We start from the raw sequence: 69,392 nt of genomic DNA on the forward strand, positions 1-69,392 counted from the left end.
AGATGAGCTCACCACTGATGTCAACAGTGTACGACATGCTGTATTACAAAATCAAGCAGCCATTGATTTTTTTGTTATTAGCACAAGTAAATGGCTGTGAGGATTTTGAAGGAATGTGCTGTATGAATATTTCTGATCATTCTGAATCCATTCACAAAAAACTTTCCCAACTGCAAGATAATATGAAAAAACTCAATATTATTGCAAATTCTCTTGACGAATGGCTAAAGGAATGGAGAATCACCAGTTTATTGAAAACCCCATTGATGGAAGGGATTTGATTTTTTATTATTATCTTTGCCGTGCTTATTATTTCTTGTTGTATTTTTTCTTGTAGGAAGAAAGGTTTAGAATCAATTGTTCAGTGATCCTGTGTTGTCCAAAAAGAAAATGGGGGATGTGTAGAGAAATTCTTGGCAGAACAAGGAACAAGGGCATGCTATACTCCTGCAGGAACTGGACACCTGTGGCCTGCAGATTACAGAGTTACTTTGAAGACCATGTGCCGTCCTCGAACAAGAACAAGATAGACCATGTACCATTCATCCAAAAGATACAACAAGGAAGAATGAGCATTTTGCAAGGATGAAGCCAGATGCCAAACACCATATGAGAACTGCTAATTTAGCACACCTTAGCTAAAACGCTTACGGCATGGCAACCAATCATCAAGTAACATGTATGAGTGATTGCAGACACTTAAGCAATGAGCATTAAGCAGTAGTGGCATGAAACAGTGTATAGAGAAGCGTAAATGTGCCAAAATTGCTTAATAAAGTAGAACGACATACAGCCATGTTGGTGTGATTGTCATTACTCGGCCGACTCTCTGTGGGACCCTCTTCATTGAAGTGGTTTCTAACAGGATTCATCACCCTCCAGCTGGCTGCATCCTTCCCCTTGAACAAGAATTTGCAGGTAAAATAGCTACTGAAAGGTCAAGGGATGAAGAAAAGCAGCCCCACAAACAGAATGGCATTTGTTCCTGCTGCCACTTCAAGTTGAGGACTTCCTTGCTCTCTCCATGCTTCCATTTGCATAATAGAGTTGATCATCTGGCCTTTATCACAGCAGATTGAACATAAATCATTACTGAAACATAAAACACCTAGAGAACACTGCTCACTAAAATAAAAAGTAAGGTACTACTGCTGCCTATGGATACTGCAGGTGATAAAAGAAGCACTTCAATGTTGCTGATTGATTGTCGTTGTTGCAGTTTGCATGAGAGGCTGCAGGAGGTTTTCATGGTCATGCTGAAAGAACAGCTTCTTTTAGTTCACCTCCTTTCTCCCATTGCTGTGAAGCTGTTTAAGAGACTGGACCCCATATCTCAGTATATAACTTACCACCAAAGCTATCCCCATTTTTGATACCCTCATGGACTAAACTGGGCTCCAAACCAGAAGATTTCATCTTACACTGAGATATAGTCATGTACTTAATGGTTATCAACCTAATGAAAAGACCCTCTTGATCTGCAACATTTTACTGAGCCATTCTGCTAAAAATATATTTATATATTATTTTTATGTATTTATTTTATATTTACTTATATATATGTATATGTATGTAAGATTATATTTATTATTTTATATAATGTAAAATATACATCATATATATTATGTCTATATTTTATATACTTATTTATATATATGTCTGGAAAGACACTCTTTTCCTTCTCAACATACAAGCAGCTGCAAGCTTTAATTCCTAACATTTAGAAATATCCTAAAAAGTATGAGTTCTATACTTACTCAACCTTTTTGACAAGGATTCCCTAACTTTTATTTTTGCTAGGGCAAGCTGGATTGCCATGCTTCCTCTGTCTGTGCATTAACAGAATTATTGAAGATACACACTCAGTCCAGGACTTCCCAGGAAAACACTGCACATCTGTGTTTCTGGGCCTCAGGACACCTGTGAGTTACTGCTCCAACCTTTTGGTATTCAACATGGTAATTCCTTCCCTTTACATTTGCCCATAAGATACAATATAGTGGACCATTTCCTTCCCATCTGCTGTAACTGGCTGTCCAAGTTTTTCGGGAGTCTCTCCAAATCCATTTTCATTAACATTTGTATTACTCCTATCTCGTTCACAGGAGACTGACACTACGAGGTTGCAATCTCATCCAACAACTCACATAATTTTCACGAAGTCTTGCCCAAAGAACACTTCAGGGCCTGTGTTGGCACAGAAGCTGTGGTGTTGCACCTCAAGAGGAGTGGGTGTCGTTTGCCCCTTATGTCTGAAAATGCAAAGAGTCTGGGGAACTGAGTATTACCAGTCACAAATTAAAAAAAAAAAAAAAGCAAAACAACTAGGCTTAAAAAGACAATACTATTTAAAGAAGATGCAGGGCCAGGGAGTCTTTCTTCTATCTTTTGTTTTTATTAAACTTTGTGGTTGATTTCAGAATCTTTTAAAATTATTTTAACAATCAAAAGGGCCAGAAACCTACCCTTTTGTGGCATCATTTATCTGTCTCTATCTCTCTTGTTTTTTAGTTCGGATTTTGACTCTTGAAATCCTTGCACGGTCATTGCTTGCCAGCATCCAAGTGCTTGCAATAACAGAAAAAATCTCCCAAGTTTGTGGGTTTTTTAGTCACTGGCAATGCAGTTCTCCAGAGGGAAGTATTAGCCCTGTGCAGAAAACTTGGACCTCACATAAAACAATCCTATTATTTCTTTAAATTTGATCAAAAGCTCTAATATTTTTGCATGTCTTTATTGGCAAAGTGTTTTTCCTTTAAAGGTTTTAATACTTTCAGGCTTTCTTCCATTTAAGATTATAATTGTCTGCTATTTCAGTTAAATGTGACACCAATTTATTTGAAGTTGAGTCATTTTTACCTATAGTTCTAGCTCTGAATTTCACCAGCACCAGTTGGGGCTGTCCATCAGCAGCACATTACTTGAATCTGTACAAAAGATAGAAGGATTTTGATAATTAATCTGGTCTTTCTTGAATATACTTTCACATTTTGATTCTCTTCTTTTTACTACAGTTTGTTTTACTCTTCTTTTTACTACAGTTTGTTTTACTTTACTGTGCTGATATGGCTGCAGCTCAACTCAGCTCAGTTTGTGTTGGTGGGACTGCAACAAAAGATCAGACAAAATCAAGGGGCTCTCCAGTTTCTTTATCTGGAAGAGAAAGAGCTGATATCAACAATTTCATACCCCAAGTCAGAATTTTAAGAACAGGCAAAGTACAAATTCTTCAAACAAATTAATTTATTTGCTAAGGAAATTACCAATCTCATTTGCATCTATTTATGAAATAAAAAATTTCCTTGAAGCTCTTCCTTTTGGATCTCAGCTTCCAGACATTGTCTTCACAGGTCCCAGGTTGTTACATTATAGTCTCACCTCAAGGTTCTGTTGACATCTGAGGCTTTCCTGTAGACAGCATTAGGCAGAAATATATTACAACTAAACATTACACTGGTCTCTGACAGTGATGTATGGACATAGTATTTTCTTTAGACTGGATACAAAGCCCTGAAACATGCCACACTTAATTCCTCTCTTTCACCTTCAAAAGGACAAAAGAAAGGGTGCTCTTAATTATTTTCCTCATCATAAATGTGATCTGTTCTCCTCAAGCATGTAAATGTATCAGCAAAAAGCTGCAGCATTTGAGGAGCCCGACATCTAGTTTTTCTAGTTGCCACTGGCCAATAAGGTTGGAAGCAGAAATCAGTGTAAATCAAATAATGATTCAACCTGGTATAGTGACTAAATGAATTCACAGCTAATAACAAATAAGAATGCAGGCCGACAAGAGAACTAAAACAATATAGACAAGATACAGAATTTGGAGCAGGTGCAAGTCATGAAAGATTGTTTCAAACTGTGCTTTGCATGCAAGAAGAAAAGCTAAAAGACAAAACTAAGTCCTGACAAAAATGCAATACATTGAAGAGAATTTGAAGAGCACTATCTTAACTATAAAATAGAGAGGAAATGTATGGAAATAATTGAAGAAGATTCATAGTTCCTGATTAGGCAAAATAGATACAGACTTAAGTATGCTCTTAATTCCCACAGAAACTAAAGCCATCATTAAAATTTTACCTGTGCTTAAGTGCTTAATTAATTCTACAGTAATCATGGGCTCCTCCTTCAGTTTTCACTGAGCCACAGGATTCACTAGCCTGAGCATTTAAATTGCTCGATACTTTGAAATAGTGCTTTTGTTTAAATGTATAAAACCCACAGTTATAAGATACAATTAGTCTTTCATATTCTTTAACGCTTCTTGCTTGAAGGATCTTAGTAGTACTGGCCGTTGATCCGATAAACATGAACTTGTTCAAGAGTAGAAGACAATAAGAGATCCTCCCTAATATTTTCCTTCTCTATTTAGTGTTTAAATAAGAAAATATAGCTTTTTTTTCTTATCACCAGCATCCCTGAATTGTTTAATCTATACAGTGCAGTAAAAATGTAAAAAGAAAATTATTCTTGAAATTTATGCTAATGTTTTCCCCAGATAATCACTTTCAGCAGAGTAAAATTAAGAAGTTTCTTACTAAAATAATCCAGAACTAAATGTTAAGTGTTTATTCTCTTTCAGAAACACAAGCCACTCAGCAAACAAAAAACTCTAGAGCATCAAATAAATGTGTTTTACGTACAGTCATGAGGCTCCTATCTGAAGTAAATTAATAATGAACCTCAGGTAAATATATAATGGTGGCTTTATAATTGTGTTTCTGAGGATGAGCCTAATTACGTACATTGATGTGAGTAATATAAAATCAATAACCATTTTCCATTCCAAAAGAATGAATTAAAACCCATTATGCAACTAAGACTTTGTTGTTATTTTTAAAAATAATCAGCATAATAGGCAATAAAAACTGGAGCAAAGAAAAAATTAGAGCAAAGAGAGGAGTAGAACAATTTTTACTGAAAGCTATAACAAAATCTATAAATCCCAAATGAGATGAAAAAAGTTGCCAAAAGCAACAAAAGCTAGGTTCTAGAACATCTAGACCTGGAACCATAGGACTTTCACCCATAGCACATCACTTGGTGCCTTAGAATCACACAGTCATAACAGGTCAGAAGGGACCTTCAGGGGTTATCTAGTTTGACTCCTTGCTCAAACACATCTTATCAGATCAAGTTGATCAGGGCTACGGGAGTCTTTGAGCAACATCTACAACATCTTTGAGCAATCCAGTCCGGGGTTTGACCATCCTCATAGTATAGTTTTTCCCTTTTACCTAGAATATGTAATTTACTGTGCTGCAATTTGTGTCTGTTGGCTCTTGTGCCATTATGGTGCACCTGTGAGAAGAGGCTGGATCCATTTTCCAGTCCTGTCCTGCAGTCAGGTAGTTGTAAGAAGCAAGAAGGTCTCCTTGTCTCCAAGCTGAAAATACCCAGCTCTATCAGCCACTTCATATGCATCATGTTCTCCAGTCCCTGACAGTTTTGGAGGCCTTTTGATTGACTCTGTTCCATGTGTAAATATTGTTCTTGTACTGGAGGGAGTCCCAAACGAGTGACAGTACTGAGATGAGGCGTTACGAAAGATCATTCCCCTGGCCCTCTTGTTAATTCAGCTCAAGATGCTGTTGGCCAACTTGGCTGCAAGGGCACAGTGCTGACACACATTCAAGCTGTCCTCTAGGACACTGAGGTCCTTTTCTGCTTCCAAACAGCTCCTAGCCTGTACTACTGCATGGGGCTATTCCTTCCCAGATGCAAGACCTCGGAATTGCTCTGGTGGAGCTCTCTCCAAATAGCAGCCCTGGCCTCCAGCTGAATTCAGCTTTCAAAATGCAACAAAATAATGTAAAATCTAGAGAGCTGTGGTGGGAAAGGAGCCCACCACAGCTCTCTGAGAAACTCAGAAGTTTCTCAAGGGAAATGAGAGAACCAGATGGAGATCATAGTTTCAGTTATCTCTAGAAGTTACTCACAATGGGAAGGAAGTATTACAGAAATGCTTAGTTGGCTAATCATTCCTCTATCAGCACTAAGGAGTTGGTTTGGTCTTCTGTCTTACCATATTAAAAACCAGTATTTGTGCTGATTTCATAAGAGATATTGGAAATTTGCCTTATGAGATTGGTATCATATGTTATTATACATATATATATATACACATATATATATATATATATATATAATATATATGTTTGCTTCCCACAACATTTTTATTTTGTATCCATTTTGATTTGACAACAGTGACAGTTCTAAGTCACAAACTAAAACTGAGTCTTTCTCACACAATTTTTTGCCCCAGAGGAGCTGCCTGGGAGCTCTCACAGACCGAAATATGCAGTACTCTGCAGCTGGTGTACCTAAATTCATTTTGTGATGGAATCTTCTCAGAAGGAAGATTCTGAAAGCTGTAGTTACCATCTGGATTTATCTAATTCTTCAGTTTGCTCTATTACAGGAAAACCGTGCATTAAGACAAGTCTTTCAAACAGTTGCATTGGTAATCCTTGGGCTCTGTAGATTCTATAAATCTTTGAGTCTTTTAAGATGTATAACCTTTAATAGTTTGCCATTGCTTCTGTCAGGATGGTGGTGCTCCCTTTGCAAAATATGTAAGCTAGAGTCCACAAAAACCATTTGTGGTCAGGGAATGTAACTTTGGGATAAATTTCCAAGACAGATTAGGCAAATTTGGCCTAAATTTAGAATAGTTAAATCAAGTTCACAAAATACCTTGACAGCAGAACACAAGACAGGAGGAAACCTCTGTCAGGTCCACCAGAAACTGTTACTGAATTACACGTAGGATGTTCAGATGCTCCTCTTAATGCATGACACCACTAAACCATAAATTATTCAAGGAGTGATTTTTTCCAGTACACAGCAAATACCATCAATGACTGGTGATCTTAGGAATGTGGTCCCTGTAGTACAGAACGGATGTTATTGTAGTGATATAACTGCTTCACAGGACCTATGACATGAACTTCTGTGTCTGGTGAATGGAAGACAAAGTGACATATGTAAATTGTTTTTGATTCACCTTCCATTGTGTGTTGCAGGATATCTTGGTGCTATTACGTCTTACAAGATGACTTTTAAAAGATTAATCTGTAATACACTTCCTTGACTTTGCTTTCATTGGGGTCTCTTGCCATGTCATTAAAAGGTTTCAAAGGGGGAAAAATATGAAATGTTCTAAAATGCTCATAATTATCATTGCCTAATTATATGAGAAGCCACCTTCTAGCAGCTGTGGCACAAGTACTGGCCAAACAAAAAAAACATGTAACAAAATGCTGCTGTCTTTAGTCTGAGCATCCAAATCTGTTCTGGAATCTTCTGTGACTTGGCACAAGTGGTATGGATGATATGGTCAAGGAAGGAGAGGTAATGCCCTTCACGTTTCTTCGTCAACAGGCTATAATAGCCCTTATACGAAGCCCTAAATAAGCTATAGGCATAGACTTGGACATAGTTCCGTTTTCAGCATCTTAATAAGGAATAGTAATGTTAAAACAATTACTAAACATAATCTAAATACTTCTTCAAGCAACTCTGTGGATTGGGTAAGACAGGCTCTATCTTTTTTTTCCTACCATTTTGTTTTCCTACCATTTGGTGGGGCTAGCACTGGACACTCCTGGCCAGGAAACAGTATGTGTTAGATAGAGCTGTTTGGGAGAAGTGGAGAACAATTTCTTCCTAAAGACAAGTTTTACAGTGCAACCACTCGAGCTCTCCAGTCACGCGTGGTGCATGTTCAAAAGCCGGGGGACATGGGCTAAAGCTGCAATGCCTTGGGACCTCATAGCCAAGCCCTCCCATTTAGGGCTGAATTCACATCTGCGTGTGGAGCACTATAACACCAGATTATCCTTTCTATTAACAACAGCAATTCTCGTGTTTCCAAGGACTTTTGTTTGGGTTTTTCCCAGAAATTTTGTCTTAATCTCTACTTTGAGAGGGGAAAAAAAAACCTCAAAAAAGTGAAATATTCATAGCTAGCTCGCAGAGGAGGTCAGAGGTGGAACAGAGCGGGAATTCAGGCGCTGGGTCCCGGGGACTCGGTCTGGAGCCGTGAGCCCCGCGCAGGCTGCCGGAGGGCGCGGCTCGTGGAGGGCGGGGCGCGGCTCGGGAGCGGCGGGGGCCCCAGGCTCGGCGGGACCGCGCCGGAGCAGCGGCCGACGCGGCCCGGCGCGGCCGCCCGGCAGCCCGCGATGCCTTGGGACCGCCGGGCGCGCCGGCCACGCCGCGGGGCATGGTGAGCCCGGGGCGGTCGCTCCCCCCGGGGACCCGGCGGGCGGCCTCGCTGCTCTGCCCCAGCCTCCTCCTTCTGCTGCTGCTGCTGCTGCGGGGCACCGTGGCGCAGAAAGGTGGGTGCGAGAGCGGCGGTGGGCGAGCCCCGTAGCCCCAGCGGCCGGGGGAGGGAAACCAACCCTCCGGGGCTCTGCTGCTGGGAGGGGGCGCCCCTCGGCATGTGGCCCTTCACGCCGAACCTTTCCCCTGCCTGACCCACAAAGGGCGAGAGAAGAGCCCTGTTTTGGAAAAAGAAAAAAACAAACCAAAACCAAAACAAACCAAAAAACTAAACAAGGAACATTTTTTTCCTGCCCGCTCCCGCACTCCCACGGGGAGCTGGCGGCCGGAGGGCTTCACTCGGGCGGGGCTCGACCGCGGCTCGGCGGGGAGCCGTGGCTGTGGAGGCAACCCGGGGCACAGGGGCAGGGCAGGGGCTGAGTGGGGTTTGGCATGCCCGGCCCGCGGGTGACAGGCCCCCTCCTGCAGGCTGTGAAGTGTTCGGTGCGAGCCAAGAGGCGGATAAAGGGGAGATTCTGCTTGCTGTGAAAATAAACTTACACTCGCCCGAGAGTATGCAAAGTGACTAAAAAAATAGGGGTGAGAATCCGGAACGTGTGACAGACAGAGTAGTTGGCGTTGTTGGGTTTTGGGATTTTTGTTTGTTTTGTTTGTTTGCGGGTTTTGTTTTTTGTTTGGTTGGTTTTGATTTTTGGTTTGATTTGGGTTTTTTTTTTTAAGAGAAATCGACGAAATTCCACTCCTCCTCGGGTGGAATTAATGAGCAGGCTTTAGCACTGTGAAAATTACAAGGCACAGTTTGGTCACTTCATGGCAGAAGATCAGAGGATGCCACTGTGACTGTCACTTTGATCATGTGCTTGGGACAAAGTGGTGGGAGTGAGTGTTTTGACAGCACCTTGAAACTCACTTCTGGGTTTGGGAAGATTAATTTTGTGGTTTTCAATTCCACTTGCTCCTTGCATTGGTCTTGCATCGTTTCAGAAACTGATCTCCTCAGAAACTGTTTTGTCACATAACTTTTTCTATCTCACAGATGGAAATATGGTTGAATTTCAGAAATGCTGCATTTAAATGCACAAAGGAAATAGCAACTATATGCACTTTACTGTTTATGCATCTAAATTAAACAATTAATTAAAATTAATTAATTGAATGGGAGAAACTCAGTGTTGCATCCATAGAGCAAGGTAGTTGTGTGGACCTTTTCCTCTTATTTCCAGCTAATTGCATTTATGTTCCTATACACCTACAAAACAAATGCTTATAAGCATTTGACACAGTTAGGTTTGTTTTCTTGTAATGTATAATGGAGCTGGAGAAGAACCTATTGAGGCGGCTTCCAGCCGGGATGTGCCCGGTGGGCTGCCTTGGCCAGGATAGCTCAGTGGTGCTCAGCACAGCGTCCGAGTTCCCAAGCAGGTCCCAGCCGCAGGCAACCTTAAGCAAGCTCAAGTGATACCAGCTCTTTGTGATTTCAGCTCTTTAGCTTGCTGGTGCCACAGCCGACGCCGGGAGAGAGAGAGGAGGAGGCCTCTTCTGTGGGTTCCGAAGTGTGAGGTTCAGAAGAATTCTTTATTGGGGATCTCCACGAAGGGTCTCAGTGACAGCTCTTCTGCCGAACCAGGCAGAATTAGGGGTTTATATACCTGACAGGGGTTTTGGAAACTGTCCAATAGTAAGGGTCAGGGGAAAGTGACCTATAGGCTTACAGAGAGATAAGCAGGGTCCAAAGGCGGAAGAGAGGGGCTTCTAAGGCCCAGTCATCATGACTTGGCATTTCCTAGCTCAGGCTTCTGACCGCCAAGGAGGCCTTGCAGGCCCTGGGCCTGCTACAAGAACCCATTTGTTTTTGAGAGGAAATTGGGCTGTTTTAACAGCCTGTCTTTTGAAGGTAGTTGCTGGATGAGACAGGCAGCAGCAAGGTGTTAGTTCATGCTGTAGGAGCATCGTGCTTGTGGTGACCTGACACTTGTGTGACCTTTTGGTGAGCAGACCGAGTTTGTTATTCTAGGAGAAGACTGAAATAACTGGGGGGGTAGGGAAGAGTCATAATTTACCTGCATATGATTGAGTCAAACTGGCTCGCTGAGTAGTCAGGGGTGTGTTAAAGGGAGTGGGACCATGCAGCAAGAAGAGGAGCTTGTGAGGACAGCAGGCTTTTAGGTATGTGTCAAACTTCATCTTTCTGTACTTCGGGTAACTGCCGAAGACCTTCTACCCAGCATTTCAATTAGCAGTGTTTCTCTAGTTAATGCTTAAAGTTAGCTCAGAAGTTTCACTTTTGAGCAGGAGGGGAACCGTTCTATTGACAAGCACCATTTTATTTGCTAACAAAGCAGAGCTTGTTGTAAGGTGAGGGACTCTGCTATTGTCGAATACAATGCTTTAATATGAGTAACTGCTAGAGCTTCTAAGAAGAGTTCTGCTTGTGAGGGACTGTTCCCTTGCCAAAATATTTTCATTTATCTTATTCTAGAGAAAGTTGGGGAGCCTGTGTCCTGTATCTCTAAATGCTGGCATAATTCTAATTTGGCTAAGGAATCCCATATAGAAATGAAGCTGCTGTCTAGCTCTTGAAAGTCTGTACAAAGTTACTACTCAATTAGGGCATTAAATATGTGATCAGGCTTCTAAGAGAATATCTTGATTGACAATGAAAGTAACCAAGACTTGGGAAATTTTACAATTAAAGTTGCTTTTAAGCTCTTTTATAAAAGTACAGCTAGTGATACTATGTAGGAACCTAGCCTCATTCATTACCTTAGAGAGGCTGATCCTCTGTTACTAAGTAATTGTTACTTTTTTTTTCTACTGTTCAGCAGCTCTAAGCCTCACATTAAACATGGTATTTAGATCTTTTTCTGAAGATAGAGTTTTCATTTCTCACATGCTTTTCTGTAGAGCACCTTACTGGTATGAACTGATTTAAAAATAGCATTATTTTGGTCAACATGAAGCTTGGTTTTAGTATTTGGTCAAGTGGTGCTCCTCTCCTTCCAGACAGCAGAAAACTGAGAAATGAAAAAGTGCAGGTATTGCTGTGGTGAATATGTTTTTCACATAGTCCACTGTATTATCTTGTAGGATTCAAGTGAAATTTTTTTCAGTCTATCATATTTAAAATCATTCAGTGTATGTAATTCAGAATTCCTTGGTCAAGGACTTGAACTTGAGTGTGTTGTTGTCTTCAAAAACTGAGCATTTTGTATTAGCTCTGACACCTTCAGAAGCGCCATGTGCTGCATTTCATAATCTTGTGCCTTGGGGACTGTCTAGCTGATGGCTGTGCAAGTCAGCTCTTGTGATTTTTGAAACAGTTGTGTAGTGATTCTAGATCCTGATTGCAAGGAAATTGATATTTGAAAAATACTTAGAGTATTTTTTTGTTTTTCGTGTAATTAAGCAGGTGCGAATGAAAGCAAACCAGCAGCTAAGCTTGCTGCTCTTATCTTAGTGGATTCAATTTTGAGAAACAGCATTCTTAGCAGCTTATTAGGTACTGACATAAATTTGGTATGGTCTGTTCATTAACCTTTTTTTAAATAAATTTAGAAAAACACAGCTAGAGGAGGAATGATTGCTTAGCTTTCATCAAAGTAGAAGCTGAATAATGTGTCAGTAATTCTGAAGGTACGAAGCTTGTAGGGTCTGTAGAGTAAGAACGTTGTTACCACACAAACTAATTTGGTAGCCATCTGTTGGGATTTCTAGTGGATACCAATGTACCTGGGAAACTGGGAAAAAGTGCCTAAAGTTAAAAGGAACCTTTTATTCTGAAGCTGATTCCCCAGTGACTTGAAGCAGATTTATTTGCAGGTTTAAAAAAAAAAAATTAGCATTGGTTGCTTGTTTTTGAATGAGACTCCCACATTTTGTTCTAAACAAATAGCAGCCCATCAGGATGCTGTTGTATGCTCAAGCCTGATTCACCACTGTAGCTTAAAAATGTTTGCTGCAGTGTAGCTGAGAAAAATAATTTCTGAATGTCTGGTGCTGAGTTAACGTCATCTGAAAAATTTAAGTGAAAGAACTAATGTCCCTGTGCACATTGAGCCTCATGAAATGGTTTTCCATGGCCTTGTATTCAGGGTCTCAGCCACAGTATTCGTGAATCATTTGTGTTTTCCTTGTTTCTCATCAGTTCCTCAGTGTGCTCTCCTCTCCACAGTGTTCCTGGTCTCACCTCTGCTTGTCCCTCCCGCAGGGAGTAGGCAATGGTGGCTCTGGCTGTGGCCAGTCCAGAACTGGGCAGGTGCTGATCCGTCAGCTGTAGTTCGGGGAGAAGCAATCAGGCAAAGAGAAGATGGCTCTAGCTGCATATCCAGCGGCTGAGCAAGATGGAGGGAGACTGCAGCTTCTCCTTCAGAGTCCTGGAAGAGATGATCTCTGGCTGTGCCAGGGGCTGACAAGGGTTCCAGCTGCTGGGGTAGCCCATTGCAGGTGTGTCTTTTTCTGCTGCAGAGAGCTCTGGGCATGTGAATACAGAGCACTGCCAGAAATCACTCATGTCTGTCACATGAGCAATTGCCGTGTGCTGCCTTGCACACAAGTGCCAGTTTGCTAAATTAGATTGGGTGGTGTCTCACTGCTCTTTGTATCTATTGTCCTTGGCTGGGCTCATCTGGAAGAAAGGGGTCCACAGCCAAACCCAAAAGGAATTATTTTGATTAAAAAGACCCTCAGATCTTTGCATGGGAGATTTATTGTCCCTCAAAATAACATCAGATTAAGTATTTTATGAGGAGGAGGGCAGTGCTCTAACTAACTGTTTCGCTTTTTTAATGGCACAGTTTTAATTAAGAGTGCAAAATGTTTTGAAGATGCAGTTGTACAGCTTGAGGATTCAGGGATTGGTACCATTTAGGCAGGACTGCTGAGCCAAATCCTTTTCATCCCTGGGTTGAGAAGTATGGAAGAATTTTTCAAGACCAGGGCTCAATGTTACAGAAGGCTTTTTCAGGTTTTCTGATGCTCTTTTTAACGTCCCAGCATTGTACCTTGAAGATATATTTAGAGAGGAGGAACAGTGCTGTAAAGAATTTTGTGGAGGAATGCTGTTCCTGAAGGGAATTGAGCTGGTACTGGAAGTATAGACCTAACAAGAGTGGATGGATATTCTTTGCTTTTCAAAACAAGAATCTCAACAACATTATTTTTCCCCCTCCAGTTAATGAGCCTTATTTGAAGTGGATATGTGAATCTGTTGGGCAAAATGTACACCTGTGTGTTCTGCAGAGCATCCTTTCTGGGAGGGTGCCTCCCAGTATTGGCTTGGTTCAGCCCAGCTCATCTGGGAGCCTGTTGTGAGTTTGTGCTAGCCTCGTGCGTTCCTGTAAAGAATGAAGGAATCACCCTTTTGTGTAAATACCCTTTGTAGCTCTCATGCTCATGAGAATGTTCTGCAGTTTGGATATAAGCAGTACAGTGCATGTTGATTTTATATATATGTCTGTGGCTATACAAATCAATCATCTGAGCTGGTGTTAAAAAAGCAATGTAAGTGTTCTTTTAGAAGCTTGTATGCTGTTACTGTGTGCATCTGTGTGCCAGTGACCTTCTAGCACGTTAGTGCAATCTTTATGAAAATTATTTTCCTGCTGCTGTATGGAGATGTTCAGCTTTCAAGGTTTTCAGAAGTGTTTTCTTACGTTATTATTATAAGAGAAAAAGAAATGTCTCATTTCTCTGCAATTCTGCCAACCTGCTTTATGCTGTGGGAAATGATGTGTTAGGTTTTTAATGTGATCACTGCTGCTCTGTGTGGTTTAAGTCATCAGCTGGTTAAGGGCTGCCTTGAATGCATCAGCTTTCATAGGTCAGATAGTCAGCAGTTCAAATGCAACCCTTGTTGGAAATGTTGCTCTGTGTATTGTGAAATGTTTCTATATTGGTTATTTTATTCATATTTTGAAAGGCTTTTAAAAAAGCTGTTGATTGTCACCCCCACTTTTATAACTGCACCCTGCGCTTTGGGAAAACCTGGAATTTGTTTTGTAGTCAAACTATTTCCTTCCCTTCTGCATTTTTTGACTGAGTTGCTGTTAGATTAATTTCTCTAAATCAAATGTTATGGAACATTCAGATTAATTTCTCTAAATTCAGCATCCTTTTAATTAAGACAGTGTAGTTGAAACCATTGTCCAAGCACAGAGTGTGAATTTGTTACTAAACTGAAGTTTGGGGAGATGGAGAGGGAGAGCAGGAGTAATACGGATGTAGAAGGCCATGTGGTAACTTGTATTAAGATAGAATTTTCAGTCCTGGGGTTTTTTTATATACCCCAGAATGGTGGGTTGTTATCTGTGAAGCTTGTTCATTAATGCAGTAATGAAATATCAAATTTTACTAAACTGCATCTTTTACCATCCATTAGTGGAGGCAAACGGTTTGAGTTGTGCTATTTATAGTCTGCTTGAACTTGTTGCTTTATAACTGAACACTTTGTTATTTGAAACAAAAAATACACTTGAAAATTTGATAGTGACTTGATGTCACTATTTTTTTTTTCACAGATTTTGAAAATGGCTTCTGGTTGATGCATTTTTTGTCTAGTGTGTGGGAAAAAAAAAACAAAAACACCAAAAAAACCAGAAACCTGAACACCAGCCCTTGAATGGGTAAAAAGCATTTAACCCTTCCCACTTCACATCTTCACTAGTTAATCCCCCCTCTAAATCTTCCTCCCAGATGTTCAAGTTTTCTAAATACGCTTTTAGCTCAAGGAAGAGGTTTTGTTATCTAGGATTGGAATATTATCTATCAGAATGACAATTCTTGCCAGCTACTCATCTTTGGATTGTCAGTCTTGCTGGAATTTAATGGATTGTGCATGAGGTCACATGGATTCTTTTTTAAATTTTTTTTCCCAAAATGGTTTTGCTGATAGAACCACTTCTTAAAAGCAACCCCTCTGATTTTCTTGGTTTTTTTACTTTAATTGCTGTCAGAGGTAAAAATTTGATGCATCCTTGTGAATACTACTAATGGTGGAAAAGGGGACTTTAAAGTTTGACGTGCTTCTGAGAATGGTTGTGAGCAGGTAATTCTTCTGTTGTGGTTTCTAAACAGGAGAATGGTGTAAACGCTTTCCAGAGTGATGCTGTCAGTCATCAAACTAATACTGTTTATTTTGACCTGACATTTAATCAAGATTTGTGTATAAATGTTCTATAAAATTATTCCAGATTTGCAAAAGGATAATTATTTTTCATTCCTAAGTACCCTTCTCTCCTCCTATTCAGTGATCCATTTGTGATTTTCCTAAACTTAGATCGGGCCATCATAAGACCTCAGATGTTGCTTAACTGTGAAGAGGGAATCTTTTCAGGTCTCTTAATTGCAAATTCTTGCAATTTGGAGTAGGAGTACTTGTTTCAGTGCCCAGTTGCTGCTTTCGATGTTGAAGGATAACACTGAACTGTTTTAGCAGTTGTGCCACAGCTCTCTTTAGTTTCACCCCGATATAAAATTAAAAATGCAAAAATAAGATTTGTAAAGTGTTTTAATTAGACTTGGCAAGACAAACCGCTTGTATAGCTACTTGCATGTAAACATGGAGGTTTTTCTGGAGAGAAACCTCACAGGAATGAGGCAAGTGGAAGATCCTCAGTATCTTGAGTGGCAAGATGAATTACAGTGGTGCAATTTTGCGTGGTTACTCCTCAGAGTTGAGAGTTTTAGCCTCTGATAGTGCACCACAGAGCTATAGCATATGTGCTGAGTATGTTGTGCATGTATGATTGCCTTCGGGACCACACAGGGTTTCACAGCTGGCAGCTGCTGTATCTTCAGCAAGACTGTAGCCAGTAAAAGTTATTTTAACTTGGCTCCAGAAAGGTTAAGATATGAAGAAAAACATCTTGCCTTGTTCATTGTGGTGGAAAGAAGTCATTGGTGCTTAATTTTTCTTTTGCAAATCTGTGAGTTTTGTGATAAACCAAGAAACCCTAAACCATACTATCTGTTAAATTCTGTTTTTATGCAATTGTGTGTGCAAAGTATATCTCATCATCTCAAGGGTAGAAAGAGGAATGCGTTAAATTGAATGCTTTTGAACACTTGTGTACTAAGACTAGTGATGATCAGTTTTTGTCTTTTTCCTAAGTATATTTGAAAATTTCATATAAAGCATTTCTGTTACTTTATGTCTTCATTTTTGAAGAGATGTTTTCAAGTTCTCCAGTCCTGCTACACAAGGCATCATTTCCTTCTTGCTACGAAGAAGATGCAGCAAATCTGATCGACAAGCTTAAAGTTCACAGTTTTTACTGAAGCTTCACACACTGACTTTCTACATGCTCTCGCTATACTTTTTATGATAAATTTGGCACTTAAAAATGGTGACTTAAACATTGAAATTTACTGTCATCTTCCTAGTTTATCATCTTGTTATTCAGTAATTCACAATGCTTATTTTATTGGTTGTATTCATACAGGGTCAAAAGTGTGGCAACATCTTTGTTTTAAGGAAATATCTACAGGGCAAAATTAGGAATGAAGTGCCTTTTAGAACAGATTGTGTATTAAAGTAGATGATGCTAGAATGAAGCCAAGTCATTCAAAATGGGGAAACTCCAAATAGTCCCCATTGTAATTTTGAAATTAGATTAGAAAATAAATGTTAGAAATAAAGATGATACTGTATGCCACCTGCACTGGGAGAAGGAACTGCTGGTGCACAGATGTGGAGTGGGACTGTTTGATCAATTGGACGATAACCTTTAAAAAGGGTTACAAATACGTGTAAAGTCTCTCTTCTTGTTGCAGCTGTGGGGTGCAAATAATGACAACTGTGTTCTGAGGTTTTCAATGACAACTGTGTTTTCAGATTTTTTTTTTAAGCATCCACACATCTTTTTTTCTATTGTTGTTTTTGTTGGGTTTTTTTGTTTTGTTCAGGTACATGTAGAGGCAGCCGGTCAGGGGTCTGATGGCTCAACCTGGACGCCGCAACCTTGCCAGAGGTCCCGCAAGAGACAACTTTCTAGGAGTTTGCAGTCCTTCAGCTGCAGGGTAACAAGGGGCAGGCAGTTCAGCTCTTAGCAGTAATTTCAGCTCTTAGTGATTTCAGCTCTGCCTTGTGAGGGGTACCCAGGCCAGCACAGGGACAAAGAGACAGGAGCACCGTGTGGTTATTCCGCAGAGATATCCTTGTATGGATGCCAGTGATGGCAGCTCCCTCCTGAACAGGGCAGAAACTGGGGGTTTTATGGGGAAGAGCGGGGGTGGTAAAAGGGGGAAAAAACCAATCAGTCCTAACAAATCTACATGGGTTCCAAGGCCTGCTGGGAACTCACCATGACCAGGAGGGATTTCTCATCCAGGAGTGTTTGAGAAGATCTTATCATAGCCCATTCAAGGGATACCTCTCCAAGGGAGAGGGCTGGCATGCCCATCTGTCTCCACAGGTACCCAAACCAGGAGCTTCCTCCCTGCCATCTTCTGTTGATTCCATGGTACCAAAAACTATTCTTACCTGTGGCTGCTGCTGTCTCCCCCTGTCCCTACCTTGCATCCTCTGCATTGCTCAGGCTCACTGGCTGGTGGGCCATGCCCATCCTTCACCTAGCAAAGGGCAGCTGGCATGGGAGGCTGGGCTGAGAACTGGGCTGCAGCCCAACAGGGTACACTGAGCACTGGCAGTGGGTTGGGGCAGGGAAGGGGCAGCAGCTCCTGAGAGCCCAGATGGTGCTGCCACCATGGATCTGCAGGTTAGGCTGTACAGTCTCATTTATTAACTGGAAAAGGAAGGGGGAAGTATTGAGTGTAGTGTTAATTTAGCATGTGAATTATTGGTATGATTGGACAACTTTTTTGCCTCTTAGTTGACATGTGTGAGGCTTGTGAAATTTCATGTAGTCCTAGTGTGGGGAGGAGTTTGGAGAACTTCCAAGAATTTTGAAGCTCATTCTGACCATGACCATTGCTTATTGTCATAGTGTTTTGCCTGACCGTCTGTGTGTTATTTTTCATTTATTCATCAGCACTTAAAGCACTGAAGCACAACAGTGTTTCTTTTTAGGAACATGTTGGTGTAGATTGCAAAGTAAATGCTGTGTCTTGGGAAGTGGGCAAGCTGCATGTGCCAGCCAAACAAAGACACAGAGTATGAGTGTCACTGTGAGTCAGTCTGGCCAGCAGATCAGAGGGACCTCTGCATTATGTACCACTGAGCATACAGTCCTCTCACAGATTCCTCATGTAAATCACTTTTCACCATGCCTAGCCTGTCCTTGTAGGCTCCTTTTGCCAGCATACTATTTAAGCAAGTCGTAGTTGTCCCTGGGGACTTACATAGTTTCCCTGGCATCAGTAAGTGAAAGCATTGCAGCACAGTCTTACACAGCTGATGTCTCTTCTGTTCTTTTAGTAGTAGTCAGTTCAGTTAGTACATCACAGCACAGGAAGTACATGTCTTACCTGCTCTGGCAACTTAATAATTTTAGATCATTATTTTAAAATGGTATCATATTTTGGCTGCTAAATTTAGGATTCCTAAGTGTTACTCTTTTGTGTAAAATTTAGTGGCTGATAGCTATGACTGGAGTTCCAGAGGGAATGATTGTAAAGCTGCATGTACAGATTAAAATAATAAAGTGCTAATTATCACTAGCCCAGCACGTGGCCCATATTGTAAATGAAAACAGTAAAATTTTGTTGTAATGGCATATGAAATTTTGCACTTTTGCTGTAAGAACAAGAATCAGCCTCTGTCTCCTCTCACCCTCTCCTGTCACCCCACTGAGCTGCCAACATTTTAAAAAGCAAAATGCTTACTGTGCTTTTGTCCTGTTCCTGTCTTTGTTAAACCTCATCCCATAATTTCATTAACTGTCTAAGGGTGCCCCACAGCAGGTAAATCAATCCAAGCTGAGTGAGTCATAATCCCACCTGCCCTCTACTCCTTGCCCTGCCATTGGCAGTGGCACCAAGGGCTGCCTCAGAGAGCTGGGTTGACGAAACCCAGCACTGTGTGGTGGCAGTGGGTTGGGGCACGCTCTGCAGCCAGCTTGTTCCTCAAGCCAGTGCACCACTCTTGTGTGACTGCTCTTCTCAGGGTTGGGATGGTTTCTGCCTCTCTGGCTGGCATTCAAGATAGTTTAAAATGCAAGCATGGGTTGGCAGTGCTGATGAAAGAAGCAGTTGCTGGTGTTCCCCTGCTGTCTTAACCCTCTGTCAAGGAAGGCACTGCTGCATATGCATACTCAAATAAATTTGGGGATTCATCTAGGTTAAAACCAACAGCTATTTTTGTGCTAAGTCCCTGCTCTGGTTGGCCATGTGGTTGCATAAATATTTGCCTCCAGTACCAGAAAGGGTGTGAGAGCATGTGGCCAAAAGTGAGAGACAGACAAGGCTTGCTTTTGTCTGTGGCTGTGCTGATTTAAACTGCCTTCAAGTGTTTATTGAGCTGTGGCCTTGCTTATGGCAGTGTGGGGTATTTCATGTTGTGAAACACCTGTAGTGGGATGAAATGCCCAAACCAGTTTCTGTTACTGAGGCAAGTAAATGGCGTTAAGATCAAAGTGGACTGTGTGCTTGCTGGCTTGTTAAGAAAATTAATCCTGACAGTGGAACAGATTCCTTCCTGAAGAACATCACTCTGTGGAATTTGCTGGAAATAGCAGTGGGTTTGGAGGACACAAATAAGGGCATTTGAAAATACTTGGAAAAGCTATTTGGAATTTGATGTCTCTGTGATTTAATTCCTCAGTGTTTCTTATTCATGGAACTCTTTTGTTCTTTGTGTAAGCTTTCTTGTCCACTGAGAAAAGCAAAAAGCAGATGCAGTGTCTTTTAGTGGTATGCTGAGAAAAAGTAAGGAAATGCAGAGCACAGGAGCTGAACAGAAGAGGAGAAAATATAGTAATGCATTGAATCAGAAAGAGTTGTATATTTGAAGTTAAAATGAATGTTTTAAAATAACCTTTTTTACCTATGACTCTTATAGGTTTGTTTAGTTAAAAAAGTTTCAATTACATCCAATATTTAGTCACAAACATACAGAAAATAATAGCTCATATATGTAAACTCTTCTCAGGAAACCCACTGGTTAAATTGAATCTGTTCAAAAGGCAGTGCCATGTGTTAAAATTGAGGTTCGTGTTTTGATATGCATCAGCTGTGCTTTATAGGTTATAATATTGAACTGTCTAATGTCTTTATCATTCACTCTTCTCCAAGTCAGGAATGGGAAAATATTCACTAGTCTAAAAAATTATTTTAAACATGTTTTGATAGTGAGAACAAGTTTAGCGGTCACTAACAGCAACTGTTCTCCAGGGGGAAAAGCTCTGACTTCAACAACTACAAAGTATAGTTAATTTTTTTTTTTGGGTTTTTTTTTTTTTTTTTTTTTTGGTTTTTTTGGGGTTTTTTTTTTTTTTTTTTTTTTGTTTTTTTTTGTTTTTTTTTTGGTGGATATTAATAACTTAGCACCCACTCCTGCATGTTCAGTATTCTTTCATTTTATTAAATTCCACATTTTCTTCAAGTATCAAAATCCTGTGGATTTCGTATCTTTGTGTTGGTCTGAGTCCTGTATTTTGTTGATGTAAAGAACTTGGCTCTAAGAAATTGTTTTCAACCATCTGCATGATTGCATCAGACGTCAGAGTGCCATAGCCCAGGAGTCATACGAACTCCTTCAGGAGCGTTCATCCAGGCTGCATTCAGAGGTGCCTGCAGAGGAGATGGATCCTTCTTCTGATGGCACCAGTCTGCCTTCTTCTGTCAGCTGCTTAAGAGTTGCCCTTGTTTCTAACACAGGTTTTGGTGACAAGCTGAATTTTTCCTCTTTGCTGTGAACTTGGTCCCCAGGACATGTGAGAATGGATGCACATCTGCAGCCCCTCCATGTGTCAGGTGTGATGTGTGCACACCAGTGACCTGGTGCTTCTGCAAAGGGCTCTGTCTATCTATCTGTCTATCTATCTGTCTATCTATCTATCTATCTATCTATCTAGTGTGGGGAGCCTGTGGTCTGACAGAGAAGTCTGAAAGAAAGCAGGAGACTTGTTCAGCTGTGTACTGACAACAAAGGTTGTTAACCCATCCAGAAATAATTGATTAGGGGATTTATGTAACCCATCAAGGAATAATTGATTAGGGGATTTATGTCTGTCTTCTGTGTGTTCTTATTCTACTCTCACAGGTTAACAGAAGCAAAAGATTCTGTGGCACTTAATGACTTGCAAATTAACCAAGTGACTAATGTCCTATATATGCTGCTCTAGTGAAAAGAATTGTACTTTTTCTTGGAGAAATTGCTGAGTATTGCAGATTACCCCTTGATGCTGGATGTGTGTATGTGTCTCTGGAGTTCATCAGTGGTGTTTAAAGAAGTGTGGTAGAAATGATGAAGCACCACATTATATGGAGAGGCTAAAGAACTGCCCTTTTATAGGCATATACATCTTAAGCAAGATGTGGGTTCAGGGATCTGCAAGTTTCACTGGAATTGTGATTTTTAAAATTTTCCAAATAGCTCATGAGTGATGCTACTGCCCTTGGCAGACTGTGTATGCCATGGTAATCTTCAGATTCTTCAGGCATGAAGTGTCTGGCATTTCTGTTATCACTAACCTAAGTGAAATAGAATAAAAAGATCTAAAGTGTCCATTCAGAATAAGCTACTTTTAAAAATCGACTTCATAGCAAGATGCTGCAGTTCAGCACAACGGTTTTTTCTTCCCCTGCCTTTCTAGTATGATTTGACAGCAAGTTTTTAATATGCATAGAGGTGTGTTTTTCCTCTCATGTTTTTAAGAAGGCCTACAACACAAGGAAGATTTCAGATTGACGTTTTCATTAAATTGTGTGAAGGAAATTAGTTTTTCTTTCTAGCCATGGGAAACAAGACATTGTTCCAAACTGCAAGAGGTAATGTTGTAATTTTTTAGTGATGTGTCTTTAAAAGAAAAGTCCCAATTCTTAAAATATTTTATTTGCATTTTCTCACTTAACTGTGTTTAGTTGTTTTGGAGCTCTTGCATTTCTCATCAGAAAGCTGTGCAGAAATCATGCACATTGCAGGTATTGTTTCATGCTTGAGACAGCTGAACAGCAAGCTAGAAGAGAGAAGTGTTTAAATGAATGTTAGGCATGATCTTTTCTAGTTTTATCTGGAGAAATTTACAGCTTAAATACATTTTGGGTCAAAGAGGAGACACAGGCTTTCCTTTGTCTTTGATTTCCAGCAGCATAGGCTTAAGATGCAAGAAGGTGGGGAAGAATTAAAGATACAAAATCATGTGCGTTATTGATATTCCTGGTTTTAAGAAATAGTATTTGTGTGGTGACTGCATTGCAATAACAGGCATATTGAAATGAGACATAATAAACTTCTGAGCATTATAGTTCATGTAAGGATTTTTATTTTCCTTAAAATGCATTCAGAACAGTGTAACTGCCCATACAGGTGAGTGCTACTATGATTTCATATTCAAAAGGCCACTGTGTCAGTGTATTTGCAGAGTATTTTCAATCTGTGAATGAATAAGCAATTGCTTACCCCATCACAGGACAGGAAAAGCACAGAACTGGTTAATGGCTCATTTTTAGGACATAGCCTAAAACTGCTGCTTGTGTTGATAATTATTTTTATATCTGCAATATAAAGAGTTTTGAAATGCTAACTCCATGTATCACCATGAATATATTTGTTGTTTTTTGTTGTTAATGTAATGAATTTCATGCATTTTGTAGTGTGTGTGAGTATTTGCTTGTGAAAATTTTACTAGAAAAGGAATCTTTTATTGTTAAGTATTAGCATATTAAGACTAATCAGAAATCTGACATTTGAGTGCTTAGTCGCTAATAAACCAAGGCCATACAGACTCTGCATAATAAAGCTTTCACTTTTCTTTGGTTTATAACATGCCTTTTGAAAGAAACCAGGATTATATTGAGATATAAAACATGCAGCTTAGGTTATCTCTTTGTAATGTTGAACAATGGTGTCTTGTGTTAGAAAAACTCTAACTTAGAAGGGTAATTGATCAGCTGTCATCCAAACAGAAATAATATTTGCCATGGGATAAAACAAAGTGTTTTAAAGAAAATTGCATTAATGAAAACATGGCTGAAGAACAGCTTCACAGATACAAGTTTTGATTTTACTAAGCAGATATTCCAGTTAACTTTTCCAAGGATGTATCTTTTTCATTCCCGACTGCTAGCAAGATAAACAGCTGCAGTTTGCATCTGCATCCATTTATGATTCTGTGTTTACTAGCAGCACTTTATCTTTTATAACACGCAGCTATCTTTCAGAGTGCTCAGATTATAAGGAGAATAGTTTTTGTTAGCAAAAAATTAGTTGTATTTACAAACAGATTAGTCAGACCTAGTTAACTTAATCACAGGGGTTTGTTTTTTCCACATTGCTTCAGTGCATTGGGCTTACTTTTCCACTCAGTCTTACATATAATACATTTAAGAATTTTGAAATTTAGTTGAATTTTAAGTATGTGTACAGTTTTTGTACCTAAAGCTCAGCTTACCTTTTCGTATTTTGTAGAGGAACTACACATATTATTGTGTAATATGAAACACTGTTAACTGTCAAAACAAATTTCTGTCAGTAGGAATCATGGTGATCATTGTGAATGTTACTCTGAGAGCATTCACATTTCTAAACCAGCACAGAAATTCTTGCATTTTTGTGCTGCATACTGGGTGAAATGTATGTCTAGCTGTTGAGTAATCAAATTTATCAGTTTGCTCTTTATAATTTAGTATTGACAGTACACAATTTGTGATACTGTTTTCAGTTTGCTAAACAAATGAGTTTTAGTGCTGTTATTGCTGTTCAAAATTAATACTCAAATATTAGGTAGAAGGCTCCAGGTTGGAGTCACAGGAAAATTCCGAAAAATTTAGTATGTTCTCCAAATGGGAGTGAATTGCAGGATTAAAAGAGTGGTACAGTAGAAAACAACGTATTTGCGGTTTGGTAGTGGTCAGAGCTTTTTTTAATATTCCGTATTTTATTTGCTGTCCAATGGCTTTCTACTTCTTTTTCATTGTGTTGCAAGTACAGTAAATCAGGAAAACCAATGTGCTCTTGTTTTATTGTCAGGTTTCTGTGTCCTTTTCAGCACCTGTTTCCTTCTGTACTGAGTTGTTGAGGAAATATGAAATAGCTGGGACACTTCCTGTACTGTCCATGCTGTTTTGTAAGTCATTATGGATCACTTTCCATCTCACTGAGGAAGTTGTAGCAGCTCTCTGGTTGCCTGTGATGATAAGCTAAGCAAAAGGCAGTGGTAGTTGAGTGACATTTACCACCATTGCTGTGTCATTTGCATGTGAGTTACCTTGTAGTTTTCTCACGATGGGGTTTGTATGGGGTGATAATATGAGGCTTTGAAGATGAACGTGGGAGCTGATTTCTGTCTGTTCTTTCCTAGGTGACGGGTGTGGACACACTGTGCTGGGCCCTGAGAGCGGGACCCTGGCCTCCATAAACTACCCCCAGACCTCTCCCAATAGCACTGTGTGTGAGTGGGAAATCCGTGTGAAGCCTGGGCAGCGAATTCAGCTCAAGTTTGGTGATTTTGATATTGATGACGCTGATTCCTGTCATTCCAGTTACCTGAGAGTTCATAATGGCATTGGCCCCAACAGGACAGAAATAGGTAGGAACTTTAATTGTCACTATTTGAGAACTGTTGTCTTGTGTAGAATTCAGGTGTACTGTTGGTACTTTTGTTACTTTTTAACAGCAGCTGCATCATAAATGCAACACGGGTCCTGTTATAATCTTAGATTCTTAAGATTCTCAAAGGAAGCTCCACTGCAATGTGGTGTTTGTTTTTTTTCTCTGACATTTCCTAGTAGCTTGCAAAGTTCTTGTAAGCAGTGAAGAGGGAACTGTAAAACTAGAAGCATCTTCATTAAAAGAAAAAAGTGTAGATATCTATATCTGTCTATCTAGCTAGCTGGTGTTAAAGGATGACAGGCTTCAAAATGCTTATTGTCCAAATATCCTCCATCCTCTGATAATGCTCTTCGTTTTTGTTCTCTTCAGGATAATTTCACGACTAGTAGTCAGTGGGTTTTTTTTTTGAATAGCAGTGTGATGTTGTCATCTACATCAAGGTGTATGTAGGGCGTTTAGACTCTAATGGTTACTTTGCATAAAACTCAAAATGAATTGTCATTCTTCTTTTTCTAAAATTAGCTATTATGCAGATGAACTTCATTTTCTTTCCTAAAGTTTTAATTTGGAGACAGAGAAAAAGATTTACTTCACTGTTTTTGTGCAATTCAAAGGCTGCTCCCACTAAATTGAGTCTTTTTCTAAAGAGGCTAGTGGAGTGTTAGGTTTATTAACCCTCTTTTCCAACTGTTACCTAGGTAAGTGTGTGTGAAAATATGTGCTTGGAGCTGTTGAGCCAGACTTGGTCTAAAATAGGAAGCACTGAATACCTTAAATGGCAAGGAACGTCAAGTTCTGATAAGTCTATTACTCACTTTTACAAGGGACTTAATGGGTTCGAGTAAATTCCTTCTTCATTTGTTTCCCTTGCTTTTCAGCTGTGGTCTGCTGGTGCAGCAGCACAGTATGTTGCGGAAATGTGTGTGTTGTTCTGCTCTTAATAAATTAAATCACAGGACAAACAGTGGCAAATACAGATGTGGTGAGGTTCGGGGACTTTTTTAATGTTTGAAGCAACAGACACTGGAGAGTTTAAACAGTGACTTGAATTTTCTTGGGAAAAATCTGGACTTATGCTAAGTTTTTACATTCAAGACTGCTGACATGGTCTAACATTACAATACTTGTTTTACATAAAATCTGAAATTCAGTCATACCTTTTACCTTCTTTAACCCAAAATGACTTAAAAGTTGGCTGGTTAGATAAAAAAATAAATTGTTAGAAGGTTCATTGATAAACAGAGTGTTTATAATGAAGCTTTTAAGGGCTAGTGCTTATTCCAAGCCTTTTGAGTATTTGTGAAGAAATCAAAAGAAGATTCAAATGCTCATTGTTAGGTTTGTCTCTAGTGTAAATGAGATCTAGAGGAGTTTATAAGATTTCAGTACAGTCAAATCACTGTGCATCTGCAGTCAGATGTACTTATTTAAGACGTGAGAGTTCCCTCTCCTGCTGTATTGTAGCTGTACAAAAGCACTCGGGATCCTTCAATGTATAAGTACAGACAAAATAGCAATATTACATCTTCTGCACACACCGTTGACAGAGGTGTTGCTGCAGTCATGCTTTGTCCATTCCTAGTGCTTGCTTTTTAAAAGATTGTCAAAAATCAGGCAAGAGACCAGGGAAGGGTTAGAAAAATGATTTCTAGTCTCAAAAGTATGCCTTGCTATGAATCATGAAGTGCATCACTCTACAGTTTGTCAAAGGCTGTATGTCCATGGGGCAAGCAGCACTGGAGAGTTTATCCAAGCTGGATTTAAATGGCTTGCACTGTGTATTTGCCTGAAGAAGGGGATAAATGGTGTTTTAAGAGGAGTCTCATGACAGTCACTCATGTAACAAGATCCAGTGGCTGAAAACAAACTTTAAAAAAAAACTTTTATGTTTTTTTATTAGAAGATACCCTTGCTTTGTTAAAAAAATCTGAATAAGCATCATCTAGAAAGCTCGGAATAATGACAGGAATTTGTATTTTAACTTTTAAATTTTTTTTTATTATTTTGGTAGCGTTTGGGTGTGCAGTTCACTTTTTAAAGGAAATTGACATACATACTATATTTATTTTGTATTATATTTGTTAAGAGCTATTCCTGCAGGACTGTGTTACTCCACTTTCTCTACATTAGTGTGGTAATTTGCCTTTATTTGAGAAAGGAGTCTTTCTTCTTTTTCTGCTCTTTCTGCTGTATGATAACATACTCATTATGAGGAAAGCAAGTGGAATGATGAGCTGAAACAGAGGCAGTGTCATTTACTGCTGGTGATTATCCACTTTGCTTATCCACTGCAGAATCTTGAATAGGGTTATAGATGGTTTCTACAATATCGAATTATCATAGTAGCCTGTAGAACAGAAGATTATTTTTTCTAAACAAGTTAATTAACTGGTCAGTATCTTTACTAAAGCTTCTAGTTAGTAGGACTGGAGAACTCCATATTGACTGGGGCCTGTTTAACAATCATTCATCCATTAATGTGGTATCAATTCTAGAACTTCATAGGAAAATACTGTCAATATCTGTGGACTCCAGCAGTTGAAATGGTGTTATTTTTGTTTATTTTCTATGGCAAGACAAGCACCCAGGTACAGAACCTTTGTTATGTCTTGTCGCAGGCAGACCCCCTGACCAGGGAATAACATGCATTGACTCCATGATTGCAGAAGGCTGAACAAACACTTATTAAGCTATACTATATTATACTACATACTACACTATACTATACTATACTATACTAAAGAAAAACCCATGACCCTTACAGACAGTCACGACACAGCTTTGACCTAACTGGTCAATCAATCCAAAACACCACCATCAGTGTCCAGTTAACAAATCCCTTTTGGTAAGCAATCTCCATAACACGTTCCACATATGCCATACAACAGATGAAGCAAGTGAAGATAAGAATTGTTTTTCTTCTTTTTCTGAGCTTTCTCACAGACTTTCAGCTTCCCAGGAAAATCCTGAGAGAGAGAATTATGCCTGTCTCTGTTCAAAGAATATGTGAATACCACAGTTACGTTTTTTAGGTGTGATAAAATAGAAAGTAAGCTAACTGGTAATTTATCTTAATGGTGCTTACCTGTGATATGATATATGTATGGTACTGCTGAAATGCAGCGAGCTGTGCGTGCTGCTTTCCAGAATTAGGGAAAGTATGTGACAGAGTCACATAGAAGAGTCTATGAGGAGGAAGTGCTCCAGCAGCTTTGGGAAAGGAGGGCTTTTTTCTCATTTGCTTCTGTAGATGCTTCTCACTGTCCTAACTTGATATTTTTCCTTGTGAGATTCCTCATGTTCTTTGAAGCTCTGAGTATGGAGGTTATGCACGGCTAGAGGTGAATGGGATAAGGTCACATTTATCTGGCAGGTATTGGGGTATGCAAGACCTTTGACAGTGACAAAACAAATGTGGAACTCACAGTCTACCATTTGCTTTAAATGGTCACTAAGCATTATTTAGTGTCATTCTCATGTATTTGCTTTTGAGTATACACTAGAACTAATGTGTGCCTACATGCAGATGAAATAAGAGGCTGGAAATTGAATTAAGATGCCTATTACATGTGTTGTTTTGGGTCAATATTTGTTCTCCTTCTCTCCACAGGAAAATACTGTGGGTTTGGCTTTCAAATGGATGGTTTAATTACTTCAAAAAGTAATGAAGTCACAGTACAGTTCATGAGTGGAATTCACAGTTCTGGACGTGGATTTCTTGCAGTTTATTCAACCACTGACAAATCAGGTATTTATAATTATTTGGTGATTTTTCTCTGCTGGCAGAATTAGGGCTGTCTAGTAAAAACACAGAACCAGTTCATTTACTCCCACATTCTTACAAATTCTAAAAATTTAGTACACTTTCATGATACTTCTCTGTAGTAAATTTGATTGCTTACCTAAAAGTTGCTGTAGTTCTAAAGAAATGGTATCAAAGCTTACCTTGAATAGCAGAGTAAAAATGTCATTGTCATTTATAAATGAAAGGACTGCTTCAGATTCAGGACAAAATGCATTTTTTCAGGTAGTAGTAAAGCTGGCAGATAGCTAAAAAGTTCTCTTATCGAACTATATATATTTTACACAGACTAACCTCATGGAAATTTTTATTTCAGTAGGAAATTTTTATTTCCTCTACTCCCTTAACTCTTTAATGACATAATCTGCAGACTAGTTTTTTGTCTTTTTCTTGGTTTTTTTTCCCCTGGTTTTAGTTCTTTTAAGCCTCTGAAAGAGGTTGCTGTATTTGTTGTGCATCTCCTCCCACTCATTGTAAAGGTGAGTGATACATGTGGTCTGCAAGGAAATGAAAGAGCAGCAGCAACTGCCTCAGAAGGTGAAAAACCCTATCTGGATGTTATTATAAAAAGAACAGATGAAGAGTCTCAGTTTTTAATTTTGTAGGGTTTTTGATTCTTTCCTCTCTATATTTTGGACTGTATGTGTTGATACACAGCAGACACAAACACAAAATTTGTGGTATCAGTCATGGATGCTAATAACGTAGCATTCTAACATTTGTTCTCTGTGGTGCTTGTGTTCAGCACTGCAGAACCATTAAATGGTGAATCCACATGCCTCTTTATCTTCTTAATTTAATTTTGTAGAAGGAGCATATGTTTCTGTTTCTGATTGGTCTCTGAAATATAGCTATAAATTAAAATTAAGCTGCCCAGAAAATGAATTTTTGTATTATCTAGTGTCATATTCTCAGTAGATTTCCCAGTTGCTCAGACAAATTAGCAAGGTTCTACTGTGATATAAAATCTGTTGCAAGAAAATTTAGTAGGAATGTGTTTTTTTCATTCTGAGACTTTTTGTTAAGCCTCAGAGGCTCAAATGTATGTATTCATGCACTTTAAAAAGCATATTCGACCTTTTGTCTTTTTCATCCTTTTGACTTACATTTTTTCTTTCCAGACTTAATTACCTGTTTAGACAATGCAAGTCACTTTTCCGAACCAGAATTCAAGTAAGACTGATTTTTACCTGTTTTCCTCCCAGTCTCTTTAATGAAGTAATTTTAGTGTTTCTGCTTTGCTTTGTTACATATTCTGATGCAGCTTGAAAATTGGCCATCCAGAGAACTTGAGACACAAACTAATTAGGGTTAGAGCTGAAGAATTTTGACATTTGCACTCCTCCTGTCTCTCTCATTTGTGTGTTATTTACTTGCAGTATACAGTAGAACCTCGTTAATTTGTGCTAACACATAGGAGCTCATATCTCATTTTCATAGAAAGAATATTGCTTTTATAAATATATTTTAGCAGGTACACAACTTAATTACTGAAATTTGTACTGCAGTTGCCAAAGGAGCACTAAATGATGACATGTATTAGAAATTGCAGACCCATTTCACAGTTTGGTGCTCATTAATGAGGTTCTGTGGAGACACAGAATGCTGTACATTTTGAAGGGGAAAATGTGTCATTTCCCTGCTGTCTCCTTCCTTATTTCCATCTAAAGCAAGGCCAGTGTTTAAAGCTGCAGAAGTGTGAAGTGTCTAAGCTTATTTTTTGGAGAACTTAAGCCGTGGCAACCTGAAATATTTCAAAGTGCTACCTTTGCATTTCTCCTTCATCTTCCCAGGTTCCTAAACAGGGCTGTAGTTGTAGGTTCTGGCCTTAGTCAATGTGTGACAAAGTCTCTGAATCCCCTGTTTTCTTGGAACCTACAGCGTTGCTTCAGCTGTTGCTGAGCTGTGGTGAAAATGTTGATGCTTTTACTCCACTTTACTTTTAGCTCTTGAAAATGTAATAATTTTCATGTGTGCAGTATGAAATGGTCCTAGAACATGAACACAGCCTTGCTCCACTGGTGCTGGTGTCTTGCCTCTTGCTTTTTATGAGCTATGAGTGGTAATTTGGCCAGTTTTTATGATCTAAGCATTGCCAAAAGCTGTTACAAAATAGCATTACGTTTCAGATGCTTTATTTAAGGGTGCAAAACAAATAGATATGAAGGTCTCTAGTTCATAAAATACAATTCATTAATATTTTTAGTTATATGACTTTGAATTTACAGGAGCCACATATTATTCATAATATAAAATGCTTTATTAATTCATCATATTGAGACTGGAAGTGTACTTTCAGCTGGGACTTATTTTAAAACATTTTCAAATGTGTGCCCTCCTGTTGGGTACTTGTGAGTATTTTTGGTCTGATTTGATCGGTCTTCAATTAGGTGATACCATTACATAGTGATCCATGAATAGCAGAGTCTTGTAAATCAAAACCGTAGCTTTTTTATAACAGTAAGAGAGTTGTAGGTGCATGCATATCTTGACTTGATATTTTGTTCTCTTTCAGTAAGTATTGTCCAGCTGGATGTGTGATTCCTTTTGCTGATATTTCAGGCACTATTCCTCATGGATACAGAGATGTAAGTGAAAATACCATGGGTTTAAGTGAATTTTTGTAAAACACATGGTGAATAATGCAAGTCAGTTGTAGTTGTTCACATTAGTTGTGCTTCCTGTATGCTGGGATTTGTACCTCCTAAAAGTGAATAACACAGCACTGGTGGCATTTTCTAGCACTGGTGCTAAATGACAGGTGCTTCAGATGTTGCCATCCTCAAGAAGTGGAGTACTGTAGTGGAGTCTCAAATACTTTCATAAGTCCTGCAGAGAAGGGTGGATCAATCAAAAGAGTGGGTTTTTTCTACTTCCTGTTTTCTTTTACTTGGTTTTCTCAGGCTGGGAAATTCGGATTTCTAAAGAAAGAAGCAGTTATTTTAATGATGTCCTCTTGTTTTTGACAATGTAATGCCTCTTTCAGCAGTGTCCTAGTGGTGATCTTAATTTTTGTTACACTTTAGAGATGAAATACTGTTTGTGCTCAGCAGCTATAAAATAATTTGCAAAACAAATATAATACTGTAAGAGTAGTTCTGTAAATTGGTAATGAGCATCTTTAATAATGTATTGTTTACTTAAAACACTGCAAAACCCTATACAGTATTTTTCTAATGTAAGCCTTTACAGGTCAATTAATGAACTTGCCATAGGATGGGTAGATGTTTGCTTTGTTTATTTTTAAGTTATTATAATTTTGCTAGCAGTCTACTAAAAATTACATTAAATCCTTGCTTTTTATTTTAAAATACTCTTTTAATAAGCCCTTAGATGTAGCACAGAGATAAGACAATGTAAAAATGTTAGTAACCAAAGATTTTAGTATTAAATACAAACTTAAAATGTGACTGTTTCTTTTTTCCCCAAATATTTGTAAATCCCAGGCTACTTGATTAAACCATCACCCCCATGTAAAAATGTCACCACAGTGTAACTGTATTACATGTTCTGGTCCCCAGTGAGTCCTCACTAAGTGGCTGCATGGTAATTTTTGTAGCTAGTAATAATATTAAATTGATTCTCTGCTTCACAAATTTACAGCATCTGTAGGAGTTCTGCTTGTTGGGAGTTTTTTGCCAAAATCTGGAATAATTGTTTTCTGTGGAGAAAACCAAAACCTTTTCCTAAGGAAACTTAAGGAAATAAATGCTCTGTGACTTTCTTTTTGTATACTTTATCAACCAAAAAAGGCTAGGAATTTCCCAGAAGTCAGGCTGTGTGGAAAAAAATGAAATTGTCCAGCACTTTAGACCAAGTTTCAGGTTGAGATTTCTTATGCATCTCTTTCAAGTGTATGGGGACTGTTTGCTGCTTTAAAAAAATACCCAAAGTCTTGATTCTTTTCTGTGTGACCCTAATGTTCAAAGTTCTTGTGGGCTTGGAGCTCTCACTGCTGACATCTGGTGAGCAGGGAGGAGAGAGCTGCATCTCCTCCTGAATCTCATGCTCTTATTTTGATGGAGAGGAGAGCTGTGTTGATCCCAGACTAATGTTGGATGTGAGCTTGCTCTGGGCAAGCCTGACAGACTTGGTATGATGAGTGCTGCTCACCTGTAGCCTGCAAGCCAGTGAAGTATCACTGTGACATTTGTTAGTAGATTCTGTCATCCAAGGAGAACAGGCAAAAACATGATACCTGCAAGAACATTTTTATTACTGGTCTCCACTGACTTGTACAACATAGGTAATTGACTTGTTTAGGATGAGTTGTATGCATGTATACTGTGGATTTATGTGGATCAGTGCTGGATGGTTAAACCCATGTTTAACCGCAAGTTATGATAAAAAAACCCCTTAGCTAAAAGCTACAAAATGTGCAGTGCCTCACCCCTTAATGGTGAGAAAATAAACAAACATACTTTTAATGTGATTTCTATTAAAAAGTTTTCTATGTATTCACGTGTTTTATTGTCTAATTTATTATAGGCTGAGCCTGGCTGTCTGGCTTTTTCAGACTGATTCACCTTGGTGTTGGTTTGAGGTCATTTAATTACAACAGTTAAATTCTAAATGCATCTGGGTGAAGATACAGTGAAATGTAGGGCCTTCTTCCTGTGTTTTTATGAATTCAATAATAAATAAAGATGAATGGTTTCTAAATAACCAAGATAACAGTTAACTAAGAATAGTATTTTAATGTAATAATAACAAAGACTGTAACTGGACAGTGTAGCATTTACAATATATGGTGTGGTGTTTAATTTATTCACTTAGTAGTGTGAATTTTTTCTTTCCCTTCCTTCTTCAAGTCATCATCACTTTGTATGGCCGGTGTTCATGCAGGTGTCATGTCAAATACTCTGGGTGGTCAAATTAATGTTGTAATCAGCAAAGGCATTCCATACTATGAAGGCTCCCTGGCTAACAATGTCACCTCAAAAGTGTAAGTATAATTTCCTTATCTTTAGCACCTTAGGTCTTGGTATGGTCTTATCGTGGGATTAATTTCAGCTCGTGGACGTATATATTCCCTGGACAGGTTCTCTTCTCTAAATTTCTCACGCTTTTGCTGTAGTGTAATTGTTTTACCAAATTGTTTTACCAAATAATTTTAATATCTAGTCCGTAAATTTTAATTTTCCAAATTCTGCAAGTTTTTACCTTTTTGGCTATAAATTCCTACTGGTCTGTGTAAAAACAGTTATTTAATTGCAGCTTTTCAGTTTCAGGAAAAGTGTGTAGCTTTCGGTTGTGTTTCAAGTCCCACAAATGAAAGCAATCACAGGAGACTGATTTGTGTTACTGTGATTAGCTTATTTTGAAAATAAAGCATTTTAATGAAGTCTTGCATTTTGCTGGGTGGATGTTGCTTTGAAAGTATTTAACCCAGTATCTCTGGACTTGATTTCATTTGAGAAGGTGTTTGTCCTTGTCCTGAAAGCGCTGCAACTTACTGGCAGGATGTGTTAATCATTAAGTGCTTGTTCAGGCACATGTGCATAGGTTTCAGCGGCAAGCAGTAAGACAAGAAACATAAATTGAAGACAGTTTGTTTCAATTTTTCTCACTGCGTACTGCAAAACATCACCTTTTGTTCTCTGCAGGGGACCCTTGTCTACGAGTCTCTTCACCTTTAAGACGAGTGGTAAGTGTCACATGTGTTACCTGTTACTACTTCCATTCAAACTTTGTGAATAGAGGTGGGTGTGCAGGTATTTGATTTCTTAATTTTTTTCTCATTTGTGAGACCTTTTTTTACTGCATTCTTAAATAATGTATATTTTTCAATTGTTTTACTATCTCAACTTGATGATTAATCATCACTAATTTATAGGTACAGAAGTGATTCGAGTAAGCCTTGCTTATCTGCAGAAAGAGATTCTTTCAGGCTAATTAAATAAATTAGCTCTAGTTTTCTAAGTGGAAGCTAGTTTTTCTCTAAGTCACTTTAAATGCCGTCTTTGAGTGGATGTTGGAAATAATGTGAAGACAGTGGCCTTTCCTTAGTCTCTTTAACTATTCTAATAGCAATGTAAAGACCATAAAGCCATCACATCTGTCTTTCATAATGATAGACTTAAAAAAAGAAGGGAGGGGGAATCATGCACATACTTCTCAAAATAAATAAATGCTTTTCCTAATACATAAATCAAGGCACCATGATGGGGATATAAAGACAGGAATCTGATGGGCAGGAGTGTTTGGCAATGGAAATGTATAAATAAGGAAAAATTAGAAAATACAGTGCATTTAGTATTAAAATTATTTCTCTCTCAGCATCTGCAAGAGCTGAGAGAAGGAATTACAGGTCTAGTGTCCTTATGCATAAAGAATATTAAACACAGTGATCCAGGCAGGGTTTGCTGGGTTTTTTTGTCTTTCACAATGTGATCTGATAGTGTGTATGAAAGTAATTAAATGGCCTTGGAAATTGGAAGAGAGAGAAAAAAATGCTGGTCTAGACTTTGTGACCAAGAATTAACTAGAGACAAGATGTAGCTCTAGATTAAAATGTCTGTAGTTGGGTTACCTAGGACTTAGGTGAGGGGAAAAAAACCCTGTAGTATGCTCAAGTGAGATTCATCAGACTGTGGTGAAGGTCTTAGTGTGTTCCTGCTGTTGCAGTTGGTTTTATGACTTGGTATGAAGTATAGGAGTGTGTTATTAGTGCTGGAGGCGTGGTCAGTGCAGAGGAAGATGAGACTAGTTATGCAGGAAGAACTGCCTGACTGTGAGACTCAATAGAAATTAACTGAAGCATCACAGAGCAAAGAGTGGAATGTAGCAGGTATTTAAAGACTGAGGCATTTGTGCTGCCTAGTGGCAGCATGTTAGATGGAAAATGACAGATGAGGGAAAGAATTCCCTTAGTGAAATGAACCTGTGCTGTGGCAGGTGGCATACATTCAGCAGAGACAGTAAACTACTAATGGCATCTCACAGGACACGGGCAAGACTTTCTCTGGGATCCAGTCACACTGGGCTATGCCACCTTGTGCCTTCCTTGAGGGATGAGTGCCCCCCTTGGTGGAGAGGGGGAGTTCACAGGAGAAGGGGAACTAGGCTGGGTTGTTCCGCCTGCCTGACGGAAGGCAAAGATTGCTCTCTGCTGATACTTCTGAGGACTGTGCATGTGAGAGGGGAAAACCATTGGTATTACAGAACGAGAAAATTCAGCCCTGAATTTAGATGTTTTTCAGCCACCAGCAGAAGGCAACATGGAAAGAAATATTTAATAAGAATGGTAACCAGAAAAATGTAACTAATTTCAAGGATGTGTTTGAGCTCAAGGCCAGGATTCTGACATGACTTCCTACATGCTTTGGTTTTGTTCAAATTAACACTGTGATGCTGGGGTTGGTTTAAAAACCCAAGAAGTTATACAGACACAAGAAAGGAGCTGATGAACCAGTAGCCTGTTTCCCATTCTTGCAGCAACCAGAGATACTCTTAGACCATGAATGTTCCCCAGTGCTTTTCGTTGAGTGCTCTGTGTAGTGACTGAGAGAATATCCACATTACTCTTGGAACAGGCACAAATCATGGCATTCTCGTGACTAGTTTGGTTCTAGCATCCCTGTTAGAAAGCAAAAGATGGTGTGTTTTGTTGGTATTGTTGTTATGGAATAAATTTAGATGGCAATTTAATATTTGCATGTAAAGTCTTAAAAACCAAGCAGCATAACTTCAGTTCTCATTTGCAATCCTCACCTTTTCTGTTGTTCAGGTTGCTATGGGACACTGGGGATGGAGTCTGGGGTGATTCCTGATTCCCACATCACATCATCATCGATTCTTGAGTGGCCTAACCAAACAGGACAAGTAAACATCTGGAAACCTGAAAATGCCAGGCTAAAAAGGGTTGGACCTCCTTGGGCTGCTTTTATCAGTGATGAACATCAGTGGTTGCAGATTGACTTGAATAAAGAAAAGAAAATAACAGGTAAGTGAATCTGATGTGACTTCTCAGCAGCATTCAAAATTTTTGGTTACTTATATCCTTTTTTTCAAGTGCTGGGCCTTAGATAAAGCTCAGGTGGCACTTTACATTACACTTAATTTGCTTCCATGTCCTGGCTAATACACTGAGGAGCCTGGAGCTGAAGAGGTGTAGTTTCATAGTAGAAGACATCTCTTCCATCAGAATTTGTTGAAGTGTTTCCTGTGGTTTTATTGGATCCTTGATTCTTCCCTTTTCCTGCTCATTGTTTCCTTGGAGATGCAGATCAAAATCCAGTCAGCTGGTACTTCTGGTGCAGGTGTAGTGACTTGTGTTCCTAGGTTTTCCCTAGTGCCTGTCACAGCCACAGTGAGTCCAGCATCAGCACTGAGGTGTTGGCATTTTGGGTTTAATCTCCAGGGTAGCTGTGCAGCAGCTGTACCTTCAGTGCCAGTGTTAGTGTTTTCTGGTTTAATCCTTCAGAGGTGAATTTCTGTTGTTAATAGGCATGTTTGTCATCTGATGTAAATCAAAATTAAATTGGATTTAGGTTGAGTGCTTCATAGAGTCCAGGGCTTTAAGGCTATTGTGAAACATGTTCCACTGATCAGTTTGTGTTTGTCTCTTTCCAAAATGCCTGAGTTGGTCTCTGTAACCTCAGCTGCACACTCTGCCATGAGCAGCGTGGCTTGCTGTCATTAAGCAACTTGGATTTACCAGTGGTCTTTGTTGCTACCTCCCTGGAGACTCTTTGTATTTTGCATTACTCCACTAATTCTTCTGCTAACAAGCCTTTCCAAAACAGCTTTGTATGAGTTGTGCTGCAGCGCTGCAGTGTCAGCTGTAGGAAGCTGCAGTTCTTTCAATGGTGCCTTTAGGTTGGCAGTACAAGAGCAGGGAGAAGCTGTGTCAGCAGCTAGAGACAGGAGTGAGCTGTGGTCAAATGAAGGGGCTGTTTCCATCAAGAAATGGGGCGTGGGGGGAAGGACTTAGCAATGTTATATAATGAAATTAAAATACAAAGTAAGTAAAATGAGTTTACAAAGTTTCGGTCACTGTGAAAGCTTCACACCCTGGCCCTTTGTATAATCTTCTTGAAGTTAACTGGACCAGTTAGGACTGTCCACTAAACAGCTCTGGATTCAAAAACTGATCTGTTAATTTTTACAAAGTGGTACCAGTTTTTTATCCTAACTGGGTGCCTCAATTTTCACAGGTATTATAACTACTGGATCAACTTTAGCAGAGCACTACTATTATGTCTCAGCCTACAGAATTTTATACAGTGATGATGCACACAAGTGGACAGTGTACAGAGAACCTGGCATGGGTAAAGATAAGGTAAAAATACCACATAGTTTCTAGGTATGTTGTAAGGAGATTTCACAATTGTAAATATAAATCATTTTGGTGTGGTGAGGAATCATTAAATAACTTTCATTTTCAGTGTTATTTTGAATCATAAACAACAGATAAGCAGAAGAAAATATGACAATATGCAAATATGTAAGGATTTGAACAGTTCCAAAATTCAGATGTTATTTTCATTACTATTTGGGATGGGAATATTCTATACAAGAAACTTCTGTTGCCACTGGTAGGTTTTCTGGTACTGCATCTCTTCAATAATAATTCTGTTTCTTTTAAAATAGGTTATATATTTTAAAATTAAGCTTTACTTTCTTATCCTCTTATGGTTACAGAATAAATGTAATGAGTTGTATATTTTTTCATGTTTTCTAATGTTTCTGTCAATTTTAATTTTTAAGCAAATACTGTTAAGTTTCTTATATAAAAGAACAGCCCTTGCAGAGGGAGGGATATGTTCAGATTAAAAATGTTTTGTTACACAGAAAATGTCCCTAATATTAACAGCAAGATAATCTTATTTTCCCCATGTTTACAGCTCTGCAGTATTTAATAGACAGCAAAAATGAGAAAATTCTTGTCTTCCCAGTGGTTCAGATCAGATTTTCTTAGCAAAATTACAAGATTCTTAGTAATGTGACTGGAACTAGATTTTCTTAAACTCCTTGGATGTAGTTTATCTGAGTTCTATAGGCCCGTAGTATTAAGTACATGTAACTGTAACTACTAGTCTGGTAGTTTTTTTAGAAACAGGTTTTAAGGATGGTCACTTCGTCTTTGGTCTTCTCTTTACTCTGGGTTAAGAATGTTTCAAGGTAGGATGGATCATCCTGTTGAAGTAATAGGCTGAAGTTTGTTAAATTAAGAGATAATTGAGCACTGAATATAACTGCAGTAGGAAACTCTTGGAAGAGAGGGGGAGAATTTACTGTCGGGTCTGCGCCTACATGTGAACTAAAGTCACTGTTGGTGTGAAGTATTCAAGAAAAAAAGGAAAAAAAAACAGCGTATTTTGCCAGTTTTGAGCGCCCTCTTCTGGCCATAAAATAAGATCTCAGTTAGCAAGCTGCCTTGATTTAGGCTTCAGTGTTAGTTTGACAATTTTCTTTAAAAAACGTTGCAGTTATTGCCTAGAATTTGAGCGTATTGTTCCTTTTGCATGCTCATTAAATGAAAAAAAAATTGTGGAGCCTGAAATTACAGGCAACAAATCTTTCTTTGTGCTTTGTGTGTCATTAAGGGACAGGGCATGAAGAATCATATGTACCCAGGAACTGGCAGCTGTAGTTAAATGGCAGAAAAAAATGGTTCAGTTTTTCTATTTCAAAGTATCAGATTTTCTCTCTGTCTGCTATCAGCTCACTTGATACTGATTTGCTTTTGGATGCATCTGCTTACAGCCTTCTTCCTTTTAGCGTGCCAGACCAGCTGGGAGGTGCTAGTCCCTGTTTTTTTGAAATATGTTTGGAATTCCTAACGTTTTTCAGGAGACTAGAAGCTTTTCCAAGCCTTTCCTGTAGTCTTTTTTGCAAATACCTTTTAGAGATTTGGCAGTACTCAAGAAAAACTTTTCTCATTTTTTCATGGATTAAAAAAAGAGTAAATGCTTGAATTGGGGAAAAAGGACAAATGAGAGTTGCAGTGTTGGAAAAGCTTTGTTTAATAGCACAGAGGGAAATGGAAAGAGTTTGATAATAAAAAGACTATGAAAGTGATTTCTCGTTAAAAAGTTAGTGCTGTATTTAGCTCAGAAGCAAATTATTTTTTAATGCAAAATTTAGGGTAACAAAAACTACAGAGCTGCAGGTAAAGTTAAGTTACTTCTGTAACACTGGATGTCAAAAGCTTGACTGAGAAAAGCCTGGAGTAAAGACCTTCACTGGTAATCCTTCTTGAAGGTAAGAGTTGGTGTTGCTTATTTTTGCCCTTGCTGTTAGATGCTCAGAAACCTGACATGAGATCCAACTTTAAGAGTTGGGCATCTCTGTCCTTGCTCTGTAACATCTGCATATGTTGCTTGGGTAGCCAGATGTGCCTTCTTTTGGTGCTGAGCTCTGGCAGGCACAGCACAAGCAAGGATACAGTACAGCAATTAGGAATGGGTGCATCCCCTCAGGAAGTCACCTCTCTTATTTTGCTTCTCACTTGCATCCTTACGAAAACAAAAAAAATTGCTAATGAGATCTGTAGCTACAAGCCTGTCATTAAAAAAAAATAAATAAACAAAGCATCAAAAAACAAAACAAACTAGTAAGGGAAAAGTGGCTGTAAATTGGGGCCCAGTCTGCTGTGGGCACATGAACTTCAACTATTTGGTGCTATTAATTTATATCCAAAATAATTATAGGCTTGCCCCTGCATTTACTGTGTCTTCATTTCTTGCTACTGAATATATTTAAGAACAAGAAGCTTAAATTCAGAGCAGGGACTTGTTTTGAATGGATAGTTTCCTAGAATAATTATTTCAGGCCTCTAGGGATATTCTAGACCTTTTTTCAAAAACTCAGCAGTGCAATACAGAAGTCTCTTCTCTTGTGTATCAAGATGGAAACAGCAGTGATTTGTTTTGATGAGAGATGTGCTAAAAGCTCTTGACTGCTCCCTGTTATGCAGACACATCAGCTGTTGCACAGAGCAGTGCTTGTCTTTAAGAATGGCAGGGAGCTTTATTGCTTACCAAGTGGTGTAAGTGAGACGAAAACTCCTTGTAATACTGAGTTTTTTCAAGCAAGTGCCATAATTGTGTTTTGCATTGTGTCCACCATGATTTCCAATGTCCGTATCCGTACTTCAAAAGAAAGAACTCATTTACTGTCATCCCAGTGGTGACCTGTGTTGCAATAGCGCCACAGAGTTGCATGTGCAGGGCCAAAGCCCTACTGCTGTGCACAAACATGGAGAGGCAGCTCACTTCCTACCAAAAGACATGGTGCCAAACCAGTCTAGGGGGAGGGTTGGAGTACTGGGCCAGGCTGCTGTATTCTTTTAAGCAGCTCGACAGTGACAAACCCGTGGTTGGCTGTAAATCTGTCAGTGTGCTTGCATTGCATCTCACAGGCACCTCGCCCACTGCTTTTAAACTTCAGCCAGATTCTTTATGTGTTGTCACATTTTGATGAGTTCTTTGTGTGCAAGGATGGCAGTGAAGGACCAGCTTGAGCACATCCTTCACGCAAAGTCTGCACCCTTCTCTTGCAGAACCTCGTGGCTCAGTGTGAGACTGAGGAGAGCTTTCACATTCTGAACCCAAATTCTTCTATTTTGTTGTGGCTCAGCACTTGCAGGCAGCAGCCACGAGAGGACAGTGTGATTACACACTAGAGGGTGCTCCTAGTGCTTTCTAATGAATACCATCCTCAGACAGGCTGTGCTGAACTGCTGGGTTGTGTGAAGGCACCACTTAATTCCAGCTTGCACAGTGTCACAACTCCTTGCTATCTATGTATATTTGAGGAGTAAGTGTAAAATACCAAGAAGGAGTTAGAATGACTCAGTGCCATAAACATGCGTGTAACAGCAGGCTGTGATTGGGGAGCATCAGTAGGATATTCCATGGTACCTTTACTCTGAACTGTGTAGCTGTGTGCATACATGTGCACACACCTTTCTTTGTTTTATTTAGTTGTAAACGTAATGGGGCCAAGGGAGTGGACAAGTGCAGGCAGCAGCATTGTTCTGGGATGAATTGAATCCTTCACTGTTTATTCTTCTTAAATAAAACATCAAAATAGGTAGTACTTACTCAATTGCTATTGTATTTGTAGAACATAATGTTTCTCTCTTTTTTCCCCCTTCTTTTCTAGATATTTCAAGGGAATACTGAATTGTACCAGGAAGTTCGCAATAATTTCATTCCACCTATTATTGCACGTTTTTTTAGGATTAACCCCTTAAAATGGCACCAGAAAATTGCAATGAAAGTAGAATTGCTAGGATGTCAGTTTAGTATAGGTAAGACAACTGAAAACTTTCAACTGTGCAAGACAAGAAGTGAAACTATTAAAGTTGTAAGTGAAATTACTAAGATTAAAAGTTATATCATGGGTATATTTTCAGTGAGTCTGAAGTACTTCTTGGCTGTATAATCCTTCTTTAACTGGTATATCTGAGTTTATCCAAAAGTTATTGCGTTTAACGAGGAAAATACTGAATTTAGGTGTACACAAGGTAATATGCAAAATAAGTGTGTCAAAAGATGCCAATCACTTGCTTTCCATGTCATTGATTTCTGGTGGGGGGGTTTCCTCATTATATAACCTGAACAAAAGCTTTATAGCAAACTGTTCTGGCTGTCTTCTCCTGAAAAGGAGATATGGAAAACTAGCACTTCAAACAACTTACCTTATAAATTCTGTTCTTCTGAAGGTCGTGCTCCTAAAATCACCTTGCCAGCACCGCCTCAGAACAAGAATGATGAGAAGAATGCTGACTTTGTGGATGACTTCATTCATTCAGTGAAGACTTCACTGCAGACAGATAAAACAACTTTCACACCTGAAATAAAAAACACTACAGTGACTCCAAGTGTAACCAAAGGTATCCATCGTTAAACAGTAGAAATGTTTGGAACTCCTTATAGCGCTTTGGCATATATTAAATGTGCATGCTGCATTAAAATTTTCTCAAAACTTAACGAATTACAGCAGATTATCAATATTTTATTTCTAATATTTACCAGTTATTAAATATACAAATGATAAAAGATTTGCAGTTGCATGCTGCATGAAGATCTGCCAAGTAATACATATAATATAAATGTATATACAATATATATTTTATAGATATATAATAGTTCCATCTTCCAGAGCTTGTTCAAACAACGTTCAGCTTTTAATCACTGAACAAACTTTGTCAGAAGGAGAAGTTGTAACTTGGACTTCCCTTCTGAATTAATCAGGTGTAGCTGCTTTATTTAACAATTTCTTAGAACAAAACACCTTTAATATAGCAGATCTTTTCTGGAGCAGTTTTTTTTTTACATGAAATTTGAAAAATGTCAGCTGGCATAATCGTTTTGTTTATCAAAGAAAATGGTCAGAAAAGGGAGCAAAGTCACTGCAGATGTGGGCGCTGCTGAAGTGTCCTTTGGATGGCAAGGAATAGGATCACACACAGACCCAGCACTGACTGATTGGGATTAACTGTTAAGGTGCTGTGGAATTTACTTCTTAAAGGAGGTTTGAACTTATATGATGATATTAAGGGATTTCCTGCATAAAAAAATAGAACACATTATTGTAACAGAAAAACCATGTATTAAAACAAGCTGATTGATTTCGATGAAAAACCCTGTAAAACCACCAGCTGTGCATGCATGTAGAAGAGCCAGATGTTAATTGAAGTTTGCACTGTGGGAGCATCCAGCAGAGTAGCTTAGCTGGGGGATCTGGTGTGATAGACACTAAACGTGAAAACTGTGCTCTACTCAAGTAATTTTCAAATAAAAAATTGATTTACGAGAAGCTCGCTCTGTCTGACACCACTTAATTTAATGGCTTTCAGATGTGGCATTGGCAGCAGTTCTGGTTCCAGTGCTGGTGATGGTCTTCACTACTCTGATTCTTATCTTAGTTTGTGCGTGGCATTGGAGAAACCGGTAAATAAATAGATGGATGAAAGTGCTTTAAATCAATGTTAGCCTGGTGTGTGGGAATGAAATGCTGCATGTATTGCTGGGGAGCTCTGTGGTCTGCACTTGTGGAAAGAATTGCATTCTTTCTGAGAAAATAATCACTTGACTAGCGAGGACAAAACATCTTTTTAACTGTTTTCATTGCAAGTGCTTCGACTGAAAACTGGTTTCTCTGGTAGCAGTAGACTGGTGATGGGAAGCCAGGTTACTGGTGCTAATACATTAAATTTGAGGACCAGTTACAGCCAAGGTGATAGTTGCTGAGCATTAATTCATGTATCTTTTGGTAAGCAAACTCATTAAAGTAACCCTTTTTTCCTTTTTTTTTTTTTTTTTTTTTCTCAGCAAGAAAAAGACTGAGGACACATATGATGTACCTTACTGGGATCGTGCAGGTAACAAAATAGTTTTATGAAACAATTTGCTCAGTGGTTTTTTGTTCAATGTTTATTTCAGATTGCAGTTAGTTTCCACTAGCGAAGCTTCTCTAATGCTAACTGAGGGAGGCATAGCAAACTGAATTTCTTTTGTGGACCAGCTTAATTGTACTGCTTCTTTCTCTGATTTCTTTTTTTCAGAAATAGTAAATGTTGTGTCTCCTGTTAGATCTGACCACTTCAGGCTTTTTTGTGAACAAAGTAGAAAACCTTTTAATTATACAACATGAGGGGAAAAATTAATTTATAACAAATGTCTCTATACATGTGATAATCATTTATTTGGTACTTTTTTGTCCTGGCAAAAAATCTTCCATCATAGTGTATAAGTTGGGTCAAAAATTTTGTTTTCATTGCCCTAGTAAGCATGTGGGATTTAGGTATATCTTCCATCCAAACATCTTGTGTCTCATAAACTTAAGATCAGACAATTGCACCAGGCAGCTCTTTGCAATGGTCCTGAAACCCCCTGTGCCCCAGGTGCAAAGGGCAGTGCAGCAGTTGGGTTGGTACAGCTGGGTGACTGTGCTTTGCTTCTCTGGCCTCTGTTGAAAACTTGCACACCTGTGTGTCTGCTCAGTGGCAGTCTTAAGTATGTCTTGTTCTTTAGACAAGGAACCTTTTAATCACTTTAATTTGCTACGTATCTGTTTCTGATAGATCACAGTTCTGATGTCTTAGGGTATTACTCAAAATAGTGATAATTGAGTTATTTACCTGTTTCAACAAAATACAAGCTGTGCTGAAAAGTATTTTAGTAGCTTAAAACACAGTATATATGCAATCTTGGATGGGTTTTTTGCTTTTTTTTAATCCATGTGAAGGATGGTGGAAAGGGATGAAGCAGTTTTTCCCTAATAAATCAGCAAAACGTGAAGAAACTCCTGTATGCTACAGCAGCAGTGAAATCAGTCACCTAAGACCAAGAGAAGTCCCAACAATGTTGCAAACCGAGTCTGCAGGTAATTTGTGGGCTATGTTTTTTATATACATATGTATGTATGTATATGAATGACATGCCAAATATGTCAGAAATCTGGCTACATTTAGTTATTTCCTGGTTTTGGAGGGGAACAGAGGAGAAGTGAGTTGTTCTGTGGGTAAGCATATCTCTTAAAATGCAGGCTTTTTTGTGTCTGTTCTCTCATTTCATGTGCTATAGGTAGACACTTCCCCAAGTTAATGCAGTAACTGAAGCGTTCCTTATTTGTTTTTAAACTTCATAAAGAGTGAAAGAATTCTTTTGGTTATATTTTCATACACTGGAAATAATTTAATCACAATAATTTTATGCACTAATTGGAAATATGGCACTTGATTATCTACCTTCACTGTATGGGTTAAATCAAACTTGGGATCTGGAAAAGGAGGGTTTATGGATAGTGCTGCATGCCCTTTTCCTGGTGAACCAAGCATGGGAGGAGGGTGACTGACTATGCCTTTGGTTCTGCACTTACCTGCTGATGGCAGAATTGGGCAGATGTGCAGGAATTACAGCTTCACTGCAGGCAGAATTAGTTTTCTTGTTTGGCTGCTTGTCTGTTTTTACCCAGCTAGTCAGGCTTTTCACCTCCAGCTTTTGTAACTCAGATTATCTGTTCAGCTAAAATATCTCAGACTACATGCAAGCTTCCCCCCTCAAAGGACAAACACTCCACCCCAAGAACCACTTTTTATCCAGATCCAGGCAGAATAATTTTATTTAAATCTAATGTAAATAGAAGAACATTTCAATCAGCTTCATTTTCAGGCAGATTTGCAGGATGGGAAGTTGCAGCTCACTTGGGAAGAAGTATAAACCTGAGAAGTGGGAATGTTTTGGTTTTGGCTGTCTCAATGGCTTTACCTATTGAGTGGAAAGGAATCCTTTTCCAAAGCGATTGGCACTGGTGGACAGAGATGGACCACTGGTTTGATGTAGGATGTGATCTTTGGCAGACTATTGACAGGCTGTATTTAATGTGATGCCATTGTAAAACAACCCAGTAAGTGTATTTATGTTTTGTTTTCTTGGGGCTTGCAACACAGAGTATGCTCAGCCTCTGGTAGGGGGAATTGTGGGCACGCTTCACCAGAGATCAACCTTCAAACCAGAGGAAGGAAAACAAACCAGTTACGCTGACTTGGACCCTTACAATTCCCCCGTCCAAGAAGTTTACCACACCTATGCCGAGCCACTGCCCGTAACCGGACCCGAGTATGCGACTCCGATAATCATGGACATGTCCAGCCATCCCAGCACACCTCTTGGCGCTCCTTCCATTTCCACCTTCAAAGCTGCAGGGAATCAAGCTCCTCCACTGATTGGAACGTGCAATAAACTGTTATCCAGGACAGACAGTGCATCCTCAGCACAGGCACTGTACGATATACCAAAGGGGCAGCCGGGGCCGGGCAGTGCAGATCAACTCATGTACCAGGTGCCACAGAGCATGGCCCATCCCACTGTCAGTAAGGATGAACAAAGTTAGCTCATGAGTAAGGTAGGATGATGGCTTGTTTCTAAAAGCCAGTTCCACAAAGCTCACAGTTTCACTTTTTTAATTGAATTGTTTTGGTATTGTTAGTCTTAAATAATACAATGTTGAACCAAAAGGCGTGGTATGGGAGGTCTGGGAAAACACTAATTCTGCTTTTCCTTAAGCTGCATGTACAATTAACAGCTTGTCTCCTGCAAAACCATGAACTTTTTTATTACTACTGTACAATTGTCTGTCAGACATGAGAGAAGAACTCTTCATGATTAGCTCCAGTACTTCATAGATGTGGGTGATAAATTAGGAGAAACAGTTTAAGTACAAAAGCCAGTTATTTCTTCCTAATGGTACTATTTTTTGGGGGGAAAAGCCCCACCTCAATACCCAAAGCTCTTAATTGCTGTGCAAGCACTACAGCTTCTGAAATTCCTCTTTTCATTGTAAAATGTCTGTGCAACTTTGGTCTTAACAAGCTGCTATCAGGACTGATGACAAAAATCCCTTTAGCTTCATGGCATAAAATAGTTTTTATTCTGAATTATGTCATTTCAGCTTTTGTTAACAGAATTGGCAATTTTCAGCTAGCTGTGTGTTCCTCAGAAGGTTCCTGCATTTTTGGTTAGGTTAGCCTTCCAAAACTAGAAGCTGTTGTCTTGTATAATCTCTTTTCTGCCTCTTCACCTTAAGCTACTCAGTCGTATTTCTTCCTAGGAATCCAGGAGGCAAAGACTGATAAAGCAAACTACCTGGGAACTGCTTTTACATTATTCCCTATGCTTATGAGGGCCACTTGAATATCATCTGTCTCCAAGTCAGACTTCCCTGACTTGAATTGAGAAGGGCCCTGCCCTGCCCTCCCCAGAGTGTCCATTATTCTGTGTTCAGGTGTGAGCTTATACACAAGAAGATCTATACATACTTTTTTGAGTGCATAAGGAAGCACACAAATATTCTAATGGTGCACAGTTTGTGTTAGACATGCATTTAGCACATATGGTACGTTTTAGCACAACTGCCAAATTTAGCCTTAGGGCTTTTTTTATGATTGTTCTTATTAGAAGCATGAAAGATTCCAAAACCTTTGCATATGAAGAGTACTATTCCAAAGAGTGTCCATTTCAAACTTATTTATTGGAATTTGTATCCTTTGAATGTTCCAGTGTTCTGTACTATGAAAACATTGCAGTCAGTCATTTACTGGGGTAATGTAGACTCATTTTAACTAGGTTATCACAAAATGAAAACAGTCTGAATGGTATATTTGCCATTTTTTATCTTGTTAGAAGAAAACAGCTTTCTTGCCTAAGTAGGAGAAAACCCCACTATAAAAATGCTGTATGTTTATTCTAACAGCACTGTTGGAAGGATGCTGAATCAACTCCAACATGTGGACCCCCTCCCTACACAGTAGCCCAGTTTTATGGACTTCAGGGGTTACTGTTTGTGGTGCAATTCAAAGCTTTGTTTACTGCCCAGGTCCTTAAATGCTGTGGACAATGTCTGAATGGAAGCTGCAGTGCTGTTCAGAGGGCTGCCACCATGCCTTAACACCAGTACAGTATCCTCACCCCTGAAAATCTGTTTGCAGAGGAGCTGTATATAAACTCTGGAGTCAAAAATCACTTGTGGCCTGTTCAACATCTAAAATATGATACTCTGTAGAATCATGGAATGGTTGGGGTTGGAAGGGACCTTAAAAATCATCTGCTTCCAATCCCCTGCCATGGGCAGGGACACCTTCCACTAGATCAGAGCTCCATTGAACCTGGCGTTGAGCACTTCCAGGGATGGGGGTATGCATAATTTCTTTGAGCAACCTGTTCCAGTGTCTCACCCTCTCACAGTAAAGAATTTCTTTTATCTAACGTAAACTTCCCCTCTTTCAAGTCTCCACTCATTTCCCCTTGTCCTGCCACTGCAGTTCCTGACAAGGAGTCCCTCTCCAGCTTCCCTATGGGTCCCTTCAGGTACTGGAAGGTTGTAATGAGGTTTCCACACAATCTCCTCTTCTCCAGGCTGAACACCCCCAACCTTCCCAGCCTGTCTCCACAGGGAAGGTGCTCCTGTCCTCTTACCAACCTTGTGGCCCCCTCTGGACTTGCTCCAGCAGTTCCATGTCCTTCTTATATTGGGGGCACCAGAGCTGGATGCAGCATTCTAGGTAGGGTCTCACCTGAGCAGAGGAGAATCCCTCACTCTTCTGGCCATGCTTCTTTTGATGCAGCCCAAGATCCCATTGGCTTCCTGGGCTGTGAGAGCACATTGCTGGCTCATGTTGAGTTTTTCATCAACCATCACCCCCGTCCTTCTCTGCAGGGCTCCTCTCAGTCACTTTTCTGCCCGACCTATCTGTGAGCCTGGGATTGCCCTGACCCAGGTGTAGGACAATACCTTCTTCAGCTCCAGGAGCTGTCACCTCTCAGGGCTGTCCGGTCCTTCTGGATGGCATCCCTTCCCTCCAGCATGTTGACGGCACCTCACAGCTTGGTGCTGTGGGCAAACTCACTGAGGATGTACTCATTCCAAATGTCCCTGTCACCAGCAAAGATGCTGAACATTCTCGGTGCTACCTTAAAGCCCAGTTGTACAATTTCTGATCATTCATTCTCATTAATTGAGAATGACATTTTTTAATTATTTGTTTTAGAGCTCGGTATCTTAAGCTTAAATGTGAATGTAAGGATGGTAAATAAGACCCATTTGTGAACAGCAAATTGCTGACTGTGATTGTACTTTTTTGTTACTGCAACTTTTTCAGACTGACAAAACTAGTCTGCAATCTTTAAGTTTTGCTTAAACAGGTAAGTACTGTTCCTAGCTATCAGCAGCAGCTATGACTGAAATTATCTGAGCTGATTTTATTTCAAGGGGTGGGAAGTTCTTAGTTTCCACTAAGAGGTGACAGTACAGCTACAGGCAAGTTAACAATCCTTTCCATTCTGAACCTGTACCGGTTTAGGCATAGAAAAATTAATCTATCATAAAAATAAATGGATGTGTCCATAAATAACGCATCTGGATTTGATTTTTACTGCAGACCAGGAATGGTAGAACTGTGGATAGCTGAAGGCTGAGGTGGTGTAAGAATTATGCAGTTCCTCTACAGTGGGTTATTTTTTAAGAAAACATAATGCAACTTCATTATCTGAGGAGCATAAGCTGTTAAAGAAATTGATGGTTTTAAAATTTAAGCCCCTTTTTGGAAGGAACTTGGTCCCAGGCTTTGCTCCTGCTTCAGACTTTGGACATGTTATCTGCTAGGGCTAAGATACATTTGAACGTGTAACAGTTGGGTTTAAATTACATGGCACACTAAGACTAGAATTTCCCTGTGTACAATAAAGGAAAGGTACATTTCATGGGTCTCTCTTATATGTGAAGACATGTATATAGAATGTATTTCAATCTTGTTTGCTTGTGTATTCTCCCAGAATGTATGTTCTTACCTCAGCATGTATTGTAGTTGCTCAGTATTTGTATATGTTGCTAGGACTTAGACTCTATAAATAGTGAGGGGGGTTTATACGTTAAAAAGTATTTTAAATAAATTGTACATAAGTATTACTCAGTGTGTTTGCAGTTAACACCTACCTTGTATCTAATTCATCTGCAGTGTGGAAATGCCAGCGTTATTTGTGAGTTACACAGGGTCATGCCCAGTCTCCAACAGTTTCCTGGCAGCAGGTGGGTTGGTCCCTGTCCCCAGTTAGCCTAACCCCTCTGCACTGCTGGAGAGGCTGCTGGTTGTGTCTTCAACCAGACCATGGCTATTGCCAGTCACTGAGTAAAGCTGATGCTGCTTGTGCTTTTTTCTCTTCTTCTTATGAATTCCAGCACTGCACTGCTTCATACAAAGAACTCAGACATAATTACTCTTTGATGAGTAAATGTAGTGTGAGTTCGAGCTGTCTCATTTTATCTTCCACACGACCTGTGGCCAGTGAATGCACAGAAACCACCTAAGAAAACAATGACAGCAAGTAGTAGCCTCCCAGTGAGTGGAGATTCTAAAGGAAGGATGCCCATACAGATTATTTCAGCAGACAGTCTGTGGCTAGGTACATGCAGCTTGCCCCAGTGTCAACACACTGGCTGCTGCTCCAGATCACTCCTGTGGAGTGTCAGTCAGAGCCTGCTATCCTTCTTTTCCGGCTGAGATGTCCAAATCTCTTGGGCCTTAGAGACCTTAACCAGAGCGTGATGGGTTCACCTGTGTTCAGCTGTCTTGATGGATGTTTCTGTGGTCAGCAACACTTGGAAAGTTCCACACCACTTGCCACCAGTGGTGCGTCTTTCCACTCCTTAAGCAGGACTAAATCCCCTGGATGGATGTTGTGAACTGTCAAAGGCAGGGGCTGTGCCAGCTGAGCTTCCTGTTGAATGGATTTCAAAAGAGACACTATAATGGCTACATATTCTTTTGAATATACATCACTTACCTCTACACCCCACTAGGATGAGGAATTACCTGGGTGAGGAATTCCAAACAGTAATTCAAAGGAAGAGAACTGATTCTCTCTTCTGCGTCTGGCCTTCATTCTTGCCAAAGCCAATGGCAAAAGCCCTACCCATGGCATCTTGGTGGCTATTACCAGCTTCAAAAGGTGTTTCTTTATTTCTCTCTTCATTTTTTTTCTAGCTGACACAAGCTCTGGTGGTGCCAGGGGGTATGGAGGATCCATTGTTTTCCTAAAGTAGCCATAACCCCTTGAAGGATCTTTCCTGTAAAATGAGTTCCCCTGAGTCTGTTGCTTCTAGAATCCTGTATCTTGGAATAATTTGTTCCAAAAATACCTTAATAGGTGATACTGCAGCTGCTGAAGCAGTTGGGAATGCTTCTGGCCACCTTGTTAGCTGATATGCTATTACCAGAAGAAATTTAGGCCTTCCCACTTGGGACACCTCAGTAAAATCCTCTTGGCATTTTTAGAAGAGCCATACAGCCCAAGGCCTCCCTCCCCTGGCAGCTTTTTTTGTAAACCTGTTATTGGCTTTAGCACAAATCAAGCAAACTTCAACAGCTGCTTTTGCCAGACTAAAAAGACCCACAGCAAAATACATCTTGAGGAAGGCTTCTGCCAATCCTCCAGAATTCCAATGACTCCCTTCATGGAGTTGTTCTAATACGTGTATGGCCAAAGCTTCTGGTCTCCATTGTTTGCCATCCCTTGTAAACCAATTATTCCCTTTTTCTCTCTGCCCCACTCTTTTGGTGGAAAACTCCAGCTCCTCTGGTGGAAAAAACAGTTTCTCTGATTGAGTCACTGGGAGCAAAGCGAGGGTCTTGGAGAGTTCTGGCAAAAGTATTCCTTTCTGAGTTTCTTCATCTGCCAGTCAATTGCCTATTGCCTCCTCCAAGTACCTTGCCTGATGTCCCCTAATGTACATCATTGCCCCCCTTTTTCGTAAATTCACCACCTGCAAGAGAAGAGTAATTAAGCTCTCATGCGCTAATGTTTTTTCCCCTGCAGGTTAATAAACCTCTTTCCTCCCACAGATTTCTAAACATGTGTACCACTCCTCATGCATGTTTAGGATTAGTACGAATGTTAATTCACAGGCTCTTACAAGCACATACAGCTCCACAGTCTGAGCTGACCATGTGGGCAGCAACATCCTCCCTTTTTCTAATTCCCTTCCCTTACTAATATCATCTCCTGTAACTCGCTTCCCTTCTACTACCCGTGAAGGCTCGTTGATGAACACATTTCTTCCCTTAAGCCAGGGGGTGTCTCGTAAATTTTCCCTAACCCAGGTCTGGGCTGGGTTAAACCCTTTCCCACTTCTCAATCCCAAATCTTTCTGTTCCATTCAGTAAGTTTTAGACTATAATAACCAAGCCCTGGACATCTGCTTAGAGGCTTTTTTGCTTCACAAAACTTAAATTGATGTGAGACTTCCATAAGTCTCATAAAACATTCTGTGAGACTTTCATAGGTCTCATAAAACATACTTCTGTCACCAGTTTTCACGCTTTGGTTGCTAATAAAGCCATAGCTGCACAATTCTGCAGACAATGAGGCCAGCCTCCTGGGCCTCTGGGTTGAAAACCTTAGAAAAGTAGGCAACAGGCTGCTGTGTAATCCAGTGTTCCCATAGTAAAATTATTTTAGTATGGTCCTGTTTAACATCCCCATAGAATTCAAATACTTTTTCCCTGTCCAGAAGGGCTAGGGCACGAGCTTCATTTGGGGGTTTACTGCAGCATAGGCTCTCTCAGACATTTGACACAAAGGTACAATAGGGTTAGTTTCTGTATCACTTTTTACAATGTTATTTTGCATTCCCAGTGTAGCTAGCAAATCCCTTCCCAGTAACTTAGAATTACAAGTAGGAACAAACAGAAATTCACGCATTTCAAACCTTACCCCCACATGTACTAATCGTGGTTGAAGGAAACACATCCCCACCTCTTTTCCACTTACCCCCTGAAGAATTAAAGAACTTCTTGACAATTTTTCACTTGAAAGGATAAAATTCAAAGTGGATTGAGAGGCTGCTGTGTCTACCAGGAAAACCCCTCCTCCTGTTCCAGACCCGCCCTAAATGTTATCAGTGGCTGCAGAGTGTTGGGTCCCTGGTATAATGGGAACCCCGACACCCCTAACAATCCATCTCCATTCATTGCTGGACTTGATCCTCCTGAGGATCCAGTTATTTCTGTGGGCAATCTTGCTCTCAGTGTCCTTGCAGACAGTGCACTGATTCCTTCCAAGATGCTCTTTAGGTGGGCTCTCCCCCGCTGAGGAGGGAATGCCTCTGCCCCATCCTTGTGGCCAAACTGATCCTTTCTGTCCCGGGGGTCCCCTTGGGCCCTGCGGTTTATCCCTCTGCAGCAGTAAGAACACTGCCATCACCTTTGCCTTCACCTATTCCGCATCCCTTCTTACATACACTTGCTGTATCTTCCTAACCAGTTCATCCAGGAGCTTTATTCTGCCCTTTCTTTAGCCCCCAGCCCCACTACTGCCTCTGGGTGCTCATTCTTGCACAGCTCAAAATCATTTGTTTCTTCAGTGACCCAAATCAAATCCTTAAAAGAAAATCCTAATCCTACCACGTACAATTTGCATTTCCCAGATATTCTTTACTCCTTCTCTTTGTACTCACCCTCTTTGCCATGCACCATATACTAGAGCCAGTCCCCATTCTGCCACAGTGTCCAAATGCGGCCCCTGCTGGCACACCCAGTGGGCACAGCTGGCAGCACCACAGGCAGCTGGAGTGTCCAGCAGCCTCATGGCGCTTGGGGGCCACTGCCATCCCTGCCTGGGATGAGGCAGTGGGCTCAGGTACTGCCTGGTGCTGAGCCCTGGCTGCCCCACGGCCCCAGCCCAGGCCTGCACCTCCCCACAAGCCCCAAGCCCATGCTCACAGTCCCGCACTTCCATGCCTGGTCCTTCCACTTCCCACCATAAAGAAACACCTCTTCATCCTGACTTCCTTGTTTTCCTTGTCCTGGAAGCTGCATCTGAATCAGCTGGCAAATTTTGATGATAAATGCCTTCTGCTGCTACTTGCCTTAACCATATTCCTCCACATTCCACTTTAACCCATTCTTTCCCAACATACCAACACCATCTGTCCCCTGTTGCCGAGACCCCTTCCCAACTCCCCTTATTGCTTGTCAGGCATGGATTGTCCTTAATTACCTCTGGGAGAAGGTGCAAACTACCTCACCATTCTCCCAAGGGATTCTTTGGAGATCTTTCTGGATCGTCATCCCTTTTGCGAGGACCCGTTGCTGGCTTTACCTGTGCAACCGTCTATGGGTGCCCTCTGAGGTTTACTCCCTAAAAATTCCATTGATTGGTGACATTTTCAGTGGTCCTTCCCTCTGGACTCTTCATGGACCCTCTAGTCCACTACTCATCTGTCTCGAGTGTACACTGTTGGGTACTCAACCAATTACCCAGTGCCGGCTGCCACCAAAGGGAACAGATCACCAAAGCTGGCTGAGGGGTGCCTTGAGCTCCCACTCACTGCCATGGGATGGTAGAAGGACCCCGGAGGAGTGCTCAATTTCTTAGGAAAATTAATCCCTGATGCCAGAGGGTTTTGTCCCAAAAAGAGACAGGGGAGTCCCATAACTTTATTGGAATAAAGGGAGAGGCCATGGGCCACTTCCCATGGGGTCTTTCAAGTGGCTGGGGGATGCAGCCCCCTTTTTATTTTAAGTTTCCCCCTCCATCCCCCTCTTCTTTGCTCCATTGACTGAGGTAATCAGACGGTACAGACTTCCTGAATCACTTACTCTATCCCACACTCTAATATGCACTCTCCCTTTTGCTATATAAAAGAAAGAAAAAGAAACTCTTCCTAATTCTGTGAAGTCTCTGTTCTCTTGCTCTGGCTTCAGGAATTCAATACAGTTTTGGCTGAGCAACAGTCTGTGTTGATTAGTAACAGTTTCTAGAACTAAGAATTTCTTCTATTACATCACTAGCCGTAAGTGAAAAAAATCCGCAACAGATGTGACAAGTTCAGGCATTGGAGCAGCAAATTTAAATCAAAATACAAGAGAGATGGACCCGCCTTGGGAAATGCGAAACCAAGCGCCAAGGGGGAATGCGCAATGGCACAAATGCTCCCCCACAACTAGGCGGTTGCCTGGATGTCCTCCACTCAGCAACACCTGGATCTGCAGGAGAGGATGTGGAGACAGCAGTAGACATCACTTTGACAAACACCTATGTAGACGTCATACCATCAACAGCAAATGGACCATTGGGCTATGGACCTTGTGTTCTACTGATAGGAAGATCATCCATATAAAAACCATCCATAAAAAAAGGCTTTTTTTTACCTAGACTGATCGATGCAGATTATTTAGGCAATATTGGGATAATGGTGCAGACTTGGAGGCCACCTATCCGCATTCCTAGAGTGGTGCAGTTAATTCCCTTTGAGGCCAAGGTTCTGAAACAGGGGGTCATGCATAGAGGGGAATGGAGGTTTTGGGTCACATGAACCCCTCAGGTAATGTTTACATTACCATTATCAGGAGTAAAACCATCTAAACCCATTACTTTTCAGCACCCTGATGGAGGAGCTCTCACAACAACAGCTGCATTACTGGACACAGGTTCAGATGTCACCATTGTTCCTTTGTTTGCATGGCCTGCAAAATGGCCTCTGAACACCTTGGGAACACCTGTTATGGGGGTGGGAGGTGTGCAAATGACTCAAATCAGTAAAACACTCTTAACAGTATGGGTTGATGAGGATGCACATGTTTGGGCTCAGATGAGATCTTATGTGATGGCTACAACAATCTGGTTGCTGGGACGAGACGCATTGAGCCAGATGGGCTTCTCTCTCACCAATGAGCATTTTTAGCAGTGGTCATTGAGGGGATGCCAGCCCTAAAATGAAAATGGTTAACAGAAATGGCAATCTGGCTTGATCAGTGGCCACTGTCTAAAGAAAAGCTTGCCCATGTTAATGAACTGGTTGGTGAGCAATTGCAAAGGGAGCATATTGTACCTTCTCTGAGCCCCTGGAACACAGCCATTTTTACAATTCCTAAAAAATCAGAAAAATGGAGGTTATTACATGACCTTTGAGCGATTAATGCTGTAATGCAGGATATGGGACTCCTGCAGCCTGGTCTACCCTCACCATCAATGTTACCTGTCAATTTGCAACTGTTAATTATTGATTTAAAAGATTGCTTTTTCACAATCCCCCTGCATGAGGATGACAATGAGAAGTTTGCCTTGTCAGTGTCATCCATTAACAAAGCAGAGGCAGCAAAAAGGTATCAGTGGGTTGTGTTGCACAAGTGATGCGAAATTCTCCCATGATGTGCCAACTATATGTTTGTTGCCTGGGCACTGTCCCTGCTGAGAAAACAGCACTCACAGTATCTTACCTATCATGACATGGATAATATTATTATAGCAAGAGAACACCTGCATACAGCAGCCCTGCTCCCTGTCTTACAACAATTGCAGAAGGCAGACCTCAGATTGCCCTGGAAAAAGTCCAACCACGAGCCCTATGGAAATACTTAGGTATGTTTATCACTGAAGCCCAAATTCGGTCTCAAAAATTAACTATTTTTACAGAAATTTGGACCTTGATGGATGACCCCCAAAAAGTTAATTGGGGACATACAGTGGATTTGTAGCACCTGTAGCATTACTAATGAAGACGGTGAGCGCCTAATGCCATTATTAAAAGGCGGAAAGCAGACCAATTTGCTGCATGAACTAACAGAAAAACAGAAGGCTTTGACTCAAATTGCCACTAAATTGGGTAATTCCTTTGCAGATTGTTGGTCCCTGGTTGTCCGTTGCTGTGCTGAATAGGGAAAAGCACACAATGGCTATCCTAATGCAGTGGGATTGCCAGGCTAATCAGTCTCTAAAAATCCTGGAATGGGTGTTTTACCAGGTAATTTGAATGAATTGTTGACCACACAAATGGAAGTTATAGCAAAAATCATGATCAAGGAATGAAAGCAGACACTGGAAATTGCAGGAATGGAACCCCAAAATATTCTTCTCCCACTAACAAAAGACTTTTTACAATGGTTGTTGCAGAATTCAGACACCTTACAATGGGCATTGTTAAACTTTCCAGGTATTATTAGCACTCATTTTGCCCCTCATAAGCTTTTTTCTTTGCATCAACAGGTGGAAGAACTTCCTTGGCTATCAAAACAACCTGTAGAAGGCCTCACAGTTTTTACTGATGCCAGTTGAAAAATTTCTAAAGCAGGCCTTACTTGGCAGGACAGAGGCAAATGGCTCAGTAAAATCCTTGATGGACCAGGAGATTCTTTACAGCATCTTGAGTTACATGCTGTTATTAGAGTGTTTGAAAAATGGCCCAATGGTCCCGTTAACATTGTTTCTGATTCTCTCTACATAGTAGGTGTTGTTGAACACATGGAGCAAGCATTGCTCAAGGAAATTCAAAACTGGCAGTTGTAACAAATCTTTTTTCAGCTACAGCAGTTACTTAATTCTTGCAAACAGGATTATTTTATTTCCCATATATGGAGTCACTCTGCATTGATGGAAGGCCTGGACTTAGAAAATGAGAAGGCTGACCAATTAGTGGCACCACTTTGGTCATCTGCTTCTCCTAATATTGGTAAGTTCGGCCAAGCCAGAAAGGCTCGCAAGTTTTTTCACCAAAGTGCAAAAGTTTTACCCAAACAATTGGGAATATCACTGCAGGATGCTCAAGGAATTGTCACAACCTGTCCACACTGCCAGGGTATGATTGGCGGATTGGGTCCTGGAATCAACCCTCATGGCCTTGCAAATGGATGTAACAATCTACGCCTCTTTTGGTCATTTTAAATGCATTTGTGTAACCATAGACAACTTTTCTGCCATGGTTTGGGCCACTTCTATGACAAGCGAAGGTTCTCAGTTTGTCATTTGACACTTGCAAGGCTGCTTTGCCATCATGGGTTTGCCTCAGAAAATTAAAACAGACAATGGGTCAGGATATATAGCCTGACAGACCCAGGATTTCTTAGCTGGTTGCAGGGTGGAGCATAGCACAGGTATTCCAGGGAACTCCATAGGACAAGCTATCATTGAAAGGACACATCTGACGTTGAGTCCCAATCATGGGAGGTACGATCAGCACACGCACCAGGAGTGGCCATGCCCTGCCTTAGCCGCTGGCAGGCAGGATCACGGTTCAGCCCCTGGCTGGGGTCCCGGACCGCCAGGGATCGGCCAATAAACGTGGACCCACATCTAAGGACCGGAGTAAAGGAAAAAGGAAGGACTCTTTGCTTGCTTCTCCAAGCTGCTTTTATTCTTTCCTGCACAGGAGCAGTGCCGGGACAGTGCCGCGTGGGATCGGCAGCACTGTGGTGGCGTTATTATTTCCCACGGCGGGAGCAGCGCCGAAGCTTCAATGCCACACAGAAGCAGCACAGGTGTCGCAGCACCACTCAGGTGTTCTTTCCCATGGCAGGAGTGGAACTCAAGCGGGGCAGGTGACACAATGATGCGCGGATGTTCTTCTTTCTTGTGGTGGAGAGCAGCACTGAGGCTGCAAACTGCAGGGCCACTCAGGTGCGGGTGGAGTGTGGAAGCCGCGCGGCTTGAAGAGGGAGCAGTGGCAAAGAGCAGGAAACAGAGAAAAACAGCAGTTTTTATGGAGGGGGGGGTGGATTCCCAGGAGGAGATTGTCTCATGAATCAAGGGCTAGATAGGAGGGGTCCGGGGGACACATGTAAACACAAAATGGAGCAGGAAAGGTATGTACCAATGAGAGAAGGAAAATATCATAAATGACAGTGAATCTTCTGGATAAATGGGTATAGCAAATTATGACAGGCTGCAGGGGCAGGATTTTGGTGGATAGGGAAGAATCTAGAATTATCATAACTGTCAGGGAAAAAAGACAGGAAGACAGGTGGTAAACAAATTTAGACAGAGACTAAACATATAATCTTCAAACCCCCACTGCCACAGTCTGAGAGAGACTAAACATCTTCAAACCTCCACTGCCACACACATCAGATACTGAAAGGACTGTTTGATAAACAAAAAACAGGGGAGGATGGGCTGACCGCACAGGACAGAGTGCTGAAAGCAGCCTGTGTTATACATCTTCTGTGATTAGTAGGTAATCGTAGTGAGCCACTAGCAATAACACATTACTCAGGTTTGCAGCAAGATTCTGAATTGGTACAGCAGCGACCAAAAGTTTATTATAAAAATCCTATGACAGGGTTATGAGAAGGACCTGCAGATTTACTGATGTGGGGAAGAGGTTATGTTTGTATCATTACAGACAAAGAACCCTGATGGATACCAGCGAAATGGGTTCATCCCTGGCTTCAGAAGGACACTCTGATCCCTAATATCAACAATGAACCAATAACCAGCGCTTCCTGAAAACATCAGTTGCCCTCAGAATTGTGAACGCTTTTGTTATCCTCGGGTGAGATTAGAACATATGGAGTGTGGATCAGATAGGTGGAATGAGTTTAAAAGGAGGAACTTCCACAGGTGTATAGAGTGCAGACATCTTCACTCCCCAAAATTTAATAACCTGGGTGGTGTTATCCCAAATGACAGGAATAATGGTTAATTCCCCTGAAACCTGTCAAGGAATGCTGAGTTAGTTTGAGTCTTGGGAGCAATTGGGACAGGCTATTCAGTGGTATAGCAAACTTTGGAAGCTCGGGACAAAGGAGAGAGAGAATCAAGGAGAGAAGATCAAGGCTATTGAATGAGGAAAAGGAATATTTATTCCTGGGATGTGGGAAGTTAGACCTGAGCATTGGGAACAAACAAAGCAAGGGTGGGAGGACGAGAACCAAAGAAGACGGAATAGGAGAAGAGCACAAAGAGCAAGAGGCACAGTCAATCTGGATTTTATCCCTAATCTCATAGGGGAAGGGTTCTTTGCCAGTGCTAAGGATGAAGAATAGTCTTAAATTAGATGTGCAGGTTTTTGGAGGTTTCTCTGTGTTACTTGTGATATGTGGCAACATCTGTAGTGCAGAAGACACTAACCCGCCGGGATGGCATCGACAGAATATGTGGCTTACTTGGGCCAATGCTACTGGGGTGGATTTATTTCGTTTGTCCTTAACCATCCCAGGAGATCCTTTCTGCATATGTTTAATTGGTATCCCAATAAGTAACCTTACTGGTTTTGCAAAATGGGTAGGAGTTGGAGGAAAACCACAGGTGGAAGCAAATAAACCAAGCGCAAAGGATCACTGGTGCAACATAGCCAGCGGTGGTACAAAATTGGATTTATGCTAAAGGCTGGGGACTAAGGCAAACGGCAAGGGCTTCCAAGCAGGTACAATAACACAATCACAGAATGAAAGCGGTCTAGAGCCCCAAGAATTAGATTTGTTAGGATCAGTACCTGGAAATTATTGCCTGTTTTTTAACCACTTTTTAAACCTACAGTCACCTTCTGTGAGCAACGCCGTAGTCCCATGACACAAAAATAATTGTGTCATCCTTAATCCCAATTCTCCATGGTATGAGAAAGTGACCAAATATTGCCACAATTGGACTTATCCTGGAAGTGCTGGTACAAATGCAACTGTAAAATAGTTTCCAGCAGGTGTCTTTTTAATCTGTGGGGATAGGGCATGGCCCACAATTCCAAGTAATTAATTTAGTCCTTGTTACTTAGGAAAACTAACCATGTTTGCTGCTAGTATGCACAAAATGCTGAATCAGACTATTTGGAGGGTGGGGCATAGCAAGAGAACTGAAAGAGCAATCACAAGCTTAAGACCTGATTGTGACAATTGTGTAGAGTTTTGGGGCACTCCAGCACAAATAATAGCATCATTCCTTACTCCAGGTGTTGCTGCTGCTCAAGCTTTGGCTACGCTTAATAAATTGAGATGCTGGATGGTCAAACAACTAAAGGTAACTTCAGCTATTTTAAATCAGATGCTCACTGACAGAGATAGTACTAGACATGGCACACTGCAAAATAGAGCTGCTATAGATTTGTTGTTGTTAGCACATGAGCACAAGTGTGAGGAGTTTGAAGGAATGTGTTGTATGAACCTCTCTGACCATTCTGCATCTATTCACAGGAAACTCAAACAACTACAAGATAACATGAAGAAGTTGACTGCAAATGACTGGGGTTTGGGTGAATGGTTTGAGGGATGGGGAAGAACTGGATATTTGAAAGATATCGTAAAGGGAGCTTTGTTATTACTAGTAGTCATTATTATATTACTTTGTGTTATTCCATGCATCATGAAATTGGTGAGCCGCTTGGTAGAAAATACAGTGGAAAGGGTCTGGCTGGTGCAAGAAGAAGAAGGGGGAATTGTATCAATGTGTCTGAACCACTTAGACTACAGTGTGCACCAGCCATCCAGCTCGTAACTGTTCTTCTCAGAATATTCTCAGGGCCCTCTGGAATTCATCAAGGTTACTGAGACATAAGCTGTGCTAAAATAAGAAAGAAGCTGAGAAACCAAATTCCAGACCACAAGAACTTGATAATGGGGGGCAGCAAAACACCTGGGCTGTAACCAAACACATCTTCTGAGAGGTGCATACAGAACATGAGGACAAGGCAAAGGCACCAATAAGAAATGTGGGACTAGCGTGTGCAGAGAGTTAGAATGTATAAATGCATAATGTAAACAATAAACAGCTTCTGCTTAATCATATTGGTCTATTGTCCAGGAGTCCTGCATTTCCCACAAGTGGTACTTACTAAAAGGGCTTTGATTTTAATGGCAGAGTTACTGTCTGTATGATGATTAATGGGAATAGTTCTTTAAAATCCTTCCCTTGCTGACATCAGTAAGTTTCATCTTTTCCTGATTGTACTGGTGGCTATACATTAGTTATGAATATAAGGGAATGAGTTTTAGGGATATGTTGCAAGTAACCAGATTGGTACCTCTGGTTCCATTGCCATTGTCTAAGCAGAACTTCAATTATTTTTGGACCTTTCATAGACCTCTGACTAGATTAGCATTTGTCTTTGATTGACCCCATGAATTTTAGGCTACTAGGCTTGACCAATGAATGCAAAGGGGAAAGTCACAGAACTTAGGTGGTTCCCTGTCAGCAACTTCTCAGTAGTAGGGAGATTTCTGTCCTCAAGTTTGTTACTTTAGCTATCAGATTATGCTCATTCCAAAAGAAGGTGAGAAGGTTGCTTCCCTAAATGGTGAAACAATTCTTCCTGATATTTGTGGCTTTGTATTACTGGATTTTGTTTTACTGGAGTTTGTTACAGAAAGTTGGATTAAATTGCATGCATTGGGGGAAACAGAATATTCTTTAGCCAATAGCATGTAGGCTTTTATCAAACTGAGATTGTCTTCATGGACCAGATGCTTAAAAGACAATAATTCCTGCTAGTTCCAATTCCATTTTTAGGCTCAACAAACTGAATGCTAAACCTCCACCAGTAGGGAGGGAAATTCAGTTGGACTTTCTCCTTTTTAGAGAGAAGCTAATTAAAAAGTTTCACCAGAATCAGAGCAGGCTGTAAAACAAGAGCGTCATGAGAAGAGGCTAATCCTATCCTCCTAGTATTGCTATTTGTGATTGGACTTGAATGAAATGTGTCAAATCTGTGTTCCTGAGTATCACATCAGTAATAGGTACTTCAGCTGCTGTACTTCTCTCCTAAAGCTAAGAATAGAATCCAAATAATTGTAACTCCATGGTCACAATTCACCCTGTGATGCTGACAGGTGAAAAAGGAATGGAAGGTGCACCTGTAAATTAACTGGAATGGCCTATCTAAATCAGTGGTCACTGAGTTCCTTAAGGCTTAAACAGGTCAGTTGCCCATATCTTTCAGAATTCTTGGTCATTTTTCTTGGGATTCTTTTAATCTCTATCTTTCCTCATTAGTTCAGCCTCTGCTCTCAATCCTTTGCTGACATTTAAAGCATCTCAATAGCCTGGAAATGTTTTTAGTTATCACATCATTATTCCCTTCAAAGGGTTGTTTGCCTCGTCTCATTTTTGCTGATTTTCTGCTAGTTCATTGTCAGACAGCAGCAGGTGTTTTGTAATAGCAGGTACACAATCCTACAGCTTGTTTTTCTTTTTATTTGGCCTGTCTAGAAAATGGAATGACTGAACTTCTCCGACAGGATTTCCTCTCCACAGTGTGTTTCACTTGAAGGGCAGATGCAAATCATCTACCTAAACTTTTGGCACTGAAGAAACCAGTGGTTTGCTGTTGCATATAGGTATAATATTACAAAAGGAAGGCCTTGTAAAACCACGGCTGAGGCCTGTTACTTTGGCTAAGTAGAAAAGGACTATGGGAAAGTGACGCAGCTGAATTAGAGGTAGATAAACAAGTTCTATAACCATTGTGTGTTCACGTTGTGATGTATGGTGGTTGGTTGAATTATGTTTATTATGGGTTAAAGCTATGTAACTGAGAAAGGCCTGACTGCTTCAAAAGCCTGGTTTTTGCAGTAAAGCAGCTCTCCTTTGCACCTGCCTGGGGACTCTGCATCACTACGGACCCTCACTCCCAGTCTTCCAAGGAGATGATCAGTAGGAATGTTGCAGAGCTGCTATGTGCATATTAACGGAATGGCAGACAGTGAAGTGGTGGACATTTCTGGGCTTTAGTACAATGCTGCTGCATTGGTGCCAGTTTAGTTGGTTTTCCATCAGTGGCATTTCTGTCTATAAGTACACTGCCCAGAGTCTTTCTAGCATCTGATACCATTTCCCTACTGTCATTTTAGTACCTTCCTTCAGTTTAAAGGATGATACAATCTTTACATTTTGAAGATCCCTGTTAGGAAACACTATGCCAGAGTAGTCATTGCTCCCTTTTCTTTTGCCTCATTTGTAATTTTCATAGACTTATTTAAAATTTCTGCTAATTGTCAATAAGAATACTGAGACTACTTAACAGGGTTGATGCTCTCAGCTGCTTTCCCCTTTCATACTGCTTCATACTGCATGTGACCAAATGGCTTCATTTTGTCACCTGCGTTTTGCTGTGGTTTGCTAAAAACACTGCAAATTCACACCTTGTGTGTTGGCATTTCAAAGGCTTTGATGGGTTCCTTTCTGAGACTGCCATGCACTGGACTTTCACATTCACAAAGACTTGATCTTCCATAGGTTGTATTTCAGTATTTAATACTCTTCCTGGAATGTAGGCTATACCAGCAAGTACTAAATTCCCTGCAAGCCTTGTCTTCCCAAAGGACCATTCAAAAACATTGCTTTTCTCCTCTGACTAATCTGCCAGTATTTGGATGGAGAATTTGGTACCTGAAGTGAACCTCTTAGAAGGTATTTCATCACAGGCAATATCTCAAGCTTTCTTGAAAGACTCTCTCCTTTGGATGCTCATTCCTTTCAGAGTACATTTAAGGCTTTTTTCACTGAAGCCATTCAACAATGCCTCTTCTCTTATAAAATGTGATGTGCGTGACAAAGATGGATCCCCATGAAAGGTTATACACATATCAAGGTTAATCGTGAGAATGGTGGCTCCCTCCTGCAGTTCCATTTGTAACTGAGTTAATATTCCAAAGCTAAATATTCCAGGTCTGTGAACACAAAAGGAAGTCTTTGTCTTTTGTAAAAATTACCCCTAGGAGGATTTGTGTTAATTTTGATTTCTATGGTGCTACCTCAGTGCAGAAAACAAGAAGATTGTACTCTCTTCTTGTGTACTCTCTTGTGCTCTAATTCCCCCCTCTCTGCTTTGCACGCCCTAGTTAATCTACTGATGTGACTCATTTGGTATCATCTCATAGTGCAAATTCTGCATAGTTTCATGTACTTACAAATGCCAGTTGCCAAGGAGCATAACCATTCAAAGGGCAAAAAATTGTAGGGCTGGGCAACTTCAGGTGCTGAAACTTCAGGTAAGTGGTTGAAGTCATGCCATATTAAAGTGACAGAGCAAATCAGTTGATATAGGACTTTCAGCTGGACACCTCTGACAATAGCAGCTTGTCAGCAGTGACACAGCAATCTTTCTAGCTGTATTCCAGAAAGAGAAAAGGGACACCTTCAATGGTTAAGATGCTTGGCATGAGAAAACAGCAAGAAATGTACCACAAAATGCTAGAGCCAGATAAACTATGTTTTTCTACTGAGAATTTTGCAGTTGTTCTTTCTTGTCTGTGCCTTTACTTTTCACAGAAAACAGTGGGGTTTTTAATTAATATTTTTCTTTTTTTGTTTTGTTGGCCTCTTTCTTTCCACCTGCAATTAACAATTTTGCCTTTCTTTTCTGACTTCTCTTTCTTTACTTATAGAAGGTTGCATGAGGTCATCCAATCTTGTCATAAACATTCTCATACTGTGGAAATAAGCAGAAGGTACATCTAAAGGGATAAAACAAACCCACAAAAATAGTGATTTTTTTTTTACAGTCTTCTGTGAGAACATTAAGACACAAGATATCTTTGAACTGTGTTATGCTGTACTGATGTGTAACTTTTAGTCCTATCATTACTATTATTACAAGTGTTTGGCCTTTAGTACATAGCCTTTGAAGTCATCCAGCCCAATATTTTGTCCAATTTTGTTTTATTTCTATCAAGGACTTTGTTTCTTAAGGAATATTCCAGAGCAAGAGCGCCCATGGTAGACTTCTGCTGTCATAATCAAAAGCGTCATAAATTCTGGTACAGTTTTTGCTGGTAATATGTCTGGAAATGAAAGGTTTTAGATATTTTTTTACTTTCAAATGTAACCATTATTTGAAATATTTCTGAATTGGGGGTTTCCCCCCCTCCGTACAAAATACTACTTTCTGAAATGTTACTCAGGGATTACACATAAAATCCCACCCAATAAAATACGTGGCAGATACTCTGCAGTAACTGCAGCTTAGCAGCCAGTGATGATAACATGGGTTAAATGACATTCCTTCTGTAGTGATGGAAACTCTGGGACTGTCTACACAGACATACTCAACAAAGGTTACAATGGCTCAGCTCCTGTTCTAAACTTAATGTGCATTTTAAAACTTCCCAAGAAGGTGAATTCAAGCTCCTTCATTGCTCTGTGTTGGAGTCCAAAGAGAATTTCAGTGTGCTTTTTGTCATTTACAGCTGTCATTGCTTAGCTTTTGAACATGAGACTCTCTCATGACTGATGACAGTTATCTAGCTAAGAGTGGCTCAAAGACATGGTCCTGCTCTAGAAGGAGATAAGAAGATTTTTGCAGTCTTAGTCATCTCTACTGCTTGTGATTTCTATATGAAATCAGTGGGAAGTTTTCTGAAGGTAGTCCAGAAGCTGGCAATATGGACAGCTTAGAACTGAACACTTGCTGCAGTGCTACCATGGTGATAACAAAAAGGACTTAAAACATTAAAAAGGGCAAACAAAGAAGTTGGAGGCAAAAGAACATTAACCATTATTCCGTTCTTCTAATATATCCTTCTTCAAATCATCCTTCTCATGCAGTTTCACGGCTTGTGTTGGTATCCTGAAAAGGAATCTGAGACAGAGTAAGCTTTTTAATGGAGTAGATGTGAGAAACACAGGCCAAGTTGCCTTTTTATGCATCAAATACAAGTCATGCTTGAGATACCCTTTGCTTAAGGTACTTAGTTCACACTAAGGATTTTACTCATGATTGAATAAATTTTACTGTCATGATTGAGTCACTTTCTGTCACTCAGAATTGAAACTTTTCAAGGAAAGCTCTGATTAGCAATGTTTGTGTAAAAATAGTATTTTATCTCCTGTATTTGTATGAAGCAGGTAAGCCTTTTGCCATCAACAGCGTTACTTAACCTTTTATGTCATATACCTCTTCATATCCATACTGTGCTTAAGGGTTATTAATCTACTTTAGAATTGGCATGTGGAATAAGACTACTTTTTTCTGTTTGAGAGCTAATGTCATTTGACCTACTGACAGCAAATCATTCATTCATTTTAAGTCCCCAGCCAGCATCTTTTAGCATATTCTGACTTCTAAGCAAGTAACAAAAGCACCCTCCAATACTTTACTTTTTTAAGGACACAAAATGCTTCCCTCCCTTGCAGTTGCCAACTCTAAAATGAATGACATGTCTGCAGTATTTTAATGTGTGCCATATTTAGCCAAGTAATTAAAAACAAACAAAAAGTAGTCCCTTCAATTTGGAAATATTTTTAAATTGTTTCTGAATATACAAAACACACCCCTACCTTATGCATTGCATGCAGATTTAATCGTCATGAAAGCAAACCAAATGTTTCCGTTTGGATAGCACAGTTTTCCACAATTGTTCTTGGCACAGTTTTCTACTTACGATTGTAGGTACTCGAAGTTACTTCTAAGGTACTGTAGTAAGCAGAAAAGGAGGAGAGGTTGTGCCTTATTTCTGGCTTCCTTCGGTTTTCTTTTTGGTTTTCTTTTTACTCTTTTCCTCTTGCTCTTTTTCATGTCACTTTTCTTACAGTGATTTAGATTTGCCATTTACTAAGCTATGTTTTTGCCTGGAATTCCTGTAAATTTTGACAGGAACCCAACCTGTAAATATGCATCTTTTTATTATTTGCTAGCTACATATAAAATCTTCCTGCTGCTCTAAAATGCTTTTATTTGATATGCATTTTTATCACCCGTCAAATTAAAAGAGAAAGGTTCCTATATTTGCTGCTTTTGTACTGGATTCAGTTCAGCGTGCGCTAATGGTGCAAAAAAGTCCTGCTGGAAGAAAGGATCTGCATACAAATTGACCAAGACACATGGTACAAGGATCTTGTAAAGGTTCAAAGTTTCTGACAGTCTGTCTTCACAGCAAGACTTGAGGAGGTATTTCGCTACCATTTATTTGTCAGAAAGTGATAGCAAAGCAAGCAAAATGGAGCAGCAAAAGAAGATAGCAGCAAAAGGTACATTACCCCCTCTGTTATTTATCATTGTCTAAACAAATTTATTCTTGCCGTGTTACATAAAATACCTTAGAGAGGTAAAGACCAGAAAAATGCAACTTTGTTCTGGATTCATTAAAACCAAACCTATTTGTGGAAAGAATTGCCCCGAGTGATGCTGGGAACTCCTAGCTGGTTTCAGTGAGCTGTCTGGAGAACTGCATTTTTGGTGGGCTTTACTTGTATGTCTGTAAGGTGGGGACTTTATGTGGGGCCTTGAGCCCTGAGAGTGCCATGGGCACAGAGACCCACCATGTAGCTCTCTGACCAGCTGCAGCACACTGAGGCATGATGGATTACTCCCAGGGTTCATGTGGTAGAAAGGTTTTCTGCCCCTGTGAAGAAGGACACTTCCATTTTCCTGCACAGAGCCATTCTATAGGTTACAATGGTACCTTGAATTAATCAAGTGCTATTTGCACAATGGCCAGTGAGCTTGGATTATTAAGCTTCTCGTGTTTGATCTGTTTCCTGTTTCAGTAAATAGCAAAATTTCCAAGGACTACAACAACAAGATGAAGCTGCTGCTGTATTTCAAATGTTTGTGTAATAAAATGGTAATTCTTGCAAATATTCGCAATGGTAATTTCAGGTACTCATACACCAGCTCTGCTCAGGGGAATTCTGAAATTGACTTTAGCTGTTTTCCATGGTTTTTAGCAGGTGAACTGAGACACTTCTGGTTTTCATGGCAGGGCGTTTGACAGTATCCTCAAAAAGCCTCAGGCTACTAAATGAAAAGGTGAGAAAACTGGGGTGAATGGGGGAAAATCTCACTTCTGGTTTATGTCATAGATTCAGCCAGATGATCAACAGTCATTAGTTTAATGAGGTACCAGCGAGATCTTTCACTCTCGCAGATCCCAAAAGCTTAAAACATCCAGCAGCTTCTTCCTTGCAACAAGTGTCACAGCCAAAAGTCAGGCCTGGCTTTCACCTTCCTCTCGCAGCTACATGGAAAAGCACATCCTCTCAGTGCCACAGAGTCCTTAGAAACTGATCAGTGGCTCACCTTCAAACAGCTCAGTGTACCAGGACAGAAAGCTTTCACTGACCTGTCCCCTTGCCTCTGCCTTGCAGCCTTTTATTTTCAGAGCACACACTGAGGCATTGCACTTTGCTTCTCAGCTAAGTGCATTGTCATATTGCTGGAGTCCATCTCCTCCTTGCACAAACTGCTTCTGCTGTTCTGCTGATGTTATGTGTTTTCCTGCTCAGCTATTCACAGAGTCACATTCTGTGTCCTGCTTGCAGTCTGAATCTAAACGATGAAGTTTCTGGCTATGTCTCGCACACACAGATGTGCCAATATGAAAAAGTTGCTTGGACCTTGCCACTTATGTTTGAACACATCTGTTCACTCCACAATCAAGAGACAGCTTTCTTTGCTTTACATCCTGCAAACTTCACATACACA

The 69,392-nt window shown here is 40.2% G+C and overlaps 1 protein-coding gene across 2 annotated transcripts; it reads left to right on the plus strand.

The window, feature by feature from the left end:
• Positions 1–8,152: 8,152 nt before the first annotated feature.
• Positions 8,153–58,492, plus strand: DCBLD2 (discoidin, CUB and LCCL domain containing 2). Of its 2 annotated transcripts, XM_041410971.1 has the most exons (16): positions 8,153–8,345; positions 24,705–24,932; positions 28,566–28,703; positions 29,879–29,930; positions 31,273–31,345; positions 33,569–33,702; positions 34,364–34,404; positions 36,487–36,702; positions 37,916–38,040; positions 41,871–42,018; positions 42,433–42,603; positions 43,570–43,663; positions 44,045–44,094; positions 44,961–45,098; positions 46,165–46,619; positions 58,413–58,492. In XM_041410971.1, exons 1-15 carry the CDS (start codon positions 8,231–8,233, stop codon positions 46,605–46,607), a joined length of 2,166 nt encoding a protein of 721 aa, XP_041266905.1. In that variant the 5' UTR covers positions 8,153–8,230; the 3' UTR covers positions 46,608–46,619; positions 58,413–58,492. The 2 variants fall into 2 exon arrangements, with proteins under 2 accessions (XP_041266905.1, XP_041266904.1); XM_041410970.1 differs by lacking the exon at positions 58,413–58,492 and having other exon boundaries at positions 46,165–50,183.
• Positions 58,493–69,392: the final 10,900 nt, after the last annotated feature.

This window comes from Onychostruthus taczanowskii, unplaced genomic scaffold (genome assembly GCF_017590055.1).
Source record: "Onychostruthus taczanowskii isolate IOZ18803 unplaced genomic scaffold, ASM1759005v1 scaffold34, whole genome shotgun sequence".
Taxonomy (NCBI): Eukaryota; Metazoa; Chordata; class Aves; order Passeriformes; family Passeridae; genus Onychostruthus; species Onychostruthus taczanowskii.

Excerpts from the sequence above, each read along its gene's own strand:
- DCBLD2 (XM_041410971.1), top strand. The coding sequence starts at position 8,231 with ATGGTGAGCCCGGGGCGGTCGCTCCCCCCGGGGACCCGGCGGGCGGCC. Across the intron at positions 28,704-29,878 it reads TTCAACCACTGACAAATCAG|ACTTAATTACCTGTTTAGAC; the intron begins GTATTTATAATT and ends TTTTCTTTCCAG. Across the intron at positions 31,346-33,568 it reads TTCCTCATGGATACAGAGAT|TCATCATCACTTTGTATGGC; the intron begins GTAAGTGAAAAT and ends TCCTTCTTCAAG.